Below are 72,089 nucleotides of genomic sequence, written 5' to 3'. Positions count from 1 at the left end.
TATCCAAGTGAAAAAGAAGAAACTGGGAGTTTATCATCCAACGGTCTATAAAAGAAGGTGGATCGTGAACGTCCAATATTATAGCCGTTATTGGATTACTTTTTTTGGGGCCCACACGTATAACGCGTTTAAATCTTCCCGTTTTTTAAAAAAAAAAACTTTTAACCCAAACAATTGAACAAGCAACGCAAGTATCAGAGCTGAAGCAACTTCAAAATCCTCCCTCTCTCTGAGAAATCATTCTTCTTCTTCCTCCATTGATTGTTATTGAAAGTAAGTTGCAGAGTTAAACATCATGTTTAATATGGTGGATTACCAAAGTAGTGGGTATGATGAATATGATCGGATGATGTATGATCAAGAAGAAAATCATATGATGAGAAAACGATTAAGATGTAGTTCTCCTGATACAGTTCTTCTCCCTAAAGAAAACAAGTAATTGTCTTAATTACTTTGAAATTTTCAATTGAATGCTTCTTCTGATTTCAATTAACAATTGAAATCCTTATAAATTTCTTTTTCTGTGGAACAATTCGTCCTAATGCGAATCCTTATGAATTTATTTTTCTGTAGAATAAGTAATGGATATATAGGAGATGGCGGTGAGGAAGAGGGTTATCAGGAGTCTGCCCCAAAAAGGTATTTTTCTTTTTTAAAACTTTTGAACCCTAAATTTTAGTTCCTCTTGGTAAGTGTTAATTTTAATCAAAAAGGTATGTTTCTTAACTTTAATTTTAATTCTCTTGGTTCAAGTTTTGATTATGATTAAATTATATTTCTTCTTCTTTAGATTTATAGCAAACAATCAACACTGTGGTTCTCATGATCAACATGGCGGTGGCGGTGATCTGGGAGAGGAGGGTGGCGTTCCCGTGAACGAGCAAGAAAGGTTCCTTTTTTAATCAATAAGAATAAATTATAGTTCTTCCGGTTCTAACTGTTGATTCTGATCAAATCATACTTTTTCGTCTTCAGATTTATACCAAATCATCAACAGAGTGGTTCTCATGATCAAGATGGCGGTGGCGGTGGTCAGGAAGAGGACGGTGGCGGAATTGGGAACGACCAACAAAGGTTCCTTTTTTAATAAATAAGCATAAATTATAATTTGATTTTAGGCCCTTGTTTCATAAATCTTTTTATTTATTTTATTTTTTCCTATTTAATGATAGGGTCCTCCTGCCTGTGAATCCAACTCTGCCCTCGGGCTTCTTCTTCTCACCTTCTGATGTTCAACTCTTGAAATTCTTAAATCTGAAAATTAATGATCCAGCGGGCTTCAAATTCAAGTTTATACCTGATGTGGATGTTTATAAGTTTCACCCTGAAGAACTATGTCGTGGATCTGAGAAATTGTTTTTCACCTTCCTAGAGAAGTATGGAAAAGATGGGAGAACTACTAGGTTAGTACCAGGGATTGGGTGTTGGCATTTGAGTGGTAAAACTTACCAGGTTGGAAATGGGAATGGGAAGAAAAGAGGGCTTTGCTTTCGTATTGGGATTTCATCAGATTATATCACCACATCCTGGCAGTTGAAGGAATACTATTTTGAAGATCCAAATCAATCAACCCTTTGGGTTCTCTGCAAAGTTTACCATAAGAATTTCACAAAGGATGACACTGAAGATCCAAATAGTGATTTAATATTTGACTCCTCCCATTTGATCTAGTGGGAGTCAATTAGTTTGGGATGGAGCTACTGTGTAGTTGTGTAATTCAATTTTGGGGATTCTAATTCAGTTTTCACTCTGGTGTGAAAATACAGCTGGTCTTTTTAGTTCTGTATGTATGGTCATTTGAGTTTCAGGTCAATTTTTCTTGATGTTTCTCTTGCATGAGAAGGTTTAAATTTTTTCAATTGTTGCCATATAAACATACATGTACTTTTGAACAATTCGTTTGAAATTGGTTCCAGAATTTCTATTCTTTTCTATTCATGGATTTGGGTTGGGGGTGGTAACTTCAAGTCAGAATGGAACTTGGTGGAATACATGGTGCTGTTCTTGCATCAAGTGTTTTTCGTTTTTGAGAAAATGGGTCAGTGGTAGGTAGTCTGCTCTATTATGGTTGTGGTTTCAATTCAGTTATTTGCTCATTCTCAATTGTTGGCCCTACCTCTCTTGCATGTATGATCTTGTTGAGTTATTCCATTCTCATTAATCTGTATATGTAGATATCTCACTGTTTGATTACTGACCCTAGTAATACTTATAGATGTAATAAGTAGTTTCCGGTATAAGTACTCTTAGGCTTACGTCCTGTGAATATGAGTTCTAGCAACAAAAGATGTTTAATGTATTAGGATGCTGGATTCCACAAATGCAGTTCATAAGACTTTTTGTGAGTGTTAGTCCAGATGTTAGCGTTTGTTCGTTACTTTTATCAGTCAATGGGTGCTCGAGTTAAGGCTAGATCCTTCAAGGTGATAATATAGAGGACCTTGCTGCAGTTTAGATAGAATAGAACCACGTTTTTTGTGAGGAATGGGATTGTTACTTGGGTACTAGGAGGAACTTAGCTCTTACTATTTTGAAAGGACAGAGAACATGAATGCAATTGTGAAGTTGTGAATAGGATTTGAATAGTATGCTGAGGGTGCTAGGGTAAGAATCTAGAGAAAACTTAAGGTTACAATCGTGCTGTTTGGTATAAATTAACACAGTCCACAGGACTGCAAGTTATATAATTGTCAATCCTGTTTACTCTAGCAGTGCTTTTGTGTCTGTGTGTGTATGTGCTCGCGTGTGGACGCACGCTTGTGGTGGGGGGTAGGGGCCATTTGACGCAAATCTACCTGCAGATTTTGCAGGTAGCGGGACAAAGCCCATGCTGCAGCCTAGATACTTGATGAAATCTCAGCATATTATAGTCTCTATGCTATGTTTTTGATGCCAGAAACTAATGACAGTGATGAGCGCTTTGTTGGCAAATATAACGGGCGCCGTGCAAAGAAGGATACAGATAGGAAGGTTTGTCATATTATTGTTTCGTTAGTATGTTATTAAATAAATGCTGTTAGCTTGGAGCTAACATTTGCTTTGTTCCCTATGCAGCTGCATTTATAGCGAATCCTTTGTACCATCAAACATCTGCACAATTTGGTGTGTGTGTGTGTGTGTGTGTGTGTGTGTGTGTGTGGGGGGGGGGGGGGGTATAAGGTCTCTTACTGACTAATCTTGAGTATATGGTGATTGTCGCGTGGTTTTCGGTTAGGGGTTACCTGGATATTGTCTCTTCAAGAAACCAAGCTTCATTGAGAGGTTTTAGTCGTACTTTTCATCAGTTGGTGATGTCATTAACCATCTATAGCTTATTCTCTAGAGAGCTTCAGTAACCATACTTAATCTTGACACCACTAGCATTCATTTGGAGTTTGGATATATTGCCTTGTTCACATTTCAACAACAAAACCACGAAAGGATCTCAAACTCATGTCGGAACAACACAGAAATGTGGTTTATATTAAACTCTTACATACCCAAGTGCCAATCTTTTTTTGTACCTGATTAGAGAGTGAAACTTAGTTTGGTAAGGATATAAAGGTTATTCCGAATTTTAGTTTCTGTAGTTTATTTATTCTTTTCGAGTCAGGCATAACGAAAGCATGTTCTTCTCGCACATAGATGACATTTCATCTTTAATTCTGTTAACTGATGTAGTTTGTGTTGACAGCATGATGCTGCTTGCTGTGAGCAAGGCTGAAAAAGAAAAGGGATGAAGCAAGGACACTGCTGACTCCGGCAGAAAGACGTGTTCCGTTGCCAGCATCAACAGCTTCCACTGCAATTGATTCCACATTTTACAACGGGAAAGGAGGTGCTTGTTCCATTTGTAATGAGGTCAAATTGTTCCAAGTATTTTTAGCATTTCCATATATTACCAGTTGCCCTATAATCTTTGTGCTTGCAGCTGCCTAGGATAGTAGGATGTGAATATGTACCATGATTGGGAAGAGATCAGGCCCTGGCATTTCAGCTGATATTATTGCACATATTACCGACTTTAATACTGTACTTACACAGCAGTGGAAAAAGCGCCAGGTACTGTTTTTAATGTTCTCAGCAGTATTCCAGATCGTTTTGCTTCAAAAAGCGTCGTTAGGAGTTCATTCTGCTGCTTTTAGAAGCGATGACCTGTATGTGTTCGTTTGTTTCCAGATTCCTTCCACATTAGCTCTGTCGAAGCCCTTGAAAGGTACACCCAGCTTTCCAACCATCCCCTTCACAAAACTAACAGACCTGGCATCTTGCCAGTTAATATACATCCATCCAAGGTACAACTATACGCTTCCCTAATACCATGGTCTTACAATTGCAGAAGTAAGTCCATTTTTGGATCTTAATTTCCGATATTCATTTAACTAGCCTCTACTTTGGCAATTCTCATGTAGTTAGTTACGAGTCTGACCTTTCTGATCATCCACTGTGCAGGATTTCATTGCAACTGGAGGGGTTGACACATGCTATTATTTTCGATCACATATCTGTCGCGTGGTTTTCTGTTCCCTAGAAGCACCCAGAAAACGTAGGTCACGAGAACCCCAAAGTGATATATCATATATCAGATATGATCGATATTTCTTTTGCAAGAGGTGTGTTGTTGCATTTTGAGGTTTGATTTTCCCAGTCTTTGGTACTGCATTTTTCACAAAGTATGTTGATTAAGTTTTTCGAAAAAACAAAGTTTGGTTAAAAGCCTAGATCCCCTACGGCCCTAAGCTAACCTACACCCTTCCTTCTTGCACACTACTTTTATGTTTGGTCTGGTTAGCTTAAAGTCGCTGATTGATGAAAAAGATGCAGCAAATCTTTTTCATCTATTGCAGAGTAAAATTTGGAGCAATAAGGTAGATGCAAATAAAACTGAAGTGGGAGCACAAATCTTTTTTGAAGCCCAGCGGTCTAGTCAACTGGAACTCTCGTCAATTGTCAGTATGAGGAGATGCTCTTGCATCAAATTAGTACACACATTTGGGTTCAGATCCAAATCTGTCTTAGTTCAATAGTCTCATTTCCATTTGGGGATCCTTGATTCTGCATTATTTTGTTTCTCAAGGACTCAGTTGTTTAATAACTGTTGATACTCTCTCCTTATGTTGTGCTTCATGCGAGGAGCTAATGGGGATGGTGAGTGCTTTAATTGGGAATATGACGAAAATTACTGATTTTTTGTTATTGCTCGGATCAGTTACTACGAATCAAAATGCTTGGGCTGGTCCTGAACACTGTAAGTTTGAGAAAGCTTAATTGTCGCTTCAGATACTTTGATGCACTGACCAATAAAAATAAAATCGACGGATTGCAGCTTCAACGGCCATTTAAGTATAATTCATTAGTTGTAGATTCACACGTAAGTGTTGCATACCATCTTCTTTTTTCACGGGGTTACAAACCATCGTTTAAATATCGGGTTTTTTCTCACGGTGTTTCAAACGGCCGATTAAATACCCTTACCGCGCAATTAGGGGCTCATATCATATGACTTAGACTGTAATGTCTAATTGAGGACAACTCTTTAGGTAATCTTTATTAGTTTGCCTTTTGTTTTTAGTTTGGTTTGGAGGCTGGTGTTTTCATCGGTTCCTCCTGTTCTTGGATGTACTTTGCTTACTTCTAGTAAGCTTCTTCTATAAAATCTTAACCTTTGCCGTGGAAAAAAAAAAGAGAAAAAAAGATGGTTATCTAACTGATTTTCTATTAATTGTTGCAGGAGGGCCATCCTTGCCATCCTCTCTGTGGAGCCCCCAGCTCCCACATCTCAGACATATCTTCTGCCCTACTAAAGCAGGCAGCTTCTGGTTTCTCTGTTGCCTCTTCACAAGTTCCCGTTCCTGAATTACAATTGTTTGCTTCCTTTTTGATATATTATGTGCAACTTAACTAGCTACCACTAGCTAGGGAAAGAAAGAGTGGTTAATTAGAAGTTGAAACATCTGCTACATGTGAGTTTTCATCTCAACAAGTCCAGTGTTGTACTTTATCTAATTCGATAGTAAGAAAAAAGAAAACATAAGACTCAGTTTAAGAAACAAGAAGCCATCGAAATATTAAATCTAAAATCATCGATGAATAACAGTGTGTGAACATGAACAAGCATTCAAGGAAAATGTGTTAACAATTTGGCTCAAGAGACGAAACAAAAGAAGAGCCAACTATATCTTTCAGACAAACAATGCTCTTTGTGTAGGCAACAAACTCACAGCAATCAGCACCTCCGTTTCTGAAAACTGCTTTCACAAATGCTTGACTTTCCGTATCGTAACAAGCCAATCCGTTCCCGTATCTTAGATAAATTTTCTTACCTCGAATGCATACCGGAGTGATGTGAGTATCTGGAACACTTATAAAACTTACATCGATACTATAACCTTTAATCCATATACTTTTCTTGTCAGAGCAGTGCCTCTGCTGCATCTTCCATAGATGCAGCATTTCATGAGTTTCATCGTGGCTCATAAAACAAAGACTCTTACGATCAAATCCTACCAATAGCTCGCAATACGATCCCAGCTTTAGATGTGTCCTATCAGGTACCTGAATCAATTCAAACCTTTCGGTCGTAACATCAAAACACAATATGTGTTCGGTAGCATGCCAATATAATGATCCCTCTACAAATATTGCTTCTTGACCAGACTCAAACTCCCAGAAATTCGGATGAAGAAGGCTATCTTTTTGTTGGATAGGACGTCTCCATGACATGGCGGTACCTAAGGTTAAAACTTCATAGCCCAACGTAGAGTCATCAACACGTTTGTATAACTGAATAACTTTATATTCATTATGCGATGCGTCAAATCCAAATCCACATCCGGTGGCCACCTCTTTGTTATTACGGATTCCAGGTTTTGGAAGCATCATTAATTCCCTTGTAACTGGGTTCCACATATGCAGAGGGAATTCTGTATGAAAACATACAAAACTGTTGCATGATGTGATTTTCAAGAGCCTTCCATCCGCATGTGTGCTCAATTGTAACTGCTCATTCTGCCTCTCCAAATTGCCAAATTCGTTCCCTGTTTTGCACAATTTGTTAATATTGGTGAGATCGTAGATACCCGAACAATCTTCTCTTTCAAGCAGAGATACCAAACCAATTGATTGTTCCTTGGTCATATGGTGATCACAATGTTGTCTGATGAAATTAGGATCCTTAATTATGGAACACCAATCCTTGCACACGCTCTTGAGTACTAATAAAGACTCAGCGGGAGTTCTTAAGAGTATTTCATAGATGAGATGATCAGAAACATACTGGAAAACACCATTCCTGGTATCCTGATAACTACGTTTGCTTCTGGATAACTCAGACGGATGGCCAGATACAAGAGTACTCATCATTATATATTACAAATTTTAACGAAGAAGAATCAAACAACCAAATCGAATATAAGTGCCTTGCTAACAATTCCGCAGTGTATGTATTTCCAAGACTCCTCAAACGTAGTGCGTAGAGAAGAAACAACAGCAATTGATGCACTTTGTGTTAAATAAATTGAATGAATAGATTGCTGTGCTTCGCATTAAAGAAAAAAAAGACTGCCATGGTTATATAGGCTTTCAACTATTCTAGAATATAGAAGTTCCCAAGACATAGAAGTTCCCGAGACAGACTACAAATAAATAGAATTGGCTCCATTAGGGAAGCCTAGCATTTACAGGGGCGACCCCAAAAGAATTAGGAGCGATACATAAGATAAAAACGGGTCATCCAAACACAAAATGAAGCTATCCCTTATTTCCGTTTTTTTAATTGTCAAATTACCCTTCATAATCGGTAAGTTAAGTTTACAATCGGGAGAAACTACCCAAAATCCATAGTTAAGTTTACAATCGGGAGAAGATCATGAATTTTTTTAATGGCCAAACTACCCAGAATCGGTAGATAATGGATACCACATCTACCGATTGTAAAATAATTAGCCAAAATATATCTTAGTTGGTAGACAATGACATTTAATTGGCTTCCGATTACAATGTAGTCCCAAAATTTGATTGTGTCAAAATTCTTAAATTTTCGAATTCTCTACACAAACATAATCGGTAGTAAATGTAGTTTATTTAGCTTCCGATTACAATCGGCAATAAATGAAGCTCGTTTAACTTCCTGATTACAAAAAGTCCCAAAATTGGATTTTGTCAAAATTCTTAAATTTTCAAATTCTCTACACACATAACCGGTAGTTTCATAATGTTCTTTATCTACCGATTGTGGTAGTAGTCCCAAATTCAAAATTTTCAAAAACCAATAGAATTTTGAATTTCTCTATTTTCACAATCGGTAGTTTCGTGATGTTTATTATCTACTGATTGTACAATCAGTAGTTTCATGATGTTCATTTTCTACCCCTTGTGGTAGTAGCCCCAAATTCAAAATTTTCAAAAACCAATGGAATTTGAAATTTCTCTATTTTCACAATCGGTATGTGATAGTATCCCCAAATTTTAAATTTCTCAACTTTTACAATCGGTAGATTCGTGATGTTCATAATCTACCGATTGTTTTAATAGTCCCAAATTCAATTTTTGCTAAACAAATGAAACTTGGGATTTCTCTACTTTCACAATCGGTAGTTGTGTGATGTTTATTATATACCGATTATGATAGTAGCCCCAAATTTATTTTTTTCAAAACAAAGAAAGGAAAAAAAGAACACAATCATAATCGGTTGCTAAAACCAATCCTAAACTACCGTTTATATAAGGGCATTTAGGTATTCTCCAAACCATTAGGACATCCCATAACCTTGTCTATGGGTTGGGAATAAAAATTTGCACCTAATTCTTTTAGGGTCGCCCCTAAAAATGCTAGTGTTGGTGGTGGTTTTTAGTTCAGGGCTAAAATTGTAAAACCAGTATTTAATATGCAATCACCCTGCAAGGGGTAAATCCATTTTAAAAGAAGTGATGAGTGCAAAAAAAACCTCTTCACTCGTTCGAAGCAACTCAGTATGAACATATACATGAAATTCACTCAGAATGGTGCGTGCAACAGCAATCTCAAATATTTTGTAGATTCTATTTTTTATTAGCATTATCAATTAATGCATGAATTGCCTAGTATTTTCATGTGCTATGTTCCCAACCGAACTCTCAATACTGACATGACATGGCGATCAATGCTCACTCTCAGCAGAGTAGCATGAATCTCCTGAAATGCTAGTATTGGGATCTGCACAAAAATAATCATACATGCTACATCTCTCTGACAAAGAGATCAGTGCGTGCATACACTTTTTCATTAAAGTTGGCATGATTGAACACATATTTATTTTTAAAGAAAATCAAGACTGTTAATGTCAGTCTCAGAAACGATCACGTCCACAAAACTTGGCCGCATGATTTAACAAGCATTGTTTACTCCTAACAAAATTAGGCAATCACCGCAGTGACCACCGGCGGTCCCACAAGTTCCCTAGCCGATCGAGTCCCATTCCCTCAGCCACAAAGTGCTTTGAACGCCGATCCCAAACATGGGAGATCGTGATGTACAAGAATAGCTCGAACGAGCTAAGACCGTAAAAAACGGTCTCAAAAGCTATCATACCCGTCCAACTTCGCCAGCCTAGTTGGACGTCTTAGATCGCACTCCAAACGATGAAAGAAGTACCAATGCGTTCGCCGCCGACCCAATATTATTCACTGCCAATCGACTTGCTCATGAGAATTTAATAGCACACCAAATCATTCGATTGAACTAGGGTGGACACGGCTTCTTTGAAGACCTAATCGGTGTTTGCGACAACGCATTACTGCCGCAAATCAATCACGATCGCCCATCTTCGCCAGCCTAGTTGGACGAAGTAGATCCATTTTCAGACAGCCAACAAGGTGTTAACGTGTTCACCGTCGACCCAACTCCATCGTTGGCCGATCGACTTGCTCATAGCAAGCTTGGAATGCATAGAATCGTTCACCCAAAGTAGGGTGAACGCGTAACTTCGAAACCCTAATTAGTGTTTGCGGTTGTATGTCACTGCCGCAAATTGATCATGACCATCCATGTTCTCCAGTCTATTTGAATGGCTTAGATCTAATTCTAGATGGTCCAGGAGGTATCAACGTTCACACCAGCGAGCCACCTTCACATATGGTCGTTCGACCTGTTCGACCTAAGGCTCAATGCCTCGAAACGCACGCCCAAAGAGGGTGGGCTACACGGCTTTCAAACCCTGAATTACATTAACGGCAACATATAACTGCCGCAATTCATTTCGTCCACCCAACTTTGCTAGCCTGGTTGGACGACATAGATTTATTTCTAGCGAACAAACAAACTAGCATGGCAATCACCAGCCATCCCTCCCTCATGATCAGCGATCGGTCAATTAATGGTGTGTCCCTAGAGCCACCAAACGATCACCCAAAGGTGGTCGATCATGCTTCCTCCTTTAAGACGTTTATCCGCGACTTATTGATCGCTTAGTTTGAGCTGCTTAAAAGCGATGCTTTATATGCATCGATTAGTTTGAGCTTCTTAAAAGCGGTGCTTCACATGCATCGAGTACATACGTGTTTTATATCGGCCTCATAAACGACTTAGTCGTTTTACCTAATAGCACCATGTTATTCTCCGCGGCGGGTCCCACAACTTGACCCACTTATCTGAGACATCAAACATGCCACAAACTGGGGGGGATGCTTACTAGGGTATTGGTCTGGAGGTTTACAGCGTGCGGCGTGCAACGCGTCTATTGCGACAACATGTCAGGAAAGACGGGTGGTTAATAGTAATGAGAGTGGTGGAAGAATGTGTGATCAGTCTTCCCTCATAATGGAAACACGATGATCACTACCTTACGCACAAACCCACTTCTCCACTACTTCACTTCCTCCACTTCCTAAGGGATCAGGGTGCGCTCAATGACTTGTATAAATAGATTTTCAATCTATTTCGAAAGAAGAACACAGGTGTTATCAACACAAGTAGCCAGAAACCATTTTCTGATACACAAGTCATAAACATCCACACCTTCGTAATTCAACACTCTGATCTCAAACACCTTCTCCACTTCCCTCCCTAAGATCAACCCTTCTCCTTCACCTTGTGACCGAATTGAATCTGGAACGTCCATTTCTTGGTTTAGGCCAGAGTCTTACAGATTGATTTCTCGAACCTAAAAGCATTATCGTGCAGTGCATTTGTTTAGAGTTTGAACTCGTTTCTCATCAACACACCCCAAATTACCAAAAACAGCAGAATCAGTTTTTACCCCAAAACAATTGGCGGCCACAGCGGGAGGTTAATCTCTCGGTTGCAAGATCAATTTCATTTGCGATTTTTCTCGAATTCGAGAGGGTGGTTTTTAGGTCTGAACACATTCGTTATCCCAAGTTCATTTCAATCACCAATTTCAACTTCCACTTTGTAATGTATCTCCGCCATCCGAATTCTCCGAGAGTCGTGAACGATCGGAGCATAATCACCATGGAAGGTGTGACCAGGATATTAGAAGATGTCCTCACAAACCAGGCCGAAGTCGCAAGACGGCAAGACGAGACGCTCTGTCTTTTAAGGAGTATAGTAAACCGGTTGTGGAAGGAGTTAGCCAGCGCTCGTCCGGAGAATACCTCCAACGATAAAGATGACATCGGACCTTTATCTGAAGTTCGTGTTTCCACCAACAATGATACAGACGAAATACGTAACCGCATCGAACATGAAACGAAAGGAAGTGCTCAACGAAATCCAGCCGATAACAAACAACCGAAACAGTTTCACAAGGAAAGGAACTCATCAGGAGTATCACAATATCCGCGGAATAAGAGCAGGGGACCGTCTTACGAAACTATGTTGGAAAGTCTATATCTCAAGACTCTTGCGGAAGTTCAGAAAGTTGTACTACAATCCGCAGCCACGACCGCTCCGACTTTGCTGAGCAGAGAAGCACCTGACGAAGGGGATATTTTCCAAGCCCTCCATGAAGACAAGAGCCTCACTAATGAACGGTACTCGGTTCAACCGCGTCGCAGTGCTACGGGACCCTCGAGAGAAGTTGCCCTTCAGCAGAATCGCCAAACCAAGCGATACGCATCTATGTCAACGCACATCTCGGCCCCACTCTCAAAACGAGCCTTGCATCAAAACCCGCAAGAGTTTTCACGACAACATCTGCAAACACAAGAAAAACGAGACTCGGGGTACCCGCACTTCCCATTTCCAATAAGGAAGGTTCTGGAGCTACTGGAAGTTTGGGTGCAAGATGGAGTAGTCCAACTACCTCATGTATGGCGTTCACCAACTGACCAAGAGATGATCGATCCAAGATATTTCCATTATCACAGTTCATCCATCACCACACCAGTGAATGCAACGGCCTGAAACGCATCGTCTGGGAGAAAATTAATTCAGGGGAGCTACGTCTACGAACTGGAAATCTTTCCACTGTCCAAGACGTGTAGTTCCACAGGAGAGATCGAATCAGCTGGTGACTTTTCATTAGCAGAGGTCATCATCCGAGGCGTGTTACGACAACTCGAGTCGCAACTTGGAATTTAAGCAAGTGTCTGGGAACTCTCAATTTCGTTCATTGGAACCTCACTAACAAGTAAGTCTCGTTAAAACAATTATTTGTACCAAAAATCTTTTGGAAGTTTGTTGGGGACTCAAGGCACACGTCCCATTTTGAGGATGAAGTCATTATTCTCAATCTCCATTTTTATGTTTCACTTTACATGTTTTCCTTTCGTGCAACGTTTGCAATCTTCGTGCACCATACACAATTTCTCTAAGTTACATCATTTAGCATTCAAAAATAAGAATTTCTGGAATTTCTGTTTGAACAGTCGGTCCAGTCATAATTTCTCTAAAAAAAAACTACTCATAAATTATCCCAAAATCAAATTCAAATATCTTCATAAAAGCAATCATTTACTAGTTCAAAACCAAAAAAAAAAAAAGAGAGAGAAAATCATCAGACCATGAAAGGAATTCCTCACGTCAGTCAAAAACACCTAAGAATAAAGGAAACGCGTAAATTATTCAAGGGAAGTCGTCCAACAACAACTCGTTCTTCTTGGTAAAGGCGTCTTTCATGTTCTGGAGAGCGGTCTGCTTTAGCTTCAACTCCTGGGACAATTTCTCGACTTCTGCCTCTTGCTGAGTAATGAAGTCCATGGATGGAACATCCTCCATCTCGCCTTGCAACTTCTGAATTTCAGATAATCTTTCATAGAACCAAGAGGCGTTAAACTCATACTTCACGAAGACATCTCGGTGGAACTCCCAGTTTGAAACTATCTCTTCAGAAACGGTGCGCCCAGTCACGATGATCATGCCATAAATGGAGGATAAAGCTTCTTCGACACGTTTAAATAATGCAAAGCGACCTTTAAGCTTCTTGGAAGTGGTGATGTGACCATGCTTCTTCCATATCTTGGTGTATAACTCTTCATACTTAGCTGGCACACTGAATCCTCCAACCAGCACATGATCTACGAAAGGGGCGTCGAAAAGAGGGTCAAAAATAACCCCAGCAGCGGTGGAGTGCACAACTAATGCCTTGTCGGTAGCAGGAGGTTCTTTAAAGGGAAGCACATCTACAACCGTAGATGTAACCTCTCTAGTAGTCCTTGCATCATCATTTCCATCAACCTCAAGGTTGGTATCCGTCACAGTTTTGTCTCCCAACTCGCTGGAACGATCAGGCTCTCTGTTACACTTGGAGACGCTCCCTTCGCCGTACGATCCTTCGTCATCCTTATCCTCACTTTCAAGAAGATCAGTATCGCCAGACTTCTCTAAAGTAGGTCCAGTATCGCCAGACTTCTCTAAAGCAGGTTCAGTATCTCCGGACTTCTTTAAAGCAGGTCCAGTATCGCCAGACTTCTCTAAAGCAGGTTCAGTATTGCCGGATTTCTCTAAATTTGCGTTATATCTACGTGCCATCCTCGTAAAAGCATTTTCCTTCCTGAGATCTTGATTTTGAATAAGAAGCACATTCAGCGAGGATTTTCCGTGATGACTAAAAAAAAAAACTTAAAGTACATGCATATGGGAAGAATTGAAAACCACCTGTACACCTGCCTGCTTCTTAGGCCTCGCTCTTGCATCCCGGGGACTGCGATCATCAAAAGCGTTAGCCCTAGTTCGCTTGCCCGAAAGCGGCTTCAACAACTTATGTTGCTTCAAAATTTCGAGAGTAGGCCCGCCATGAGGAACTGTTACAACTTCTTCCGAGAACTTTTGAAAAGCTAGTAGCTCTTCCCTCCAGAAATCCTTATACCTACTAGTCGCCACTGGTTTTCTTCCGAGGAGCAGAAATGGAAGGCTCTGCTTTGTTGTAAAGATGCTAGCATCGAGAACAGACGGCATGAGATCCGCTGAAGGCATTGGCGGACGGTAAAACGGGATTCCTTGATCAAATCTCATGTGACGAGCGGCCCTGTCAATGTTATAAGGAACTGCAGTAAAAGATTCATCAAAGAAAGATGGAATATATCCCGGCGTCCAACTTCGCAGGAATATGATCTCTCCAAAACTCATATCCTTTCCATCGGTGTGCAACACAGTGTCAGGAGCAGCGGCAAAAGTTTTCAGTTGAATCGCAGAAGAATGAACTGGTTCCCACGGTCGAAAATCTATGGCGTGCACGTTGTCAAAAATTCGATAAGCTTCAACCCAGGTTTTGGACGCCTGTTTTTCCAACGGAGTATTCTTGAACCTCCATACAAACTGGAAAACGAAGTTGCGGGAGCAGGGGCATAACATTTGAAGTGTTCCCATAAGCAGGCTTGGAGAAAGGCGATGTGAATGTGCGACTCCACCTTCATGTAACCGTTGGAAACATACATGTCTGCTACCAAGGAATCCAGATGAGAGTACAACGACCCAAGGAATAAGCTGCCTAAGGGGAGAACCACGCCTTTCGCCAACTTAATGGCAAACATGATAAGGTCTCGTCTTATGGTTTTCTTACCGAAACCATCATCAAAGAGGTCTCTAGACAGCCACAAAGAAAGAAATGTGACGACGCTGAGTTCATCATCCAGTGTTTGACCCGGCTTCAGTTTTGTAGGAAACCATTCAGACACCCACCAAGTATAGAAACATTTCTCACCCTTTTTCTGTTGGTTATATTCTACTGCCTTCTGAACTACAGCGTCGAGCATGACGCCTTCTGCGGTGGATAGCTCATGGCGGAAACTTCCCGCAATTGGAAGACTCAGAAACGTGGCTACACTTTCCAAAGTGATGGTCACTTATCCCCATCTACATATGGCAGTGTGCGTGGAAGGACACCACGGAGAAATAAAGGTGATCAAACCTGCAGCGTCCTTCTTAATATGAAGTGTTGCGGACGCCATGATAGGCTCGACGATTTGTGCCTTAGTCAAGTTATTCTTGAACGCTCATTGCCCAACATGTGCCTCATCCATCCTTCATAAGAGTGTATTGGAGTATGGCAAACCTTGAAGTCAATGGGAGAAGCTGGATATTCTTTCTTTTGGAGACAAAACCTCATCACACGTGCTGGAGAAACTGACGGAGCAGCCTCTTCATTCTCTGAGCCTGTAAGCAAGGTTATCTTATGACCAGGATGGTTCTAACATTTGGATAAGGCACGACGAAGAGCTCATCGTCTATATTCGTAATATCGTTGGAGTTCTTAACACACTTCAGCCTGCAGCAACATTATTTCTAGGTGACATCTCAACAACAGCATCTTAGTTTACTTTCGGACAACTGCAACGAAGCACAATAGAAAAAAGTTATTACTTCACGCTAAAAAGAAGAATCATACACATAACTTCTTATTGAATTAGATGCAACCAATGGTTAAAGCTCAGAGATCGAATCATGTGGATAACAAACTAATGGAGGGGTCATATTCATTGTCGTCCATTTTCAGCCGCGGAACATACGCACACGGCAGGTATGCACTTACAGCTAGCTCGAGTGGGGACTTACGCCCCTCGAACAAAATAAAAATTATTCCATCATGGGTATTACACCCACGGTTGAAAGATAAAGCTAGGTTTTGGCACAAAAAGGGAGAGCAAACGAGCGGCAATCGCATGTGGATTCTCTTTTCATCTTACTAGTGATGTTGATTACTTTGTTGTTAATACTGCCTACAAAGAGCGATTAGCCATATTGGGATGATTTCTCGGGTTCATGGAAGATACCTACGGTTAGGGTTCACACCAACACAAAAAAAATGCAGAGATAAGGAGGAGACGTCGGAGTACATACCTGAATAACGTATGTCTCCTCGTATTGTTGTTATTCCTTTTGTTGGTCGTCATGTTTTTGTCATCACCTCTATTACCAACGGTGACTATCCTCGCTTCAACGCTGTCAACAAAAGGAAATTCATTCAGGATCGAACGAAACTCCAAAACTATGAAAGCAATGCAAGCGGTTGGAGTTCATACTTGCAAAGGGTAAAAGAAGGGAAGAGAACGAACAATCTTACCTTGATGTCGATGGACGACTGAAATGAGTTTGCTAACAGCAACAAATAGACGAACACCAGCTGCTACAGACGAAGCAAAAACGAGCGAATAAAGAATAAGGGGAAGGGGTCGACGCCCTTTTATACCCACACACTTTATAGAATCTTAACGAAGGAAGGATTCCCTATTTGATTCGAACATGGAGAAAGGCAGTTGGGCCCGTTGACACGCCAAGGTCGCGCCGATGCCGTCCGCCATACGGACCTGTTATTGGTAATTGATCAAACTCTTCCTGGTAAACCTTATCTTTCTCGTTTCTTTTGCATTTAGTATATCACCATCGATTGCTTACCCCGCAATAGCGTCACTATTACGTGCTAAGCAGGGGACTTAATGTTGATGGTGGTTTTAGTTGAGGGGTAAAATTGTAAAACCAGTATTTAATGCGCAATCACCCTGCAAGGGGTAAAGCCATTTTAAAAGAAGTGATGAGTGCAAAAAATCTCTTCACTCGTTTGAAGCAACTCAGTATGAACATATACATGAAATTCACTCAGAATGGTGCGGGCAACAGCAATCCCAAATATTATGTGGTTTCTATTTTTTATTAGCATTATCAATTAATGCATGAATTTCCTAGTATTTACATGTGCTATGTTCCCAGCCGAACTCTCAATACTGACATGACATGAGGATCAATGCTCACTCTCAGCAGAGTAGCATGAATCTCCCGAAATCCTAGTATTGGGATCTGCACAAAAATAATCATACATGCTACATCTCTCTGACAAAGAGATCAGTGTGTGCACACACTTTTTAATTAAAGTTGGCATGATTGAACACATATTTATTCTTAAATAAAATCAAGACTGTTAATGTCAGTCTCAGAAACGATCACGTCCACACAACTTGGTCGCACGATTTAACAAGCATACCTTACTCCTAACAGAATTAGGCAACCACCGCAGTCACCACCGGCGGGCCCACTAGTGCCCTAGCCGATCGAGTCCCATTCCCTCAGCCACAAAGTGCTTTGAACGCCGATCCCAAACATGGGAAATCGTGATGTACAAGAATAGTTCGAACGAGCTAAGACCGTAAAAAACGGTCTCAAAAGCTATCATACCCGTCCAACTTCGCCAGCCTAGTTGGACGGCTTAGATCGCACTCCAAACGATGAAATAAGTACCAATGCGTTCGCCGCCGACCAAATATTATTCACTGCCAATCGACTTGCTCATGGGAAGTTAATAGCACACAAAATCGTTCGATTGAACTAGGGTGGACACGGCTGCTTTGAAGACCTAATCGGTGTTTGCGACGACGCATTACTGCCGAAAATCAATCACGATCGCCCATCTTCTCCAGCCTATTTGGACGAAGTAGATCCATTTTTAGACAGCCAACAAGGTGCTAACGTGTTCACCGTCGACCCAACTCCATCGTTGGCCGATCGACTTGCTCATAGCAAGCTTGGAATGCATAGAATCGTTCACCCAAAGTAGGGTGAACGCGTAACTTCGAAACCCTAATTAGTGTTTGCGGTTGTATGTCACTGCCGCAAATTGATCATGACCATCCATGTTCTCCAGTCTATTTGAATGGCTTAGATCTAATTCTAGATGGTCCAGGAGGTATCAACGTGCATACCAGCGAGCCTCCTTCACATATGGTCGGTCGACCTATTCGACCTAAGGTTCAATGCCTCGAAACGCACGTCCAAAGAGGGGTGGGCCACACGGCTTTCAAACCCTGAATTACATCAGCGACAACATATAAATGCCGCAATTCATCTCGTCCACCCAACTTTTCTAGCCGGGTTGGACGACATAGATTTCTTTCTAGCAAAACAACAAACTAGCATGGCAATCACCGGCCATCCCTCCCCCATGAGCAGCGATCGGCCTAGTAATGGCGTGTCCCTAGAGCCACCAAACGATCACCCAAAGGTGGTCGATCATGCTTCCTCCTTTAAGACGCTTATCCGCGACTTATTCAATCAAGCTCTAAAACAGCGATGCTTTATATGCATCGATTAGTTTGAGCTGTTTAAAAGCGATGCTTCACATGCATTGAGTACATACGTGTTTTAGACCGGCCTCATAAAGGACTTAGTCGTTTTACCTAATAGCACCATGATATTCTCCGCGGCGGGTCCCATGACTTGACCCACTTATCTGAGACATCAAACATGTCACAAACTGGGGGATGCTTACTAGGGTATTGGTCTGGCGGTTTACAGTGCGCAGCGTACAATGCGTCTTTTACGAGAACGTGTCAGGAAAGACGGGTGGTTAATAGTAATGAGAGTGGTGGAAGAACGTGTGATCAGTCTTCCCTCATAATGGAAACACGATGATCACTACCTTCCGCACAAACCCACTTCTCCACTACTTCACTTCCTCCACTTCCTAAGGGATCAGGGTGCGCTCAATGACTTGTATAAATAGATTTTCAATCTATTTCGAAAGAAGAACACAGGTGTTATCAACACAAGTAGCCAGAAACCATTTTCTGATACACAAGTCATAAATAGCCACACCTTCGTAATTCAACACTCTGATCTCAAACACCTTCTCCGCTTCCCTCTCTAAGATCAACCCTTCTCCTTCACCTTGTGACCGAATTGAATATGGAACGACCATTTCTTGGTTTAGGCCAGAGTCTTACATATTGATTTCTCGAACCTAAAAGTATTCCCGTGCAGTGCATTTGTTTAGGGTTTGAACTCATTTCTCATCAACACACCCCAAATTACCAAAAACAACAGAATCAGTTTTTACCCCGAAACAACTAGGTAGGGAAACACCACTTGGTCATTACGTGTTTCGTACCAATCGATGAGATCGATGAAATTATATGTCGAGATTCGAATACATGTCGGTGCCACTTGTCATCATATTATGGATGTGGTGTTAAACTAAATCTACTGGCTCAAGTCGGTCATGTAGAAGTGCCTTGGTGTGGATATGACATACATGAAGTCAAGAACTCGATTAATTCCCCATAGGTAGGGGTGCCAACGGTCCCATAGGATCCGGTTAGTATACTACTCAAAACTGGATCCTATTATTTAAGTCGGTTCCGGGCCCTATTCTAGACGACCAAATTTCCGCTGGTTTCTCTCTTTTTGTTGTTTAAATTTAGGTTGCTCTTGGTTCTTACATATATGCTACTTTTGTTTTTCTTGTGTAATGATGTTGGATCCATGGTTATGATTTTTATTAGAAGGAGATCAAAAAGTGATTCGAAGAGTGCGAAAAATTATGACCGACTCGCTAACCAGGCCGTTTGTATAATGACCATCGACTCGGAAAATAATACCCTTAGTTATACACACTTTCCTCACATGCTTACTGTCCAATCCCGACCCACCTAGGGTCGCAAAAAATCAAAAATTCAGAAATCAGAACTCCTCCATTCTTCTACCCTCAATCTCTAAACATCAAAACTAACTTAAAACACAACCGAGTTGAACACCACTATCCAAAGCCATATTATGTAAACTAACTTAAAACGAACCCCACGTTCATCAGAAGAATTATTTTAGTTGTAATGAATCAGGCGTTCATCATAAGTACCCGAGTCTATGTAAGCACTATATGAACAACAACGATATTAGTTTGTACCTAAATCAATGGATATTAATTCTGTGTGGAATGTTCTTAGGTAATTGTGTAGCATGGCAAGGCCATCGTTTAGCAGTGATCCATTATAGAGCTGGCAAACCAAGCTAAAACCCGCGGGTTGGCCCGTCCCGTCCCGTGAAAACCCGCACTCGTCCCGGATGGTAACTAAACAAGACGGGTGCGGGTTGTAAAATTAGTGGCTTGTGAAGAAACGGGTTAACCCGGCCCGTACCGTGAAACCCGCGGTCTGGCCCGTAACCCGTAATTTCATACCTTGCTGAAACTGAAACACGTAGCTTGTTACGTGTCATCCAAATTTCTATCGTATAAAACGGAAAAACCCTAAGCTTCAGAGCTGCTGCGGAGAGATTTCTCAAGTTGAGCTTCAGAGGAAGAAGAAGAAGCGGCTGCAAATCACAACATGGTAAGTCCCTCTTTCAATCAAATGAACCCTAAATCATGTTTCAATCTTCATGATAGATGTTGATTTATACAAGTTTATGATTTTGAATTTCTGGTGATTTTGTTTTGATTTCTGTAGACGTTTAAGCGAAGGAATGGTGGTCGTAACAAACATGGTCGTGGTCATGTTAACTTCATCCGTTGTTCAAACTGTGGAAAGTGTTGCCCTAAGGTAACTAATTGATTTCATTTTCACAGATTTGATTTGATTTTTTCTTGGGATCTGATATGAATGGATGTAGATTTTCTGATTCAGTAGTTGTTTTTTGTGGTGGTGGTGGTGATTTGGAATAGGATAAGGCAATCAAGAGATTTTTGGTGAGGAACATGAACATCGTTGAACAAGCTGCTGTTAGAGATGTTCAGGAAGCTTGTGTCTATGATGGTATGTGTTTTTTGGAAATGATTTTTTTTGTTTTTTGGATTTATTTTGGGTGTTTACTGTGATTTATAGATTGATTTTGATTTTGGGTGGGTGATTGATTCTTTATGTGTAGGATACACTTTGCCGATTGACTCTGGTGAATTTTTTTAATGTGTAATGCCGATTTTGGTTTTTGGAATGCGGCATTGGGTTTGTTCTGAAGTAATTGGTAAATGCCAAAGAGGTGCATCTGAGAATCCTTGTATCTATTCGTTCATGATGTACATTAAACTTAAACTGCTTCCATTGATCATGCATATTATTAGGATCTCTATGCTTTGTGTATTAGTGATTTAACCAGTTAGTAGCCACAGTTGTGGACTATTGTGAATTTTTTTTATGTGAAGTGTCCAATTTGGTTTTTAGCATTATGCAATGTGACAATGGATTTGTTGTGATGGAAATGTAATTCCAACTTTTATAATTGGTTTAGTGTAAGTATTAACTGCCGAAGAGGTATATTACAGGCATTCTTGTAACCATTCCTCTGTTTTGTTCTTTTACGCTGCTTCTGTTTATCATACACATCATAGTGCTCTATAGTTAGGTTCATTTATGGTAGTGTGTACCTTCCCTTCACCCTGTTCTTTTCAATGACTTGCAACTTAAACAACTGTTAATTATCATGAAATTATATGTGGTTGTAGTTTTCAATGACTTGCAACTTACCAGTATCTCCAAATATTGCATAGAAAAGAGATTGGAGATGTTTTTTTGATAGTTAACACTTTTTTTGATTAACCACACAATATATATTTTGTGCAGGAAGTGGTTATTAATATTGTCGCACTTGGTGATACAAATTAGAAACAATGGTATCTATAGTCTCGGTCTCGGAAGTTTATTTTATTATTTATCAATTATCATCATGAACTGATGAAGTACTGTGTAACTGTAACTAAAGTACTAAAGTAAACTACTAATGACTAGTATGATAGTATCTGTGTCTGTGTTTCTTTAAATGCAAAATTAGTTTAGTTTTGCAATTTTGAGTTTTTGAATTGATATACCAAATGAATTGGATGAATGTTAGATACTTAGGTTGTAGCTTGTAGGAAAGGAACTTTAGATGGCCTGAATGTGGAAGAAAATAGCCCAGAAATCGATTTCTGGCGAGTTGACTCAACAAAAACCAGGTAACCCGTGAGCACTCGTGAACCCGCGAGCTTTACCCGAGACGGGCACGGGTTGGATAAATGACCACCCGTGAAGAATTTCAACCCGCAAGCTTAGGCTTGTATTAACCCGTAACCCGCAGGTTGGTCACAAGCCAGCCCCGTCCCGCCCGTTTGCCAGCTCTAATCCATTACATCATTCAGTAAGCACACACAAGCAACCGACATAGTGATCATTGATAGACACAAAAGAAACAATTATTTGCAACTACTAGTTTTTATTATGAGTTTTGTAGCGCCCCTAAGCTAGCAGCTGACTAATCCAAGAGATTAATTAAATAAAGAGGCACTAAAGATCTAAATCATATACTTAAATATTCAATTAAGAAATTTGCTACAAAACTTAACCCAAAACTAGCCACGCTCAGAAATATATACATACAAGAACTCCTCTCAAATGATACATATACAATAGTCATTCGGTTTACAAATACAATAAGCAATATAATAAACATAGTAAAAATTAACAATCTAACGAAATCAATCCTTGAAGCTTTCGCTGCGCAACTCTGATCTGTCTCTGAAACTGGAAGTGGGAATGGGTGAGCACATCATCCCTAAAAGGGGTTCCCCATAGGAATAACATTTAACTTTCAAGTAATCATAAGCAAGAGTTGGAAAACAATACATGTTTTCCGAAACATTAAATAGTGACCAAGTCACTAAAATAAACAAACATGTATATGGACAAACTCCTTCTTCAAACAATATACTATATTGAGTGTCGACCAATTCCTTACACACCCTATTAGTTTATACTGGTGTCGACCAATTCCTTACACACCTAATATGCATAAAAGCTCGAATTCATGTATATATAAAATAAGGAGCGTATCCTATATACCAGACGTGAAAATTCTCATTTACCATAACAATTCATATTGACAACAAAACATTACAGGTCTTTTCCAAACCATGGAAAGATTAACAGAATCAATAGAATTATCGTAAAACAAGTTAAACAATGCATAGAATGCGCAAACAGAAATGCATGAGTTTGTTAAACATAATTTTTTGCAAAAGAAACAACAATGATTATCAAAGAGTCAAATGTATTCCCACCTCTTTTGATGACAAGCCACGTCTACCTTGAGATCCACGATCCACTGGTTCATCCTTTGAATCGATCGTTGTTAATGACTAACTGTTAATCACATAAGAACTCTAAAATTCTAGTCAAAATGGCTCACACAAGAATCATACAAGTCTAACCAATAGTTCTAAGCCCATTAATGATTTTACACCTTTTTATTATCTATTTTTAGTACATTTAACGTTTACTAATTCAATTAGGTTGGTTCTATAGTTCATTAGTTAAGTCTTATGACTATCTACAACTTTATAGAATAAGCCGAAGACTAATTCGGACCATAAGGGTCCAAGGCAACCAAAATAGGAAATCTAAACTTAAGCCCAAGTCCACTAAACAAGTCCATTACACAAGGCTTGGTCCACTATGGTCAACTAACAGTCTCTAACAGTCAAAAGGGTCCATTAACGGTCAATGTCCCAAGGTCAGTTCAAAGTCCAGGTCAAAATGGTCAACTGGTTAACTCAGTCAAGGTCCACTGATTCAAATCGATGAGTCTAAACTGTTTAAGACTGAGTCAACTCAGTCATACAAATGTGTCAGCTAAGGTTAAATCAGTTAGACATCTAACTGGGATGACTATCAGGCAAATACCCTATTTTAACTACAGATTCACTTGCAACCTGATTCTATCCACTTGATCAATATACAAACTTTCATTCCATACAATTCTATAATTTTAATACAATTGCAATTTAAGCTTTACCTGCAATTGCAGTAGTTGCAAGCTTTTCAACAATTTAACCTTCCTTCATCCTACCAAACTCATTCTCAATTACACCTTTCCAGCCTGCAACTCTCAAACACACGACAACACCACTATTACTGCAGGTTCAGTCCAACTACAAACTAATTTATGGCATTCAACTTCATTACCACCTTCAATTCTGTAACAATCCTAGCTTCAGACTTGCATCTCAGTTCAATACTTCAACACTCAACATAAATCACCAATAGCAACATCATCTTCATTACAAACAACCCCTCTACAGTTGCACATATCTGCAATCCATCCCCTGCAACTACTCATCACAACAATTTCATCATCTATAACCTCTTCACTCAAAACAGTAGAACTTCAGTTAAACACCGTTACCACCAAGTTCAGTTCCACCATGTTGTAACTGAGATTTCTTGGATCCCATTATATCCACCAAATACCACCTCCATTTTCCCAACTCTCTCAAGAATAAATCCATGCTATTTCATACCAACACATACACATATCTGGTGATCAACATTTACAATTCTCTACAACCAATTCTGCACCACCTACATCTTCAGACACAACCAAGGTACATTCATGTCCTGCAACAATCATTCCACCCCTGCAAGCATACATACACAGACAACCACCATCTCTGGATGCCAACCTCACTAATGTGCAACTTACATATCTTCATCTCAGTCTAATTCAACCATAACAATTCAGTTCATCTATTACAAACACTATTCATCTCAAAACTACCATCTGTAATCAACTTAACATTCATCTAGCTCTTCTGCCTGTGATATACACAAAATCAAACCAAAATAAAGCTCAAGCACTTACTCAACAAATCCATTTTAATTCTTAATTCATCAAGAAACTTATAAACTTAATAATGAACTTGAACAGATTTACTAATAAGAACAGTTACCTTCTTAATCGCAGAACCACACCCTAATTCTTCATCAGCTTCATAAACATCCAGTTAACTTCACCATGTTCATCAATCGACAAATCCACTCCTTAACTCTTGTTATTCATATCTAATCGAAATTCCAGTGAAACCCTAACTCTTTGATTCTTCTCTAAAACAACTTCATATCGTTCAATTAAACATAAACCCATCTCAATTTCGTCTCATTCATCACTAATCGAATTTCTAAACAACCTTCTGAGAAAACCCTAATTCTTAGATACTTCACAGAACAACTCCATGTTCAGTTTAACTTCATCCCGTTCCTCAATCATCTAAACCCAATCCTCAATTCATGTATCAATCCCATGCAAGCCTAAAATCGAACCTAAAACCCTAGTCCTCTATTCTTCTTCTTCACAGAACCCTAACTCTACAACTTTCTCGAATTGAGATCTTCTTTATAGTCAAATCCTCTAAATTGACATAACCGACTTCATCTTCAGGTTATAACCTTCAAACCCACCTTTAATTTCACCTTAATCATCACCAATTCGAAACTCCAATTTCTATTCACTGAAAACCCTGACTTGGTTCTCTGACTCATCTCTTCTTCTTCATCAACAACAGCCTCCACCATCTCTACCACTCCATCAATTGGTTCTCTCAAACTAATTCACAACCTCACTCTCAAATTCATCACTCGACACTTACAGAGGAAGAACATAGAAGAACGGAGAAAAATAAAGAAGAATAAAGAGAAAGATAAGAAGAAAAGAATAAGGGTTAATTTGCGTTACCTCTCCCGAAGAAGATCATAATTTGAGTTACCTCCCCTGCAAAATAAATATTAGTAAAACCTCCTCTCGTCATTTTTTCCATCCAAACCCGGTTAGCTGAGAAGATCATAATTTGAGTTACCTCTCCTGGAGAAGATCATAATTTGAGTTACCTCCCTAAGAGCATCCAGCTGTACGAAGTAGCTGACTCAGCTAACCGGGTTTGGATGGAAAAAGTGACGAGAGGAGGTTTTATTAATATTTGTTCTGTAGGGGAGGTAACTCAAATTATGATCTTCTTCAGGGGAGGTAACGTAAATTACCCCAAAGAATAAAGAAGAATAAGAATTTATCTTCCCGTTGGGTGAAGATAAGGCCGACCAGATTTTACTGAGGCACCCACATTTTGTATAAGGGCTACCAAGGTCCATCAATGAAATAACTAATTTGCCATTCATAAAAATTTGATGACACCTTCTTCGTCCAATATCCGAATGACACGTTCGAGTAGTCCATTCCGCATAACTTAACAAAAATTATCTAACGATACTAATTTCGTATCTAAATCGTTGTTAGATTAATTTCTATTAATTAAAATCTATATTAACTAATCGAGTCAAAATCGGCTTAATCGTTTCTTGATCATCGCTAGTTCAATCCTTGACCGATCTAAAAGTGTTGACGAGATTGAGTATCGTTACAAGTTTGACACAAGATAATTATCTGGAATCATTAACTTCCATCATGTATGTCACATGAAACGTAGGATCACTAAACCTCTCTTGAGCAAGGAAGGTGGCCCGCAAACAATAAAAAGTGGAGGCCATCAGTAACCTAATTAACCGGAATCATGTAGAAGCCATAAATATGTGACATGATTACATCCAGACTCTCAGTATAGCAATAATGTTCAACAACAAAATGAAATAAATCTCTTTCTTTTTTTCGAAATAAGAACAAAATATCTTATTAGAACATCTTTTGCACTAGTTTTCATCTAGCTAGATAAACTGTCTCCATTTTTTTTTAGTTCCCACCATATCTTCATATTTCTTTATTCTTTTTATGTATGGTGTCGACCAGTTAACCGAGAAATCGTTCTTTTTTTTTTGTTTTTGCCAATAAGAAAATCTTGGAAGTGAGGGCAACGAAGAACCGAAAAATAAATTGAGAATCTTTTAATTAAGGTTTTTAATTTTATTTTTGAAAAATGGAAATTGGTAATGTGCATTTACTAATTGGAGATTTTCTAATAGATTTTCGGTCAATGTTTGGACAAAGCATTTCCAGGAATTATGGAAACCGAATCTGGAATATATTGCATATCTTGAGAATATTTTCGGTTTTGGAAATTCCTTGGTGTTGAAACTTCCTTGGTCTATAAATATCAAAGTTTTCATTTCTAGCAAACTAATCCTCAGAGCCAACAAAACTACCTAGTTGTGTTGTTACTGGTGGAGCCGCCTATTCGGAGAGGAAAGTAACCTAATTAGGCGAAATCTCTTACGGTCGCTCGGTTTGAAGGCTTCTTTGGGATTGATAAGCTCTATTAGTATCGTTGGTGGGAAACTAGATAATTGCGGTTTATTATTAGTTTTTGATTGATTTGATTGACTGACAGTTGTTGAACTTTGATTGCACCTAGTTTGTTTATGCTTGAGAATTTTCTCTTCTGATATAATATTCACTCAAACTAGATCGAAGTTTCGACGGGGATCTTTAGACTGTTTGTAGTTCTAAAGACGTGTTGTGATAATCCATTGTTAGCAGACTCCGTTCTGTGCGTGATTGATCACAAGAGATTCAAGTTGATTGTGTGCAGGTGCTAATTGAAGATCTAAGAAGATTTGAAGACAAAGAAGACTTTGAAGATTTCTGATTTTGGTTCATAATCTTTGGTGTGCACAATACTTGTTTCGGTAAAAGAGGATCCAACTATAATTTGTTTATCCTTGTGGTAGATTAGATTGATTAGTTGTGTAGATCAGCATCAATACAATTCTTTGTGATTAAAAGTATTGATTGAAAAATCTTAACAATTACTTTGGTAGTTGATAATAAGATAGATCTAAGAACCTGAAAAAGAAGTTTATTCAGATAAACAAAAGAGCCTTTTGTCGATCTCACATTACTTGGTGGAAAAGAGTTGATTCCAAACAGATTTGTTGTTCCTTTACTGTTTGGAATACGAACCAAAGGAATTGTTCCAAGTACGTGACTTATTACAGGTCGGAGGCGTGGGAATACAGACGGAACTAGGTGAACTATAGGTTTAGTTGCTTGGTCTCAACTATATGAAGTTGGTTTGATTTTTTATAGCGGCTTAATCCTGAGAGTATTCAATTCTGGACAAGGTCCCGGGATTTTTCTGCATTTGCGGTTTCCTCGTCAACAAAATCTTGCTGTGTCATTTAATTTTATTTTCCGCAATTATAATTGTTTTTATTATAATTTAAAGTAAATTACACAAACGTTAATTCCTATTTACTTGATAAATAATCCTATTGTGTTTGGTTAAGTCTGAACCTTTTATCAAGTAAACATACTTCATTGTTGCATTGTCTCGATCTTGTATCCATAGTCAGTCGCACAAGTTATCTTGTTGTCGTATTTGTCTCGATCTCGTATCCATAGACGATCTCACGAAGTGTGAACCGATTTTTTGTATTGTCTCGACTCAGTCCATAGACAATCACTTTCGGAGAAAGGACTTATAAGTGGAAAAGTTTTAGTTTGAGGTATATTTGGGTACCCTCGTCTTTTGAATTGGTATCAGAGCAGGAAAACACGAAAAGATCTAACAATCTGTGTTTGGTGTGATCCAACCTATAAGAATGAACTCGAGTTCTCATGAATCGACTTCAATTAACGTACCGCCAAGATTTGACGGAACAAACTATCTATGGAGGAAATCTGCTATGAGATCTTTTCTTCAATCACGAGACTTTAATACATGGCTATTAGTCGTCGATGGTTATATTCTTCCAAAGATAGAAAATTCGGAAACTGAGTTAAAACGCTTATTAGATTTTTCAAACTAATAAATGGCTCTTGCAAAGCAGAATTCGGATGGTTTGAATGTTATTATTCATATTGTAAGTCGTGATTAACAACATCATGTATCAACATGTTAAACTTCGAAAGAAGTTTGGTATAATCTTCAGATCGTATTTGAAGGAAACACATCAGAGAAAGAAGCTAGACTTCAAACTCTTATGTCCGACTGGGAAAATCTTCGAACAACGATACTTTTGAAGAGTTTGATATTAAACTCTTTGAGATAATCAATGTTTCTTTCTCTCTTGGAAAGACTATTTCTGAAAAGGATATAATATGCAAAATTCTCAGATTGTTGATATCTAAATACGATTCTAAAAAGCATGCAATCATAGAAGCTAATGATCTTTCTTCTCTATCTAGAAGTTTCCTGGTTGGAAAACTGAAGATATTTGATCAGGAGAATCTTTCTAAACAAAGAGACAATCTGGCCTACAAAGCCATAAAAGGGTTCCAACTCAATATTCGGAAAACTCTAAAGATCAGGAAGATCGAACTGCTGAAGATGAAGCTGAACTAAATCATCATTTGTCTCTTATTACTCAATGATTCAAGAAATTTTGAGACATCGAAAAAGAGAATCACTTGTGTCAAAAGGAAAAAATATTCCTTCACAAAAACGTGAGACACCTGGGATGATGATGATATTATTCCTCAATGCTACAAGTGCAGAGGGTTTGGTCATATTTCTCCAGATTGTCCAACTAAGGATACACAGTGGAAAAGAAATGCTTACACTGCAACACTTGATTATTGTCCCAATGAGAATGATCAAGTTGATGTGATAGATCATGTTGCAACCATTGCAGAAGTCTATGAATCTGAAAGTCTTCCAAGTCTAGATGCTCAAGTCTTCAAAGAAATATTTCCATGTAAAGATAAAAGAACTCACCTTCTTGAATCTGACATCATTAAAATAAAATCATCGCTTGATCAACTCAAACAGAGTTTTCTGAATGATAAAGAAAAATTTAACAAGCGACTGAAGAAAATCAAGGTTACTCAATGCTCCGAAAAGGTACAAGTATCTAAACTCATTCTCGACATTAAATGTTGTCAAGATGAGATAAGGAAGTTAAATGCAGAAAATCAGAAACTGAGAGATAGACTCAATTACTTTGAAAAGTCATCACCTGGTATGAATGTATCACGTAAAAAGGAGGTAAGGCTAAATAAATTTGTGGAATCTAGATCCAGAAAACGTAATACTTCTGGTGTTTGCTTCTTGTGCAAACAAAGAGGGCATTATCAAAGGCAATGCCCTGATACTAAACAGACGGAGAGACTGTATAAAACCGGAAAATCAAGATCTAAGTATAGATCAAAGATCTCTTCTAAAAAGGAGAATAAGTTCTTCGAACATCAAGATCTTACATCAAGATTAAAGGCTGAACCTAAAAATGTAAGAATGTTGAAATCTTCAAAGAAAGAAAATTCAACAACCAAAAAGGTGGCAACCTAACTGGTTATCATGGATTCGTACTTGTTACCCTAAAAAGTATACAGTAAGGATATATATGTAAATATCTGGATAAAAAATTTTCTAAAAATTGATTTTTCGGTTAAGAATTTAATTGAAATAATATTCTCAAAGATTTTGAGAAAAAGTTCTAGAACTTATAAGAGGGAAGATCTGTTACTTCGTTTCCATAAAGATTTGACAGAATGTCTACCTCTAGCTGCAACTCTCGGAAAACCAAAAAAGTCTGGACTATATTGTTTCCTAATAAGAAACATCGTCTCGAGTCTTCTGATGGTGATTCTGATTCTTCTCCAGAACTTCAGCAAGATGTTCCTAATGAAGAGATCTCTTCTCTCAATGATAATCTTCTCAAGAATCTTTCTCTGAAATTAGATCTAATCTTATGTGAAGTAAGGAACATGGAAAGGGATTTGTGAAAGGAAGTTAAGGAAGTCAATAACAATGTTGTTAGTCTTGAATCAAGACTAGTAATCATAGAAGATGATTGGAATCCGGTAAAATCTTCTGATCCGTCTTCAACATTGAAGGAAACTCTAAAAGGTTAAAATTGGAGTTTCAAAAATGAGAAAATAGACTTCAATTTTTGATTTCTTTTAGTGATTGTATTAGGTCTATTATGAATAAAATTATTTGATTTATAATTTTTCTTGTGACAGTTTTTGATTTACATAGCATGTGCTTGAATGCTTTATGTTATTGCTATGTATGCTTATGGGATGTTTGATTTCGGTTTTCGAACCTTGATATTCGATCTCATAATGTTGTAAACCCTTATGGTTTGGGTGACTTTTTGGTTTAGCAGGATTAAGTTCTATCCCAGGTTGGTAAGCTTTATCAAATGATCATGAGGGGTTATGATAGAAACAATGTGTGAAAAAGTCACAATATGTTGAATTGTTTGGTTTAGCATAAAAGCATATGTGTTTCAGGGTTTTCAACTTTTGCTTGCAATAGTTAAAAATCGGTTTTCAACCTTTCTCTGGTAAAGGTTGGTTGTTTTTATTCTTTTGTTTTGCATGAGGATGACAAAATAATGATATTTCGATATTAATTCTCCCTGGAAGAAGATGCAAACACGTTGGAGAAGAGTATGCAAAATTTGAGGTAAAAATCTTGTTAGTTAATTGTTTTCCTGTTTAAGAAAAGCCTAATTTTATTTCATATATTTATTGATTTTTCTTAACAAAATTTCGGTACAATTGATGTTTTATTCCATTATTTGTGTATGGATGTGTGTGTGATTCAATTGGTTCCGGTTAAGAAAAACTATTGGTATCTTGCTTTATTTTCTATACTTGGAATATCTTTTCTATTTTTAGAAAAATACTTTCGAATCTTGGAAAGTCCATGAGAAAAGTTGGGAAAATATTCTCAGAACTCCCAGGTTCGGAAAAACTCTATGATGTTTCCGAAAGTTTATATTTTCACAAATAAAAACACCATGATTAGGTATTTCAATCTTGGTAACCAAGGTTGGGTTATTATATAAACCATCTATAGGACCGATCCCTTTTCTGTCCACGGTAAAAGATGGGTGAAAATACTATTGACATTGAATCTCAACTTCGGAAACTTGAGACCTTTCCAGTTGAGTTCAAATGCTACTTCTCAAACGAACATAAAAAGAATCATATTTCTTTTGAGCTTATGCTTATGTTAATGGGAGATTTTGAAGTCGCTCGTGATCTTTTGGAAACTGCAGTGGTGAATGAAAAACTGCTTGAGTAAAACCTGTTGAAATCGATTGTGGAATTGAATAAACAAAGACCCAATCATCTGAAAGAGAAAAGAAGACTCAAGAATCAAAATACTGATAAATCATCGGTAAATAATGGAAGCACCACTAGAGATTAAGTTATTTGATGTAATACTTAATCAAGGAAAATAGACATCAATTTTTAATTTCTTTCAATGATTGTATTAAGTCTCTTATGAATAAAATTATTTGATTTATAATTTTTCTTGTGATGGTTTTTGATTTACATAGTGTGTGCTTGAATGCTTTATTATTTCTATGGATGTTTATGGGATGTTTGATTTCGGTTTTATTACCTTGATATTCGATCTCATAATATTGTGAACCCTTATGGTTTGGGTGATTTTTTTATTTAGCAGGATTAAGTTCTATCCCATGTTGGTAGGATTTACCAAAGGATCATGAGGGGTTCTGGTAGAAACAATATGCGAAAAAGTCACAATATGTTGAATCGGTTTTGGTTTAGCATAAATGCATATGTGTTTCGACGGTTTTCAACTTTTGCTTGCAATTGTTAAAACCGGTTTTCAATCTTTCTATGGTAGAGGTTGGTTGTTGTTATTCTTTTGTTTTGCATAAGGATGACAACATAATGATATTTCGATATCAATTCTCCCTGGAAGAAGATGCAAACATTTTGGATAAGTGGATGCGAAATTTGAGGTAACAATGTTGTTAGTTAATTGATTTCCGGTTTAAGAAAAGCCTGATTTTATTTCATATATTTTTCTTTTGCTTAACAAAATTTCGGTACAATTGATGTTTTATTCCATTATGTGTGTATGGATGTGTATGTGATTCAATTGGTTCCGGTTAAGAAAAACTATTGTTATCTTGCTTTATTGTGTGGTATCAATTGTTTAGGCTTATAAAATTTCGGTGCAATTGCGGTGTTTTAATGCTTATGTTGATTCAATTGCTTCCGGTTGAGGTGAATAATTTTGTAAGTTGATTTATTTGGTTTGTATGAATTATTTATGGCTTAATGAAAGAAAAGGTTTACGGGATGAATTGTTTAGTCCAATTCGATTCTGGATAAGAGAAGCTAAGTTTATCTTAGTTAAACTTATCAAAGTGGAATTTTTGGTTATTCAAGTCTAATCGAATGCCTTAACAATAAATGCTAGTTAACTTACCTAGTACTTGTCTTGTTTAAAACTTAAAGGTCTAAGTTATATGGATAATTAGAACCTGATGAGAGAAATAGAGTTATCTTTATTTTGGTCTTATCGAATGAAGCGATTGTATTTGTACAATCGGTTTAGCAAAGGGACTAAGTTGCTTAGTTGATTTTTGGTTTGCTAAACTAAATTGGGAAAATTGCTTCGGGCAATTTTTTCCTTGATAACATATCAAAACAAATTACTTTGTAGTTTCAGTAATGATATTGGTTATCAAAAATGGTGTGTGGAACCCTCGTGCTTAACTCTACAGGTTTGCAAGTCTATTTTGAGATTTGTAAGATTTTTTTCGTGTTGTCCTTTATTTTTTTCGTTTCTTTGTCATTTTGTGACAAAAAAGGGGAGAAATATATGGAGTAAAGAAGTGATACTGGTATTGATTTTATATTAATTGGTACCACTAAGGAAAAGAACATTTGTGCTTAAACATTTATCTAATGAAAGAGTGAAATCATAGACTAAGGGGGAGTAGCATATCATATTAATTGGTATAAAAAAGTCGTGCAGATTGATGAAATCTACCTATCTCGATTTTAGGGGGAGTATTAGATTTGTTATCATAATGTCAACAACGAAATTTAAGGATTGAATGAATGCAGGTTATTGTGTTGTTGAATTCGGGAATCAAGCGTATGTGTAATCAATTCTTGTAATTTGTTTATCCATATGATTGTAAGAGTTTTGTCACTAAAATTGACAAAGGGGGAGATTGTTAGAGCATAGCTCGGTTGAACCCACCAAGCGTTGGTATGTCAAGTTTGATTGTCATATTTTAGTGAATCAAAACTCATTTAAGAGTCGCTTGATTATGTACTAGAGTCAACTTCGTATAGGTTAGCTTGAAAGTATTAGGATATGAGACATTACAAGTATTGAGAAGACTTGAAGAAGTGAAGAAGTAAGAAGCTACAACGACAACATCATCCTTCCACTTGAGGTTAGTGATATTTGACTTGAACTGTTTCATTCCCTAACGTATCTTTCAAGTCGTGCATATTGAAAACGAAACTGTGAAGCAAGAACACTCTAGATAGACATAGTATTAAGGAATACAATACGAGGTTTATTGCTTAACCATTAAACTTTGTAGATAAGACATCGACATAATCGTTTAAATGCTATTGTGATTATGTATGGGTATAAGGTGAGGATTTCATCCTAGGAAACAATGTTTTTACATGTGTTTTAAGGAAGTAAGTTCATAAACTTGTTTATGAATCGAAAAGGAAATTTCCAGGCGTTATTGGGATTGTTATTCATTGCATATCTTGTAAACATCCAATATGTGTGATTTAGTATAACCGCTCATGACTTGTTTGTGTTCTTGGTAAAACTATTCACAAAGGCCTGGCCTATTTATTGGTATGACTTTTATTAGTGAAACCGATCTTAAGTAATCACCTGAGATGGTATGATCGAGTTTGTGATTTGTGGTTGTCCGAATCTGGGTAAAGGGGAACCGATCCTAGTAAGAGGTGCAACACATCACAAGGGGAATCGATCCTTGTATGAGGTGCAACAAAGTTTATAGCAGAATGGGGAACCGATCCTATGGACATGTGCAACACGTTTTTAGACAAAGGGGAACCGATCCTATGGACATGTGCAACACATATAAGCTAGATACCATATATATGTGGGGAACCGATCCTAGTACCTAGTCAACCGAAATTTGGAAAGCGAGTGTGACTATGCACAGTACTCACATGGAGGTAGAACCGAAACTTGTTTTGGTAGAACCGTTAAACCCATGATTTGTGATTGAGTGTTGTTGATCAATCACATAGTTCTTGAAAGTCGGATGAGCCAATTATAAACTTGTTTGGAAGTGTGGCAAATCGGTTTCAAGGTTGTAAGTATGAAAGAGGACTTACAAAGTAAGGATGTCGACATACTTTGAACACGTACAGTAATGTTTATCTTTTATTGTTCAAAGTTATTCCTTAACAGCTACAGGAAGAAAATCCCAGGATCGAAATATAAATAAGTTAAGAATCTTTTAATTAAGGTTGTTAATTTTATTTTAGGAAAATGAGAATTAGTAATGTGCATTTACTAGTTGAGATTTTCCAAAGAGATTTTCGGTCATTATTTTGGACAGAGCATTTCCAGGAATTATGGAAACCGAATTTGGAATATATTGAATATCTTTGAGAATATTTTCGGTTTTGGAAATTCCTTGGTGTCCAAACTTCCTTGTCTATAAATACTTGAAGTTTGCATTTCTAGCAAACTAATCCTTCGTGACAGCAAACTTCCTCGGTTGTGTTGTAACTGGTGTAGCCGCCTATTCGGAGAGGAGAGTAACCTAATTAGACGAAATCTCTTATGACCGCTCAGTTTAAAGTCTTTTTTGGGATTTAGAAGCTCTACGAGTACCGTTGGTGGGAAACTAGATAATTGCGGTTTATCTTGTGTTTTCGATTGATTTGATTGACTAACGGTGGTTGAACTTTCATTGCACCTAGTTTGTTTATTCTTGAGAATCTTCTCTTCTGATATAAGATTCACTCAAACTAGATCGAAGTTTCGACAGGGATCTTTAGACTATTGTTAGTGCTAAAGACGATCTTGTGATAATCTATTGTTAACAGACTCTATTCTGTGTGTGATTGATCACAAGAGATTCAAGTTGTTGTGTGCAGGTGTTTATTGAAGATCTAAAAAGATTTGAAGACAAAGAAGATATTGAAGATTTCTGATTTGGGGTTCATAATCTTTGGTGTGCACAATACTTGTTTCGGTATAAGAGGATCCAACTATAATCGATTTATCCTTGTGGTAGATTGGATTGATTAATTGTGTAGATCGGCATCAATACAATTCTTTGTGATTAAAAGTATTGATTGCAAAATCTTAACAATTACCTTTGGTGATTGAAAATAAGATAGATCTAAGAACCTGACGAATGAGTTTATGTTAAGATAAACATAAGAGCCTTTGTCCGACTCACATCAATTGGTTGAATAGAGTTGATACCAAACAGATTTGTTGTTTATTTACTGTTTGGAATACGAACTAAAGGAATTGTTCCAAGTACGTGACTTATTCATAAGTTGGAGGCGTGGGAATACAGACGGAACTAGGTCAACTATAGGTTTAGTTGCTTGATCTCAACTATACGAAGTTGGTTTAATTTTGTGTAGCGGCTTAATCCTGAGAGTATCCAATTCTTGACAAGGTCCCGGGGTTTTTCTGCATTTTCGGTTTCCTCGTTAACAAAATCTTGATGTGTCATTTAATTTATATTTCCGCATTATAATTGTTTTATTATAATTAAAGTAAATTACACGAACGTTAATTTTTATTTACTTGATAAGCAATCCTATTGTGTTTGGTTAAGTCCGAACCTTTTTATCAAGTAAACATACTTCGTTGTTGTATTGTCTCGATCTCGTATCCTAGACGATCACACGAAGTGTGAACCGATTAGTTGCATTATCTCGACTCAGTCTATGACAATCACTTTCGGAGAAAGAACTTATAGGTAGGAAAAGTTTTATCTTGAGGTATATTTCGGTACCTTTGCCTTTTCAATAAGCAAGCTTACGGAGCCGCACAGTATTTACACAAAGATGTGGATCAGGGAAAGACCAATACTGCGGAATAAACAAAGATTCATTCTATTCTTTATCACCATTTGCACAATGACATATAATAGACTTAATCTTTGTAAACAAAAGCTCATCCTATCTTCCATAAATATTTGCATAATGACATAATAGGCTTATCTTTTGTTTGTCAAAAGTTCATTCAATCTTTTATCAATACTTGCATATCGACATATGAAGGACTTAACTTTTGACCACGTATGGGACAATCATAGTTCACGGGCGCAAACACACATATCCCAAAACAAGTTGCAATATATAAAACCATAGGGATTAATACTGCAAAAACAATCTTTGCCCTTAGAAGGTAGAATCAATCTTTTTCGCACGGATTTAGACCAATAATAGCTACCAAAGGCGTATAAAAATATTTTCAAAGAAGAACATACAAAGTCATTAAAGACCATGCATCATAGTTCACATAAGATGATTGTGATCATTCAAGAATCCCATAGCAATGCGTACTACTGCCTATTATTGAACTTCCTTCTTTGTGATTCACCAACAACATTCTTGTAAAAGCTACAAATGATCTTAGACGAGTATTACTCCAAGAATCCAAGTGCCCAAGTCCAAGAAAAGTGGAAAACAAGTGCGATGAAATGGAGAAAGACACTCAAAAACAAGAGACGGGATAAAGACCAATATGAACTCATCCAAATTCAATAATTCTCATCTCCAATTTGAAGAGAATTCAAATAGGAAGAGAATGAAAAAATAATGAGGTAATTCCGAGTTCGGACGAAGAAATTACGGCCAAAACAAGTTTACCGAATATCGACGTCTACAGGCAAGTATGCATACGGGTTTGCAAACGAATTTTCATGACCTGTAGCAGTATGCAAACGGGTATGCGTACTAAAATACCTGGATTTTGATTTTAAATGATGGTACGCATACCTGGTAGGTGTACCATGAAATCCAAACATCGCGAACTACTATTTTCAAACCTAAACATTTAAGAACCTTAAACACAGATCAAGTTAGGTAGAAATGAATGATAAGTAGGGGTGTCAACGGATAAATATCCGCCGGATATTAGACAATCCGATAAGGTTAAGGTTAAGAATTATCGGATATCCTATATCCGTTAACATCCGGCGGATATCAAAATACAAACCGATATCGTTAACATTAATCTATCGGATAACGGATATTTATCCGTTAAAATCCGATAACGCCTGTCACAGAAGCAAATGCAGAAATGCTGAAAATTTAGGTTGTTCTTCAAGTTTTTTGACAGTCTTTTTTGTTCAAATACAAACCACACAAACACCTCAGTCACATTAGACATGAAAAAACAAACAACAACAGAGTCTGCAACTACAAACAAAAAACTACACTCAAACAGGCTAGATCTTCTTTGCTGGTTTCATTTTGCATCAACTTCAGTCGACGACTTCCATATCTGCATTCACAAAGAATATTGTTACAGTTCTAATCATCTAATATGGGAGCTCATCTAATATTAATATTGTTACAGTTCTAATATGGAAAAGAATTAAGTAAAGGAAAAGAAACGAAGATTTACCTGCATCAAAGAAGTCTGGCAGCCAATCACTTAAGCATAGCAATGCTTGGACTAAATCTGGACTTAGTGAAGTTCTATGAGTTGTTAGGACCCTCCACCATCGCTGAACATGGACTCTGACGCCACACTAGTCACTGGCACAGCCAATACATCTCTTGCTATCTTTGCCAGAGTTGGATACTTACAACCATTCATCTTCCACCAAACCAATATATCAAAGTTCATTTCATCTTGAGTTGTTAGAGTTGGAAGAATTGGTTCTGCTAAGTATGTCTCTAACTCAGATTTCTGAACATCATCTTCATCATTTTCCAACACAAAACTAGCATAATCTTCTTGTTCTGGTTGTTCGGTATTTGGTTGACTTCCTGAAGTTCCAACTCTGTTGGATGCTTTATGACTTTCAGACATTCTGAGAACAACAACATGAATAAAGTATTAGTAAAACACACTTGCTGAATAAATCATCATATCATTCTCATATGTCAAAATACAAAGAAATCATAAATCTAATCAGTTAAGTAGTAAAGCAAGTCATGTACAGTGACAAACCTTGAATGTACAGCAGCAGTAGCAGCAACAACCAACTTAAAGAATGAGTGAACTCCTAGTAGACCTGAAATTTGCAGCTGAAACTCAAAACCTAATCACAAAAGCAAAAAAAAGAATGAATTTAGTATTGAAGAAACCAATATTTATTCCACATTTTAAAGCCCCCTTCTAATCAATCAATCAAGTCACCAAATCAAAAAACCTCAAGAACAGTGGAATCAACTATTTGAGAAATGAAAGATAAAGAAACCTTCATTTCTAATTGCTAGTCATGTTCTGATGTAGTGATGTTCCTTCACAAATCACCATAGAAAAAGAACATCCCATTTAGAAAGTATAATCTTCATCTTTTCATGAACAGTTTGTCTTAAAGAATTTCTAAGAGAAACCACACTGAACTTAGAAGATCAAACACACAGCCAACATCACAGATGAGAAGATTCTTTGGTGAGAGAAGCGGTAACAGAAATCATCAATAATTCATTTTCTTAACAACAACAAGAAACCAACTGCAACCCCATGACCCCTTTTCTCATATAAACCAGATTTAGTGAATTCAGAAACCAATTTCCTATACAAACTTGATAATTTTTTAGTAACCCTAATTTTATCTGGAAAAAATTGATTTTCAGAATCTCAAAAATTAAAAACATAGAAACATTCATGACTTCCTTAGGGCTTAGGGTTTCGATTAGATTAGAAGAACATCAAAATTAAACATCAAAATATGCAGTCGATTTGGGAGAAAAATGAAACCTAACTTTGAACATCAAAATTAAACATCGACTTACTTCTGTGAGAGTCTCTGATGATGACTGATCATCACACTTCTTCTCTGATGAGAGTCACTTCCTTCTCAACTTCTCGAATCACACTTCTTCTCTGATGATGGTGAAAAACGCTCCTCCTCTACTAGAGTCTAGAATCGAATAGAGAAGTCGAAGATGGATTAGATTAATTAGGTTATCCCTGTCGGCAACATATATCTAGGGGTAGGAAATTACAAGTACACCCCTAGACTATCGGATATCGGATATTAACCTAACGGAAAGGCCTATTCCAATATCGTTATCGTTAAGAGAAAATATCCGATAAAATATCCGATTCCGATATCCGATATCCGATATGTCGGATAAAATCCTATAGGATGTCGGATTTCGGAAATGGATATCGGATATCGGTTATCCGTTGCCAGCCCTAATGATAAGCAAGGTACACGGATCATTCTAAGCAAATAAAAACACAAATATTTCTCAAGTCTATAGACATACCTTTTTATAAGAATCCAATCGAATTCTACAGTCTTACCGAAAATAATATGTGCGCCCCAATTCTCGTGCTTCCCTCATTGTATACATAGCAGGGCATTCCTTGGTGAGGATGCACTTTCAAGACACTCAAGTTGTGTTGAGGTGAACAATATCTTGCTCACCACAAGTGACTTTTGGATTATCATGAAAGAGATCACTTTTAGAACCTTGCACATCCAAATCCATCTTTCCAAAGAACTCTTTAAGTTCCAACATCATGGACTCTGCCTTCTCCATTGTCATGGAATTTTCTGGGAGATCATTCCTTTTCACACTCAAGGCATCATTGACTTTCTTTGGAACCCATTTCTGAGTGTGTTTAGGAACAACCTGACACTTCTTCCCATTACTCTCTTATGGAATTCTCGGAAGAGAATTGGATTGACTATTCTTTTGCAAGTTGGTCTTTCTCCAATTGGGAGCATCGGATCTTGTATTCGTCTTTACAAAGTTATCCTTTTGATAACCATTACGATTGTGAAAAGAATTCGTATGACGTTTATTGACAAATCTAGGTTTATCACAGCACTGATTCCTTTGCCTAAAGGTTGGACAGTTACAACCTGTAACGTTAAGGGGATTAGTCTTAACATATGATCTTGGTTTCACAACTTATTGTGATGCCCAAACAAGAACATCATGAAGTTTCTCATTCCTTATATGGAAACGACATCTCTTTTCCAGGTGACCTTTATTTCCGCAATAGTGGCAAACATAAGGAATGTTCTTACCTTGATCTGTGTGTGCTGACTTTGGAGGTTGATATACATTGCTCTTTCGAACCTTAACTTCCAGTGAAGGTATTTCACTTTTTCCATCAGTGGAAACCTTTTGTTGAGAAGAATCACTAGCCTTGACAAATTTTACCTCTTTTATAATACTTGGAGCATTTATTCCCTTTTAGATCAATCCTTGTGTATTATGATGATTTTTACTTGCTCCTAGCATTGTGGTTAATTTGCTTGAACTAGTATTGAACTTTTTCAAGTCATCTTCCAACATCTTGATTTTATCAAGAGCAGCAGTTAAATCATCCTCAAGACGTTTTTCTCGAGCGAGATAAGCGCTTTCTCTGTCATCAAAACTTGTTTGCTGGGAGTTAATCCTTGCTTCAGATTCTGCAAGTTTCTCTTCCAACAAAAAAATACTTTTGATAAAGATTATCATATTCAAATGACTTTATACGTAGGTTTTCCTCAGAATCTGATTCGTTAGAACGATTTGAAACATAAACACCTGCGTAACATCTTCTCAATTTCTTGTTTTCTCGACAGAGAGGAGTCAAAAGAGGTGTGACATGAGAAGTTGTCATCTTCTTCTTTTCCAATGAACTCAAAACCTTAACATACGCTGAGACTTCCTCATCGACATCTCTATCAATATCTGAATCACCTTCATCAGAAAGTTCATCCAACTGTTCTTCTAGGCGCATTTCTCAGACTTCAACATGTTCTACATTAAGAGAATGTTTAGATATGACCTAGATGTGATAGTTCTCTCAGGTGAATCCAAGCTTTGAATATCATATGGTGATTTATAAACTGGTACGTTATTAGAGATAGACTCGTCCATAAAAATCAGATTGCTTCAAACACAGACTTATGAGGTCTTAGTGTGTTTGCCTGCTCTGATACCAATTGAAAAAGCGGGGGTCTAACAACCACACCCAATATTTTGCTTAGCAATCTGTATGAACTAACTCCAGTATACTTTTAAGAGAATCAAATAGACAATCAGACTCAATCTTAATAAAAAGTATATCAAGGAGTTATATCTCAATTTCTCGATTCAATATTTACTCAAGCAAATAGAAATCTGCGAGTCTAATTGAACACAAGAGAAATTAACTTGAACGGTACCAAAGACCAATGTTCAAGTATCAATCAATTTCAATCAACAACTAAAAGTTGGATTTACCAATTGATCGATTCAACGCACAACCTGTGATATTTCAATTATATAACAAAATACAATGCGGAAAAGAAATAACACATACACCAGAAGTTTTGTTAACGAGGAAACCGCAAATACAGAAAAACCCCGGGACCTAGTCGAGATTGAACACACACTGTATTAAGCCTCTACAAACACTAGTGATAATAATTTTTGAATGATGTTGTGGTAATGAGGTTCAAACTCTCGGAATTGTGAAGATTAAATTTAAAGATTTAATAAAATCATATACAAAAATATTAACAAAGTGGGCGAGAGGTATGAGAAAACAACCAAGACACTGATTCCACTATTACACATGAATTAATGATGGTAAATAATCCAAAACTTTAATTATCTTTTAAGTCCTTTATATCTTAACTCACTAATAATCAAGCAAATTCTCAAACATCAATTGTATCCCTTAAGCATAGATTATCTAAACAAAGCATAACCTGTCTAATTGAATCACAACAGATTAGGAAAATTACGCAAACAATTTAAAACTCTGCAAAAGCAGTGATTGAGTGAATTATAATTAAATATTAGAGAAAATAAAATAGTTACCAATTATTCATGCGTAAATAGCTTCCTCATTGCCTTGGTTGTGGAAGAATTAGCCGCTCATCATGTTGGAAACACGCTCAAAAATCATTATTATTGCTCAAAGGGTGTTTACAAATGATGAAAAGGGAGAAATAATTCAAAACCTGGTTTGTAACAATTATATTTGTTACAAACCAGAGAACTACGACCCTCGGCAAATAAGACTGTCCTGCGACAGTAACAAATAAGACTGTCACTGTAACAAATAAGACTGTCGGGCGACAGTCGCTGAATCTGTAGCAAAATAAGACTGCTCTGTGTGGGTCTTATGTTCTTCGTGTCCTTGGTGCAGCAGCAACAACATCAGAAACCGAGTTTGGGAAAACTCGAATTTCTTCTTCTCTGGCTCTCCTAAGCCCCCAGACTCTCGACACCCCCTCTAGGACTCCCAGGGAATCTATTTAAAGAAAAAACACGCGTTGAATCTCCTCCATTAATCCCAAATAATCTTCTTTTACTCGGGATATTTTTTTTTTAATCAATGATTTTGATTTTTACGCATCTGCAGCTGGATTAAATTCCTTATAAATCTTCTTCACGTTCCAAAGTGTTGATTAAGGCTTCCAAACACGTGCAGTACACGTTTAGATTCACCACTACTCGTGTAAGCTCATGTTTTTCCTCCAAATCCCTGTTTGGATTAAACCAATTTATCCAGACAAATTTGATCGAAACAAACACCCATACTAGCTTTGTTAGGACATATCACAACTACCCATTAAGTTTCAGCCCTTTAGTCTACCTAGAACTCCTTCAAGAATCGATCGAAAGTTACACAGTTGAGAATAAAATTTTCCCGCCAAAACGAATTTTTGAAATGTTGAAGATGGTGTCCCCCTAACCAAACTGGGAGTGCGAATAGCAGGTGCCCAACTGAGGTGCCCCTTATCTAAATTGAGGGTGCCTTTAGTACTTTTCTTCGGGAGTCCAAATAGCACTTTTTGAGCAACTTTTTACACACAAGTGTATTTCTCCAAAAACACCTACAAACACACAAAGCATCAAAATTAGTACAAAAATCGAGCACTAACAATAGAGACATTGAGTACAATTTAGACACAAAAATGTGTCTATCATAGCCTACTACAAACTAACTTCAGTCTGGACTATAGTTGAACCCCAATCAATCTCACACTGATCCAAGGTACAGTTGCTCTCCTTACGTCTCTGATCCCAGCAGGATACTACACACTTGATTCCCTTAGCTGATCTCACCCACAACTAAGAGTTGCTTCGACCCAAAGTCGAAGACTTTAATAAACAAATCTGTATCACACAGAAAAGTCTACAGGAATAGATAAATCTGTCTCCCACAAAAATATCTACAAGTTTTGTTCCGTCTTTTGATAAATCAAGGTGAACATGAACCGATTGATATGTCGGACTTATATTCCCAAAGAACAACCTAGAAATATCAATCACCTCACAATAATCCTAATCGACTAGCGAAACAAGATATTGTGGAATCACAAACGATGAGACGAAGAGTTTGTGACTACTTTTCTATCTTGCCTATCGGAGAAAATTAATCTCAAGCCAATCCTTACGATTGTACTCAAATACGAAAGAAACAGCAAGACCAGATAACGCAACTACAGAGAAAATAGTTGGGCCTGGCTTCACAATCCCAATGAAGTCTTTAAGTCGTTAAACTACAGGGTCTCGATAGAAACCTAAGGTTAAAGGAGAATCGACTCTACCTTACAACTAGTATCACACAAGAGGTGTGGGGATTAGGTTTCCAGTTGTTAGAGTTCTCCTTTATATAGTCTTCAAATCAGGGTTTGCAATCTAAGTTACCTTGGTAACAAAGCATTCAATATTCACCGTTATATGAAAACCTGATTAGATTCAAGCTAATATCTTTCAACCGTTAGATAGAACTTAGCTTGTTATACACACATGAAATGTAACTTCATTTAGGTTTGAGTAACCGTACCTAAACGTGTACAAGTCGTTGGTTCAACGGTAGTTAACCATAGGTTAGCCATATGAGCACTTTCATATCAACCTTATTCTTCTTTACCACAACTAGTTCAAATGACTCAAATGAACTAGTTAGAGAGTTGTTCAATTGATTAGATCTCATAGAAGTATACAAGACACAATCGAAAAAAAAACAGTTTTGATTCACTCGAATCGATTCATGAACATTATAGCCACGGTTTGCAATGATTGCATTCATTAAAATATAAATGTCTTAGTTCACGAATTAAACTGTTTTTAGAAAATAACCTACTTAAGTACGCATACTGGTACGCGGACTTAAGTATTCGGATTAAGTTTGTTTTTAGTTCACAAACTCCAGCAGAAATTCACGGGATGTGAACTTTTGGCAGTACACATACTAGTATGTGGACTTTAGTTCCGGTTATTCTGAGCAGCAAAGTACGCATACTTTGGTTCAAGGATATTGGACTTACACACATATGGGTTGTCTCACAATGTTTATATCCAACCAAGGTTATGTATTCTAAACTCTCATTTCAATTATTGAAACATTCTTAGAGGACGTTATATGGTTGTGTTGTTCACAAACTATTTTTCGTCAAAGCGATTTTCAAGTAATTGAAACTAATATGACTTTCGTCACTAGTAAAGATGAACTTGGACAAAGCGAAAGCTTACCAACACATATTTCGAGAAATAGATAAGCGAGATAAACTCAGCTTGAAATAGTATACGTGTATAATCGTAGTATATATAGCAATACGACTTTTATCTCAAGATAGGAGATAAAGTAGACTTTTGAGTGATAGATAAGTTCAAGTCTCCACATACCTTTTTGTCGATGAAGTTCCACCAGTTCCTTGAGTAGTTCTTCGTCTTTGCATGATGAACACCGTGGAGTCTAGAGCTCAACTACACTTTTTATCCTAGTCCAAGACTTAGCTATTACTAGACTAGAAATCAAGACTTATAGTTTTGGCAACTAAACTTGACAAACAAGCTTGAGATAACAACGCTTGCGAGTTCGACCGAGCAGTGCTCTATCACTTGTAAAAATGTAGCTCACTACTTGATTTCCTGGAAAAAAGATAACTCTCAAACCTGTTTTTGGTCTAGAGCTCCAATTTGGCTCTTGCCAATTGTTGAGGCAGACCTCTAGCCTTTCATTTTGGCCGTTGATAATAAAAATAAAAACTAAAAAATAATAATTTTTTCCGGTCCCGACTTGGGCAAAGGGAATAAATGAATAACCTCGCTAAATGCATTAATGAATAAAATTTCGAGTTCTTAAAGGCCTTATGAAAACATAAATGAAGAATTAATAAATTCCTTACAAAAAAGATACATATTAGACCAAAAGTATTTCATCCATTAAACAATAGTTATATAATTATAAATTGATTGTTTTTTCTTCATACCTAAGACAAAATGCATCACTTCATTTTTTTTTTTTTTTTTGTAATGATGCACAACTTCTAGAATATTTGCTACGTGTTGTGAAAAATAAATTTTTATGGCGATTATTGCTTGAAAAGCCTCTTTTGATATGAAACTGTTATTGCATGGTTCATGATCATTCTCATCATTTATTATGAACTCAATAATTTCTTCACAAGTAAGTGAGTCCAGAACTGCATCATTCTCGTTAGGAACGATAGTTCAAAAGATGTCCGACGTCTATCACAATTCTATAGTGTAAATTAATTTTTACGAATGAATACTTTCTAAATAAATAAATATAAATTTTATCGATAAATAAATAACCTCGCCAAAGGAATATTTCTTTTTGGTCTCATGTATATTCATTTATCGAGGTTGGACTTGGAGTAAGGATTATTCTCACAAGGAGCTCTGTAATTGTTGTCAACTTCTTATATAACCAAAAGGAGTATCGTAAATTTGAAACTAAACCATTAATGCAGGTGAACAAGTTGTAGCACGCGCTAGATTATTTGGAAGTTAAGGAACCGAGTATCATAATTAGTTCAACAAGAGTCCATTTTGATGGGAAACTTCCCAAAGATCCAGATATGTGGGTCACTAGAATGTAGCCAATTTCCATAGTTTAGGGCTTAAAATAATCATTTTTTTTATTTTAGGAAAGTCTTTATTTTGTTAATATCGTGGATAACCGTTTGGGCATAAATTTTATTTCAATAGTGCTTTTATTATGTTAGGTTAACTCGAATTTGCCAAAAATAACAAATTAGGATTTGAGTCGGTTTTGGGTTGTTTTCATCATTTCTTGTTGTACAAGTTAGTGTTTTCTCCGAGTTTTTTTAATAGTGAAAAAGCGGGGGTATAACAACCACATCCAATAATTCGTTCGACAATCTTTATGGACTAAACTCCAATTTAATTCTGAGAGCACCAACTTAAAAGTGAGACTCAATCAAGAATAATACCAAAGAGTTTTTATCTCTTTCTCAATACAATCAACAATCAAACATATGGAAATCTGCGAGCCTGTTTGATATGAGAAATAACTTGGACGGTATCAATGACCAATGCCCAAGTGTCAATCAAGTTCTGTCCAACAAACAAGGTAGGATTTATCAAATGATTGAACTACGCACAAACTGAGATATTTCAATTATATAAAAATATAATGCGGAAAAGAAATAACACAGGCGCCAGAAATTTTGTTAACGAGGAAACCGCAAATGCAGAAAAACCCAGGGACCTAGTCCGGCTTTGAACACCACACTGTATTAAGCCGCTACAAACACTAGCCTACTACAAGTTAACTTCGGACTAGAATGTAATTGATCCCTAACCAAGTTTCACACCGATTAAGGTACAATCGCGTTCCTTACGCCTCTAGAACCACGCCGGATTCTGTGCACTTGATTCCCTTATCTGATCTCACCCACGACTAAGAGTTGCTATGACCCAAAATCGAAGACTTATAAACAATTCTGTCTCCCATAGATGTGTCTATTCTTTATTCGGTTTTTGTTCCATCTTTTGATACAAAGATCAAGGTGAACAAGAACCAACTAATAATCCAGTCTTATAGTCATCTCACAATAACCCAACTGATTAACAGGAAAAGTTATTGCGGAATCACAAGAGTCTGAGACGAAGAACTGTTTGTTACGATTAAGACCTTAGAATTAAACTCTTCACAAGACACTAGTTCTTTGGATCACGTAGAACTAAAGAAAAGATAAAATAAGATGTACTAAACGAAACAAGAAAGACACAAGATTTAACGTCGTTCGACAATGTACGTACGTCCACAAACGGCTACGATCAACTCTTATTATTATAACAAATTATAGAGAATTAAACCCCAAGCTATGACCAGCAGAATATTGTTCACAAACCCCAAACAATTCTCTATGAACAAAACGTTTTAAACCCTAAAATTCTCTAGTTATGAGAAGTCTTCTCTAAATTGTGTTGTGTGTATTTTCCTAAGACTTGTACGCATATTTATATAAAATTTATCATTCTCAGTAGTAGGTTAGTAATATTTTGTTGTTTAAACCATGAATTTCTAACCGCAAAGTGACTCAAAAAAGAAAAATGAAATTCGCTCCACCATTTTATAATAGCATATAGTGTTTTTCCAGTCGTAAAAAATGCACTACAATTAGGAAATGATAAACCCCGGATGAATACCTTGAAAATGAAAAAGTACGGGGGAGGAAGCACACATGCCCTTTGTTGAATCCGAAAGTTCAATTAATTTGGTGAAATAATTTATGATAAGGGGTTATGAAATTAGCACGGGTATGTACTCTAGGTTTTATGAAATTACTACTTCATGGTCCTATTTTCTTATCATGTCAGCCTTAGGCCGGTTCCTATAGGGGATGGCTAAACCCTCAATTTGCCATGCCAGCTGGCCTGACAAACTGGCCGCGCCATTATGGGAGAAAAGGTAGACTCGACCGCTAGCGGTGTAGTCTCAACCGTTCGGTGGATTTGAAACCTCAAACGGCTCTTTCTCCACCGCTATAAAAAGGGCAAAAAATCACACCAAATTTTTTACACAGAAAATTTCTATCTATATATTTCTTTATCTTTCAAAATGGCAAAGTTTGAATCCCAACTTGACTTGGCTACCCAACTTGATTTTTCTGGAGTGGTGCTTGAATCCGCCCTTAGTAAGATATGTGAAGGTTATAAAGAAATTGGTAAAAACAAAAGAAGTCTACAAGTTTTGGATATTAACCAAATCAAACCTCCAACTAAGAAAAGACAAAGAAAAGCTCAAGGGAAGGAAAATTTGAAGGCAAAGAAGATAAACAAGGGAAACTCCGTTCATGAGCTCATTGATTGGAAGTTTGGTGAAATGAAGAAGATAAACAAGATGAAGAACATTGTCCCAAATTTTTACTTTTAAAGTCTTTATTGTAAGTTATGTCATTATCTAGATGAATGAAAGAGGCACTAATGTAAATTAAAATTCTAACATTTTAATGAAAAATGCACTAGTTTTATACTAATAATATCTTAAAATTAAAATTTGATACAAATGATAGTTGCAATGAAAGATGCATCATATTTGGGAAGTTACTCTAAACTGATCATATTTGGGAAACACCCTCAAGATAAGATAACAACCCTCAAATTGATTTTTTTTCCAACTCTGTTGCGCCATTCGAGCCGACACATTTGCTCCATATCAAATGCATTTTGGCCATTTTGTCGGTTTTGGTAGCCTTCAGCTAGTCCAGCATCCCACAACTTCACATCCTTGTATTATTCCGAAGCGATGACACAATCCGTCTGCATTTCGATTATTGAGGTTCAATGTTTCTTCTTGAAATCTTTGAAATATGCGACTCCATACAACCTCTTGATATTGATGTTATCCACCATCTGCCATATCTTGCATAACAAAAACATAGTGCCTACAAACGGATTCATCTTCAGATATGCTAATTTTGCGAGCTCGAACTCGAACTGACATATTGGATTTGTGGAGTGAAAGAATGGAGATTGAAGAAATGGTGCGAGTTGAAATGAAATTTGATATTGTATTTATAGACTGATGAAATGATGACCGTTGGATGAGATGATACGAGCGGTCTAGTCTAGACCACTGGCGGTGGACACTACACCTATCGGTGTTCGCTACACTGAGAGCTCGAGACTCGACTGCTCTGTTGAAACTTTACCTGGCCAGTTTGCTAGTTTGCCAGCTCCATAGTGGGTGCATAAATGGCAAACATGAATGTTTGCCACACCCATAGGAACTGGCCTTAAAACATGCCACGATTCCCACGGCAGCCCAAATAATAGGGTTCTAACAGAAGTGTGTGCCTACTGCCGAATTCAGACAGCTGGACCGGAAGAGTCTTGAGCAGCTGGGCTTTAGCACGGGTATGTACGAGTTCTACTCTAGGTTTTCCTATGTAAAGACTACTTTACCCATAGTAAAATACCTAATTTCATTATTATACCCCCATAAACCCTCACTTTAATTTTTTTTTTTAGTTTTCAGTTCTGTTATTCATCGTCACTACTGTCTCGTTTCTCGCTTGCACTTCGAACCCTAAATTTCATCAGCTGCAACAACCTTGGAGCACCATTTCTGCAAACTTTTGGAGCTGGTAAGCATGATATTCTATCTCCCAAAATTTATTTGGGTTTTCCGATTGATTTTTGGATTAGGGTTTTGATATGTAGAGAGTTTATATTCTCTTTTGAGCAACTGTTAATTCGCTGTTTAAGCTGAAATCTTTTTTTTTTGTTCTTTGTAGAAATAATATCCGTGGGTTCAAAATGATCTCGGCTATTTCTTGGGTTCCCAAGGGGATTGCAAGGGCTATTCCGGCTGAGGTTGAGCCACCTACAAAGGAGGAAATTGAAGAAATAATTAAAAGTGGTACCTTAGATAGAAGGTAAATTTATACGTTGCATATCACGTATTACTATTTTTTTAAGTATTCTTAGATTCAATTGGATGGTCAAGCTATTGCATTGTTTTGAATGTTGCATGGTTTTGTTATATAGCGACGACTCTGAAAATGAAGATAATGATGAAATGGATCTTGATGCTGCAAAACGAGCTGGTGATATTTCCCAGGCATTAGCTGCTGCCAAGGCACTTGATATGACACCTAAAACCACAACCTTTGGTACTAAAGATATGACCGATGCCCTTAAGGAGCTTAACATGGATAATTATGATGAAGAGGATGATGGTAACTTATTAACTTCCATGATTTATTTGTCTGTTCTCTTAACAGTGATTTCTATTGTTCTTATTGACAAGGATAACAGCTTCACCAGTAATATGTAAACTTCAAAGTTTGCAGGCAATCTGATTGTTGAAATGGATTTCATTTTTGAAAGTGTAACAGAAATATTTTTCTCTTCTTGGGTGAATGCAGGCATTGAAATATTTAGTACTGCTATTGGGGACAGGTACTATCCAAGTAACGAGATGGATCCATATCTGAAGAAGGATGTAAGCGTAGTGATATTTAATACTCGCCGTATCTTTTATAGAGAATTCGTATTGTGGTGATTCTAAAGTTTATTCTCTTGGCAGGATGAGGATGATGACGACGATGAAATTGAGGATATGACCATAAAAGCAACAGATGCAGTAATTATTTGTGCACGTACTGATGATGATATCAGCCAACTTCAGGCATGTAGTAGTGTGTCAATTGGAATTTCCCTCTAACCAAACTTAAGGATATTAACTTTCTACTCAGAACGGATTTAACATTTAGGTGGAAATGTTGGTGGATAACTCTCTACTTAGAGCGAGCTGATTTTAACATTTATGCGGAAATTTTGAAGCTTGAATGGTTTTCCAACACATAAATAGTGTTTGAGAGGCTTTGTTGGAGTTCTCGATACATCCATTTTTTCTGTCCTAGATTTCATCTGTATCGCTTTGTTTATGATTGCAGGTTTGTGTTTTTGAGGAGTTAGAAGATGGTGAATTTAACTTTTACTCTCATCATGATATCATCCTTCCAGCTTTTCCCCTCTGTACGGCTTGGCTTGATCTTGACGTTAAAAAAACTGGTGGAGATAAAGGTGAGTCAATTGATCACTTTCTAGTTTGAATTGCCAAAGGTTCTTAGTATTAGTTTTGAATAACTGTTCAATTAGTGAGGCTTTTAACCATCATGACCAGAATTTTATTAATAACTAATAACTCAGGGGCTTCCTTAATGAAAGTAAGGATTATTCAGTCTGCGTAATAACGAACATTATCTTTTGAATTGAGGTGCTGATTTTGTTTGATTCTCATTAACAATATTTATCTTTTCATCTTTAAATTGGCAGGAAACTTTGTAGCCGTCGGTACGATGGAGCCTGCTATTGAAATTTGGGATCTCGACCTGGTATGTAGAAAACGTATTTCTTCATGTTATTGGTCGATGCAACTCAACGGTTGGGGTGTATGCGTTAGTTTCTTCTTTTTATTGTTTGGAACTTGTTCCCTCTTAACTTCATGCAATTAAACCTTCTTTCCTACAGATTGATGAACTTCAGCCATGTCTTGTATTAGGTGGCGTTGCCAAGAAAAAACAGAAAGGGAAAAAGGTTGAGCACAATACTTGAGTCCTATGTCCCTTTTCAGTTTTCATTTCTTGGAAATTATATTGATTTTTTTCAAGTAATTTGCTACTTGTTCATTTTTGCTTTTCGCTGTATAGTAGAAAGCCAAATGATGGTGCATTGCCTTTATGAGCCTACTGATATCAAACAGCATGAAACTTAAGCTGTAACCAGGCCACAGAGTTAATGCTCGGTTCTTTATTCCTCTGTTTTTGTATAGGCGGTGGGTTGTGGGCTTGTCAGCCAGGTGAAGTTTTTTAAAAACATACAAACAATTGTGCTTGTCCATCTTTTACCAACTGCGCTTCCTTCATCATACCAACAAATCCTCCAACCATCCAGGACAATAGCAAATAACAGGAAGCTAAATTGATCTTCCAATTGTTTTTTTAAGATTTGCATAGTATCCATTTGATTTTATTTGATTACTGTACTGTCAAGGTTATACTTTGTCTTTAAATAGCAAATGGCTTATGTAATCAGTAAGTAGGACAACTGATCCAACGAGACATTGAAGCATCTGAATACTGAGTATAAGAACTTTTAGGTTTCCCAAGGATTGTAGATTGAAGGACTGTTGACCATGTCCTAAACTTCATAGAATGCTAAGTTGTTGATTTTGTATTGTTGTCTGTAGCACTCAGACAGTACACTTGGCACTGTCTCTATTTCGTCTTCAAATACTGGTAGTCTTAATGCAATATTGACCTTAATCGTGTGGTATTCAGGGAAGTTTATTTATCAATTCTGATGACTTGTGATGACTTTCTTTTGTTGCAGAAGGGGATCAATTATGAAGAGGGTAGTCATAAAGATTCTGTACTTGGCCTTGATTGGAACAAAAAGGAAAAGTAAGCTTCAGATTGTTGGTAAAGATAGTATTTAATGGTTCATTAATTACTGGTTTCACGAATGTTGCTTTTTGGCTTTTCTTGCACGTTTGAATGCAGGAAGTATCTTGCCAGTGCAAGTGCTGACAACTCTGTTAAGATTTGGGACATAGAAGCTGGGATATGTTTCGCCACAAGAAACGGCCACACAGACAAGGCATTACTCTGATTTATGCTCGTATTGGATCCTTATTGTGAGGAAGTGCTCGAATCATGCTATCATTAATTTAATAATCTCATTCTCGTATCCTCTTTTTCAGGTTCAAGCTGTTGCATGGAATCCGCACGCGCCAAATGCTCTTCTCAGTGGATCTTTTGATCACTCAGTTATTTTGGTAACTCTGATACCCATCACACTATTTTACTTTTGGATTTTAATTTAGAGGCATGAATAGATACCAACAGGGGTACTCAGACAAACCCTACCAAATGGCGGAAGGCCTAGAATATTTGGTTCATTACCAGAGGCAAAGACAAAGTGTTTTAAACATGGGATGGGATGACCCATTCTTGGTACAAGCGGGGGCATCTGAGTTTCTTAGTACGCGTGTCAGAATGCAATATCTATGTGTGTCTGTTACATACATCCAGGACGTACAGACATGGGTATGAGTGTTGGTGTCTGACACCACATAGCGCCCTAGAAATACTAAATACAGGGACACATGACTTAGGGTTAGGTTGATTTTATGTACATTCTTAGGAAACTAAAATGGCTACATCTCCTTCATCCTCCTATAAATTCAGGCTTTATAGAGCTAAGTCGCAACTATATTAAAGTCAAACGCTTTGCCATATCCATAAGTGTCCGACATGTGAATCAGTGTTGTTGTTGTTGCACATTTGGATGTCAAAAATATCGGTGCATATGTAGGCATCTTGGATTTTCTGTATCCTGTTTGTTCACTTAACTAATTTCTGTACCATAATATTTCTGATTGGTGTTTAGCTTCCGTTGGTTTTTGGTGTTTATAATTTGAACCACTTTGCCATGATGTCACTTCATGGCTTTCTACGACATGCAGGTGGACATGAGATATCCTTCACATCCGGGTTTCAAATCTGTAGTCACAGCAGATGTGGAGTGCTTAGCATGGGACCCACATGACGAGAACTCATTTTTGGTGAGTTTCCAGAATATTGGTTTATTCTCATAAGGTTGACATTTGCCAAAAGATGATCCCTTTGATCAATATCCTTTTGTGAATTGCCTTCTTTCAGGTCAGTCTCGAAGATGGTACTGTTCAAGGTTTTGATGTTCGTACTGCTTCAACTGAGGGTTGTAAGCCATCTTTCACCCTCCATGCTCATGATAAACCTGTTAGCTCGATTTCCTTTTGTCCAACTGCTCCTAAGGTATGCGTTCATTTCCTCCCAAATATGAGTAAATTGACGATTAATTTATATAAAGAGGATATATCTAATGTGCAATCATGTTGTCATACAGCTACTTGCAACGGGGTCCACAGATAAAATGGTAAAGTGACACCATTGCTCCTTCTGTAACATTTTTTTTCTTTTTTCCGTCTCTACTTATCTCATCAACTTGCCTCTCTTTATAATTTCAAGGTGAAACTATGGGATTTATCAAACAACCAGCCATCGTGTGTTGCAACCAAGAATCTTAAAGCTGTAAGCCTATAATTCTCTTTAATTTTGCTTGGGTTTTTGATGATTTGTTTATTTCGCAACTATGTGGAGGTGCAAATTAATGCTTTTGGTTTTATTCTCATCATAGCATACTGTATACTGGAATTCTAACAATATATTCTACTTGTATTTTGTGTTACTAGGGAGCCGTTTTTTCTACGTCTTTCTCCGAAGACTGTCCTTTCTTACTAGCCATAGGAGGCTCCAAAGGAGACTTGCAAGTGAGTTTTGTGACCATACGACTGCCCCCATTCTTTCAAACCTTTTGTTGTTTGTAAATTCTCTAAATATTTTCAAATATGTATGTATTTGGCAGGTGTGGGACACATTGACTGAAACAGGAGTTGCTCGAAGGTTCGGCAAATACAGCAATAGGAAACCTCCCGCACCACGGGAGGAGGGTGCAGATCAGGAAATAGAAGAGGAAGATGACGAGGGTTTAAGCAGTGATTAATGTGTTTGGTGGAAATTATTGCTAGTAAATTAACTCTCAACCACAGAGAAGCGAAAGGAGATGCATGCAGATAAAAAACATGAAGTTTTTTCTACTGATGCTTTCTACTCGAGCTGAGCACATACTGATATATGTGACATGGGCTCCCATGTAAACCCAGTAGAAATCTGTTTCTCTTCTATAGCTACTACAGGTTGTGCAGTTTTTTCCTTTTTGAGAAGTGTATCCTAGTATTTAGGAAGGGGGATAAGAGTTGGGGAATAGAGGAGAAAACTGTCAGGAAGTAATGTCGTGTTTTAGTATTTTTTGACGAGTGAAATATGAAAACCATGGTGAGTTGCCTTATACTTGTTTGTTTGTATTCTGCAAAACAGAAATCACTTGTTATCAGGCATTTTGATGTGGTTGATTCAAGGTTTCAACAATCATAGACCCATATAAGCAATTATAGCAAGGGTCGAGCTTATCATAATACTTGCCATTCATCACCGTTGTATGGTTTTTGTTTCTCTATCTTCACTTCTTTTTACCGTTCCCAAATTTACGTTTAACTTCACAACTATTTGGAGTTTCTATTCACTCGTGACATACATACAGGTAAAAACTGCCACGGGAACACAAATTTTTGATTCGAAGATGGACCAAAGAGGATCAGAATGGATCCCAAAAAAATGTGACGCAGACGTGCTTCTCAAACTCATCTGTAGTCCGGGCTCCAGAAAAATTACACAACTAGTGTTTGTTTGAGATGAATCATTCGTCTATTCATCTCATGATATGAAAACAAAAGATGCTACCATATGAATCTGTGTCACTGTCCTCTCTTTCTTTCTCTCATCAAAACCATACTTTTCTTGTCTACTCGAAATTTTGTTGTTGTTACAATTTTAAGCGGTTTTTCTCTCCGCTGCGGTTTCCAAGATTCAGAGCAAAGATGACGACAAATATAAGAGGGGGACAACTCTAATCTGATGGACCATGCATTGACACGTTTATGATTAGAATTTGGAACTATTCTTTCTTATCTGTCTCCCTTAGTTATAAAGGTTCCCTTTCCAAACATGCACTGACAAAATTACACGGCAATCAAATCACAATTCATAGAGTACATAACGTTAATTTTATAGAGCAGGCAGAGCGTAGCAAAACTAAGAAAATAAAGAGAAGAACGGCAAATCTCATGCAAAAATAATTTAGTTTTACAGTTCCATTTTACAGTCTCGCCAGCTATCATTGAATAGTGAAAATACGTCATGAGTAGGTGATGGGCCTCATGTTTTTCTTATAAGCTGAATGCAGAAGTAGACTGTACCAGTATGCATGACAGCATCTTGCAGGGACAAAATTATTTCTATCCCCAAGTTTCAAAGGCGTACAGGTCGCAGCATCTCCATATTTTATGTTCTATTCAAAATTTCTAGACACTTTAATTAAAGAACTAAGCTCAAAATTGTGAACCTAAAAGTGCTACTACTATTTTACTAATAATTTCTTTAAAAATTTTCTTTGTTGTGAATCTACGAAGTGCACGGTGAATGCATATCTGTATGCTTCAGAAAAAAAGAAGAATGCGTACCTGCGAGAGTGTAGTTATTTTTTTTTGTCAAATAAGTGTATAGGCTTCCGATTCAAAATCAATTGGCAATAAGTGGAGTAGCTCCTCCACATCTTATACGGACCGTTGTATGGTTGCCTTGCCTTTTTAGATCTTACTGGGTCTCACGTCTCATACAGGGCTTGGCTGTGATAACATATTAGAATACGAGCATCCAACTCACAACCAATTGACAATGAGTGGAAAGGCTCTTAGAGATTATAACGTGGATAATAAATCGGGTGACGCGGAGTAAAGGCGCGGTCAACTGACTCGACGCAAATAACCTGCTCTGATACCATATTAAAATACGAGTATCCAACTAAAAAATCAATTGGCAATGAGTGAAAAGGCCCTTAGAAATTATAAATCGCAGGATCTTAAATTGCCGAAGGGACTAATAATCTCAACATTTTTTTCTTCTCACACGGGGAGTATCTCAGTACGGAAAGATTAAGATTTTTCACTGAGTGAAATCCCAAGGATACAGATCTCAAGTGTCTGGATGTACGTGCAGCTGGTTGATAGTCAAAATGCAGTATATTAAGTTGATCAGATCAATGATCATTCATGAGCAGCAGCCATCATCATCTGTACTAAGTTTGTTGCTTACTTTGAGGTCCACATGTATGCGGACCACAATTTTGCTTTTGCCATGACTAGGCCTAGGTCCCCCTGCCCCCTCATGTAAGGTGGAATTTTCATTTTTAACGTACATGGTAGGGAATGTTACGGGTAGGGCTGAACATGGTGTCGGTTAACCGTTGGAAACCGACCGAACCAGACCAATAAGCAAGAAACCGAACCAAACCATTTAGATTTGGATTGGTTTGGTAAAAAAAGTTGAAAAACCGACATTACTGGTTTGGTTTTGGTTTGACTTGAAAATCGGACCAAAAACCATGGGGGAACCGATTAATTTTTAAACTTAGTTTCTACCGTCGAATTTAAAAGTATTAGATTCTACCCATTGATTTAGAGGATAAATAGAAACCCTAAATCTAATATTTCATTATGATACTCTCCCTCTTTCTCTTTCTCCTTCTCTCAGCCGCCTCCCTTCTCCACCCCCAACTACAGCTGCTGCTACTCGACTTTTTTCTTTCCGTCTTCCTTCTTTTTTATTTGTCAATAACTAAATTAAGATATATTATATATCTTCTTTTGATCTCTAGAATTAGAGTAAGCTTTAACTATTTTTGATTTTTTTTTTATCTGTATATTTGTGTAAACCAATACTATCCGAAACTACGATTTTTTTATCTGTAAATTTGTGTATTTTATTTTTGGTTTGACATAATTATTGATTAACCAAAAACCACTGGGACAAACCGAAACCAATTGAAACCATTTGGAAACCGAACCAATGGTTAATGGATTGGTTTGGTTTAGATTTTTAGAAACCAATAGTATTGGTTTCGGTTTTGGTTTGGCTAGAAACCGAACCAAAACCGACCATGAACAGCCCTAGTTACGGGAGGAACACACCCTTAAGCTAAGGGTACCGTTTTAACGAAACAGGGCCAATAACAGCAACAGCTGAATGGTGTTGCTATACGATTTTCGACGAATCTATCATTTCAAATTAGAGATGGATTTTGATTGTTACCTATGAGAGTGACTCTAGCCAAACGGCTGTTAGTGTTTAGCATTTGACTCCAGTTAAACGATCTTGTTATTAGGATGAGAAAATTCATATGAATTGAGAAATAAGCACAAAGAACAATATTTAAATGATTTTTTTACACCATAATTCTTGCTCTTGTTAGAGCAACTGCAGTGGTGCGAGTATAACCAAAGACCAAAGAGGGAAAAAAAGATCAAATTTTGGGTTTAGTATGGTGTGTGACGTTACGGTGGAAAGATTAAATTTGGTCAGACGTACATTATACGTTCGCCTGGTGTGGGGCGTAGACTATACCAACGCCTGATTGGGACGTGCACTAAAAAAAAAATAAAAAAAATGAAAGAAGTGGGGCGGAGGTATAATGCCCGCCCCACTAAAATGATTTTAGAAACAAAGAATGGGGCGGGGGTATAATGTCCGCCCCATACAAAATAATTAAAAAACAAAAAAATGGGGCGTAGACTTTACGTACGTCCCATGTGAAGCGTAAACTATACCAACGCCTGGTGTGGGGCGTAGACTATACCAACGCCTGATGTGGGACATGCACTATATGTCCGCCTGGTGGTGGGGCGTGAAGTATATCAACGCTCGACTATATCTGGGTTTAGTCTTGGTCCCAGACCAAATATACTCTGGATTTTAGTCGTTGATCAAAATTTGATCGATAGTACGTTCCACTACGTCTGTTCAAAAGACCAAATATTTGGGTTTACTCTCCCACTGTGGACGCTCTTAAATCCGTAGAAACTACAAACCCAATTATGTACTGCCGACTGCCGACCTGCCAAGCTGCATTTCCATTTTAATTAAACAACTTCTCTAGTCGAACAAGGACTTTTTCTCGTATCTACCAACAAATTAACATGCAAGATACACTAGCAGCTAACCAACAATAGCTTAAATCAAACATATTGAAAAAAAGAATTAGAACACAAAACAGAAGAATCAAGTCAAAGTAGTTGTTTTAAGTTGGTGCATGCATGCATGAAACTATTTTGGTTCCAGATGAATTATCTGTCATCCTATAATCCTTCCAACTAGAAATTATATACATATACAAATAAAATGCACCTTAAGTCAATTAGCCTCGAGCATTCTACAAATGATTAGCATAGGATTTTGGGATAATTTGCTTTTGCCATCTCGATTAGTGGGTTGTTATGCACAACAAATCTAGTTTGCCTACGCTAACTAAGCTAGTTCATATATAAATCAAAATATCGTTTCACTTTCTCTTTCAAAACAACAGTGTGACCCTAGTTAGCAATTCGGGATTCGGCAAACGTACGGGACGGTAAACGTACGAGTATTATACGGTTTTGTAAAATCCATATTCGGTCCAAAATTCGGTCAACGGGACGTGATTCGTCAGTAATTCGGAACGACATACGTACGTGTATAATTCGATTTATAAATGTGAGTTCGGCTCTGAAAATTCGGTATCTATATATAACAAATAATTTGTATTTATTAGGTCATAGACCAATTTTATGCATATGTGTGAGTTATTTAAAGAAAAAACAAACTTAATATGATGATATTAATAATATATACAACATTAGTTATCCAAGAGGACGTTGTATGGTGGTTTAGATGCTTGGTTAGTGAGTTTGAGATCTCTCTCACCTTCACCTTCAAATCTCTTCAGTCGTTTTTCTTTCAAAAAAATTACAACACCTGTAATATTCGGTCGTGTATGCTCGGGAGGCAGTAAAGCAAAAAAGTGGAGTCTTTGAAGTTTGAAAAGTAAAAGCTAAAGAATTTATGTCGAATTAAGCGGCCGTATCATTCGGGATACGTAAAATTCGTGAACGGTTCGCGAATAATCCGGGAGTGCCACATAATACGCGACTTGGGTTCGGAGTTGCAAACGTACGCGAATAAGACGGTAAAATTCGTGAAACGAAAAAATTCGCGAATGATTCGCGAATCATTCGCGAACTTACTAACTAGGAGTGTGACTACTGTTAGGTACATACAAGTCATTTTCTAAGTTAAATCTTGGTTTCATTCTTGTCGACATACCGAATAATAATGAATCTTTTATGCGCCGAAAAAACAAAATATGAAAACTCCCGCGTAAATAGTGGTATAAAACTACAAATCATTAATCTAAAGTAGAAATCATTTCACAACTAATTAGAATAACTTTTGATAATTAAACCGTGGGTACATTATTGACATGATTCATGTAATTTAGGTGACAGTGATCTCCAATAGTACTTACAAAGGGTAAGTAGTAGAATTTGGGAAAGTTAAGCATATAGGCTTTTCAATTGATTGAACATTTTGTGGATTCAAGGTAGCTGTAAAATGTGTACCTAATTAAGACTAATGAAGGCCAAATTCATGGAACTAATCATAATCCTTTACTGGCAAATTAGGACCAGCTAATCTACTCCTAGATAATTTTATATTAAGTAGTTCCCTAGGTTCATACGTGTTTAATTAACTTAATCTCCTCTAATTTCAATGGTACTACTATTTTAACAGTTTCTTGAACAGTTTACGACACTTGACACAGCAGATGCTTAGCCCGCCTTAGTTTACTATCCCTCATTTCATTTGCAAGAGGTTATGGCAACTCAGTCACCATATACTCATATTGAAGATGTCGGGGATGCTGAAGTTCTTTGTTTTTGAAGCAAGACGATGAAGTTAGACGAAAAGAATCAATCAAACAAACTTTTTTTTTTTTTTTTTTGAAGAAAGTTTAAAATTATCATCATAGTTTACCTATTTGATCGAGAATATGACCTGTTAAAAGGCGAAATGATGATAACAAAAGAGAGAGTAGGACTGTAGGAGACTATGTGGGAGATTCTGAGAGACCCACCACCACGGCTAGTCAGGGTTAATAAACAGGCAGAAAAAAGTTGGAAGTAATTATTTATTTTATGAACAATTGACATGGATAGATTCTGGACTCATGGGGTGTTGAACTGATACATTACTCTCAGTCATCGTCTTTGTATCGCAGTAAAGGCGTGTCAAGATTTCAAAAGCATTAGCTAGGGGGTCCATATTATCACATTCCCTTATATGCAAATCTTGAATCAGACCATTAAAGTTGGTATCAGAATCCGATGACTGACCGAGGGATATCTATACACTACTACGTTAAAAGCTGTGTCCGGGGTGGATCTATACAGGGGAAAATGCTGTATGCTTCAAATGAGTAGTAAATAGCCTGTTTGCTGAGTTTGGATTATGGTTCAGGAGGAAGGGACTAGATTATTCAAGATGATGAAGCATGAAAAGTGCTTGAAAATGATATTGTAACTTGTATTCAACTTGTAGCAAGAATAATTAACCCTTGAGTTCACCTGCCAGTAAAGGATATGCAACCTTGACAGTAATTCACAGAGATAACACATGTAGCATTGCTGTATTTGATGTTCATCTATAATTTTCATCAAAATGGTTGATGGGAATCTTATCATTATTTTCAGAAAGATACAAGTGATGATGATATTAATTGACCAAAAAACAAATGGCAGCTACATGGAATTTCAGGTCCAGTATCTAAGGCGCCTGTATATGTTAGACAATGATTTGGTTGTTACACTAGACTGAGCGTCTGAGTCGACGGAAATTGTCTACAGGTAGAACGGTATAATCCGATACTCTATATGCATCACGACTCACGGGTGCAAATTTGGATTGTCAACAAACATATACACAGACACATCCTAGACTCCGAGTAACATACGAGTATGGATTGCAATATAGCACTGTTCCATCATCTGTCTAACTGCATTCCCATCATTCATTTACCATGCAAGAGACATTTTGAGCCAGGTAACTTGTGTCCTGAGCTGAATAGCATAATTGATGAGCTGTGTGATTTCGACAATAACGACCCTAATAGCTAGTCTGTGCTGCTATGGGTTATGTGATGCAAATTGTAATGTATTTGGCAGAAGAGACAGGCCTATAGCTAATTGAACATTGCGGTTTTGGAATGTAGTATCTGTTACCTACCACTCAGTGTTCAGACCATACAGATTCATTCATATAAATTAATGTACACGTATATGTATGTATACCACCACTCTTAGAATTTATCTATTTTCTGATTGCTAGCTCTCTCCAAAATGATATATGCGATGACAAAACTGATTTTGTTTCTGCCATGAACATGGAAAAAACACTTGACCTTTCATGGATTGAATGGTGAGAGATTTTTACTGAAACCTACTATATATATCTACACGAAGACAAAATGTGATGGTCCCGAGCTATATGGTGTATCTTAGTCCGATTATTACTACTGCCAAGTCTGCTATCGACTCGGGTTTCTAATTTCCATCCTCAATGTTTTTAACATCTTGTAATCAAAATTAGTGTAGTTCATCTCTCATAGTATACATCCTCCTTAATTTTTGTTTCAATAATTCACAGCCAAAGATTTAGATGCACAGAAATAAAGGTTGACATGGTACGGCTTATTCATTGATTCATATAATTAGAGCCTCGTACGTCTCCTTGTCTGGCATTTTGTTGATGACAGATCGAGCATTGGCCAAAATTTCTACGGAGTAGATGTCAAAGCTCTGGCAATGGTTACCATGCTGGGGAAGGTAAAGCAAACATGTGACATATAAGCATTTCACTGCAAAATACCACATTTATAACCACTTAATTGTCGATCTTGTTGTCTGAGGAGACCCTCAAACTAGGAAAGCAAATGAGAGGTCATTGAGTAAGCGAAGCACCACTTCATGTGAAATGACTTTCAAACCGGATAAGACTGTTCTGCAATGGTGCTGCACGAGGTCGCCGGACCCTTAGGATAGGGGGTGTAGGTGCGGTTATTGGAGATAACCTGGGTTTTATTCTCGTAGCCATTCCTGCTCCCATTGAAAATACAACAGCCTTATTTCAGTCCTCAATAACTGGGAAGCTATTTTTCACTAATTTTTTAATTTTCCTTTTCTCTCAAGACAGTTTCTATGGAATGGACAAATCATGGATTTGTTCATCTTGCTGTCAATATGGACTCAATAAGCATGAAAAATGAGTGGCCAAAGTCAAATCAAAAAATTTGTTGGTTTGTTGAGTCCGGACCAATATTAACCGCGCGTTTCATCTGGAACCCCACGAAGGAAACAAACCCGCTGGCGGATAAAAAAACTCGCTGGCGGGTGAAAGCAAACAATGCGGTTTTATTTGTCCCGCCAACGGGTAAACAACATCCGCCAATACCTTTGAACGACTGGAAAATCTGTTCATCCAATTGCTAGAATTTTGAGTTCTATTTTTTTGAATTTTGAGTTCTATAATACTCATCATTTCAACTCCAAATTCACACGTTCTTCACCTCTAGTCTCTTTACTCTTCTTTGAGCTTAAATAATTCTTCAATTCAACAAATTTGTCGAAAGATGTCTCCGTCCTTGTTAGTTCAACGAGATCCGTATACTGCAGAAGAAGATGAAGCTATTTGCAGAAAGTATGTTTTTTTTTATTAACTCAGCTTGCTTCAACACACTATCCATGGGTGAATTTCTGGGCGGTTATTCACGAGAGGTTCTGCAACAACACCTGTAACCCGAGTCTATCGTTTTCATTCGATTAAGAAAGAAGTAAGTGAATTTGTAGCTTTTAACCATGCAAGTCGATTTAGACTCAGGGGTGAAACGGATCACGAGTTGGTAACAAGATCAAAAGAGGAATGTCGAAGATGGAGAAATATGGTTTTTCGTTTCAGAAATTGTTTTGAAATCCTTAAGGTGTTGAACAATTTCAACCCCTTGTTTTTAGTTGTTGTTCCACCTAGTACTTCTCATCAGTGAAGTTAATGTAACGCTTAATTTTACTCATATGTAATTTGATTTAAACAAACAATCGTACTTTAATTGATTAAAACTAGAATTACAAAGATAGTAGAATCAAAAATTACAATTTATCTAACGTCTTCCATTATTATCTTCAGAGCCTGGAGTCGTCCATTCTCCAAGACCCGAAATTTTCCCACCTGCCAACATATTTGCAAAATTTGTATAAGGGGAAAGAGATGGTTGAACACCACTAGGCGATTGGAAAATACTCGGTGCTCCGAACGGATAAGCGGCTTGTTGTTGTTGTGGTGGTGCAACAGTGTATTAAGAATCATTTGGGTTCAAGGGTGAGAATGATGATGAAATGCGCCTAGCATCTGGGTGATATAATTGAGGTTGGGAAATAGGCACAATTTTTGGTGAAGGACTGTGCGGTACCTGTGTATCCCCCACCACTGAATCATTCTCGTTCCATGATCTGTTTCTCCTGGAAAAACTAGAAGACTGTGAACGCCCCTCAGGATTTACGGATGGACTCAACCCAAACATTGTGTCCGTTTGCCATTTCCTACGCGCACTCAAGTCAAGTTTTGTCTTAAACTTTTCATTAGAAACATCCACATTGTGGTAAAGATAATCACGTTCCATAGCTTGAGAAACAATGGGGATCGTGGTTGGCTCACCTTGTGAAGTAATACTTTGTATCTCCCAATGGATTTCAGGCAAATTTGACGAAGATGATGAAGAACTTGCACCCGTGGCGGGGTAAGTCACAAAGCATGGATCTTCCGGAGGCGGATGTCTAGGAACGATGTTTGTATCATGACCCAGGTGTGATAACCCTGGGAAATCAAACCCCTAGACGTGCATGCTGTTTGTACCAGTATGTTGTTTGTACATACTGCGCTTCACTATATTCACCTGTGTGTTTAGTTCACACCTCACCCACAACGTCATTCTCTCCTGATCAAAATCTGATGTGACGGTTTGCATATGTGGTGGAGGGTTAATTGCAATTGCATAAATCCCACGTAACTGGTACGTCAGTCTTTCTCCCAGGTACCAAACCTCTCTATCCATTTCTGGAGTGTAAAAAACAACTCTATGGAGAGAATAATCAAGAATACATTGTACATCTTCACGATTATACTCAAGAAAAACAATGTAAGGGTGAACAACAACATTATTTTGGCTCCGAGTCATTTGTTGATACCTATGAATAAATTGGAAACAAAGCCGTCGTTATCAGTGTCCTTCGCCCAGTTGCTCGTATAGTACATGTCCATAATTGGAAGTCTACGGGTATTGTCTTTAACAATTGGTTTACCAACACGAAAGTAGGTATACCACTGCAAAATACTCCATAATTAATTTAGTATTTTGACTTAATTTACATTTGTAATAAAATTATTTAAGATGCCCCGGAAACCAGTGAAGTTAGGTATACCCGTTGACGCTTGATCAAGCCCACAATACATTTCTCCTAAAATTGCAGACCCCCAATTATAATGTGGTGCTTTTTGAAGATCTTCTAACGCTTCAACCCAACTAATATGAGCAACAATAGTTGAGTTTGGAGAGAACGTCTGACCCATTGACCATAAAATAAACACCCTTTCGAGTTCTGGATAGTTAAATGTATTTATTGAGTTTTTATTATAGATAAGGAAACTCTTCAACGCTGAAAAATGTATTCTATTTCCGATTAAATCTTTATGATCTTCACGTACTTTTTTGATTCTAAAAACGAGGGGAGAAGCGTCTTCCATTTATCGTTCGATACCCATTTGTTTTGGTTGAATGGTACAGGGTTTCCGGCTCCACGTGCAATCCCACAAATGAAATATAAATCAAGGGGCGTAATTCCTAGTATAAGGATAATATCATATACAGTTAATTGTTTTGGCTTATTTAATAATTGCTTTTAAAAAATAAATAAATTTGAACTTAAAATTAAACAAACTTACCTGATTTCAAAATACATAAAGTGGAACGTGTGCGTCGTTGGCCACCACCTTTCTACCAATATTATCGTAATTATGTTGTTGTGTTTTCTGGGCTTCACAAAATAAAACGCACGCCAAGGATATCTGTCAACTCTATCTTAGACTGTAGGGGGTAGACCATTATGGATAACATTTAAGTCTTGAAATCCACCTCTCATTTTATAATAGCCATCAGACCGCTCTTGATGTCCCGACACATGACCTTCAACTTATGATGGAGCATCAACAACCGTCGGCCAAGAAAACTCTGTTTCACGATTCTGAGTATAATCTACATTTGTGGCAGACTTCGGTATTTTTTCATGTTTACAATCTCTTTTACTCCTATAAATGCCGACGATAGTTCTTACCAGATTGCTCGTTTTGTAGCAAGATTTTGTTTAGAAAAATGAGGAAGCCGAGAGTGGAATGATGTGAATGAAAAGAGTTTCAAATGAAGGAATCTATAGATTTTAAAATTGTAGCCGTTGGAAAGATAGCCGTTAGGTTTTTAATCATCGGAGGGTTCTCTTCCCCCGCCAGCGTGTTCTCCTCATCCGCCAGCGGTTTGTGATCATCCACCGTATGTAAGTCTCACCCTCTGGTGAGGTTGTCTTCGCCCGTGCGCTTTTTGACCCGCCGCCCACTGCTTTTCCGTAATACAAAATCACGTTTGTCCATCCACTTGGCTCAACAAATAGATTTTTTTGTTGATTGTCGTAGGAATCACCCTTAGTTGCTCTACTGCGTCTGTACATTCTTTCTATCTACTAAATTCTTCTCTATTGATCAAAAAATAAATACTACCTCCGTCTCTTACACAGACCTGCCTATCTTTCGGAGACAGGGAGTAAAAATGCAACAGCCTTAGTCGACGAAGATACAACTATCTCACCTTGACCTGAAAGCTACTGCACCATCATTCCTTTCCCTATGTGTAAATGCAAAGATGAGTTGTGTTCCCACTTACTCATTCAATTGGACATTTAACAACACCAATTATCCCCCGTACTCACCATCTCCTTGCATGTTACGATAGTACCAACACCTGACATTGTGGTATGTTCACATACTCACATCTAAGGTGAAACATTGATAAACCCGAATTATATGTTCAACTGGGTTCCTTCTTCCGAATCTCCCCCCTTTTAGTGGCCACCACGGGATAATCAAAAAGGCTAACCAATTTTTGGTGTACGTGCTATTTTTCGGGTGTATTTTATGTCAGCGCGCGTATTTTTGAAATGGTCTTTCTGGGATAGTAACGCATATAAAAGTTCCGAAAATTGTGGCGATATACAGTCACTCTGGCTCTCTTAGCCTTGCATCACTAACTCTTAAAAATGTTGAGAAATAATTACGTAATAACTGTTGCAAATGATTTAGGAACTTGAGATGCATGTTTTAAAGTCCCACCCCTCAAGTGCGTCAGCCACCGTGCAACACTCGTACTCTCGACTTGTTAATATTAACATGAAAAAACCAGTGTATGATCAGTAATGCCTCCCTTCCAAACAACTAAGGGGCTCAGAATAGTGCACCAGCGGAACAACAATTTTAGCTTCAAGCTTGGGCCGATCTATAAAAATTGTAGTGAGTCGCCACATTTCGTTCATCCACACTAGAGAGTGACAGATTTTAATTAGTATAGGATGATTTTCATATATGAAGTTATGAGCCATATATATATATATAATATTTATCAATTACTACAACTCTTCCGTAGAGGCATGTGCAGCTTATCATCATTAAAGTTGTTGAACCACAGGGTGGACTGATGAGTAAGTTTCAACAGTACAGTGACTACAGTCCCAGGCTCTGTGAACTTTTTTGTTGCAAATGCAAAATAATAAGCGTGGCCCATGACATAAATACTGCAACTGAGTTGCCATGAATAAAGACCCTCACCCATTACTAGTCTTCATCAATGCAACTAGAAAGAATATAATTAATTTATGGTGTGTTAACAAAATACTCCATGGAACAAGGAAAGGGTAACCTCCTAAACATTTACAAAGAGTATAATGCATTGAATATTGTTCTTCTGTACTTATGAAATAGGGTGTGTCTGTCAATTTGTGTTGGGTTTAGTAACTATAAACTTTGGATATCAAATGGGATTTGCAAAAACTACCAGTAATTGAGTCAATTGAGATGCTTGTTGTTGGGGTTGAACACAAAAAAGGACACGGTAATATAATACTACTGAATTCACTCTTGGGAATACAAGTTTTCTTTTAGTGTTAGATTTTCTTAGTAATATTTTTAGTCGTTTTTTTAGATGATTGCAGAGTGTCTTTGTTTGTGTGGTCACATGGATTCTCCTGACACTCTCTGATCCATCACCAGCACCAGCCCTCCTCTATCTTCTTCTCCTCCTCCTCCTCCTCCTCCTCGCTCTATTCCTATACCTACACTGCATCGCTTTTCCCTGTTCCTTCTCTTTCCATCTCTAAAACCAGATCCTCTCTCTCCCACTGTGGAAACCAGATCCTCTCTTCTCTCTCAATGGACCCTTTTTCTTTACCAGAATCTCTGCTTTGGTCAGCCCTGCTTTTCCAAATCTCTAAATTTGGGTCTTACCCCCCCCCCCCGACCGTCTTTATTATCAAATGAAATCGTATTTTCAGTATTATTACACTACTCAAAATATGCTTGCTTACACTAAACAACGAACATTGAGTTTCCCCCCTTAATTAATCAAACAAATCCATTTTAGTTCTTACTTACAGTGACACGTGGCAATAACCCTTTGACTGATATAACATGTTTGGGGGTTGCTGATAGACTGTTAAGCATTTTGAGTGTTCACTCGCTCAGCAATCTCACGTGCAAACTCTGTAGACAATGTTTTGAGAAAGAAAGCAAGAAAAAAGACTCTCCTTTTTTTCTCTCCTCTTCTCTATAAATGAGTGTGGTTTCAGCTGGTTCTTATACTTATATATATGTGATCCAAAAAAAAAACTCTTTAACTTTTCGATCATCATCATCATTCTTCACTTATAATTCCCTTTTCAAGTAAACTTTAATTTATTCTTCTCTACATCATCATCATCGGAGAGAGAAAAGATGGCGTTAGAAGTGTTTCCACAAGAACTTTTTGGGTATGGGTTTAAAGATTTATATAATTTGTTAGGTGGTGGAGGAGGAGGAGGAAATAGTAATTTTCTTAGTTATGATTATGGTGTTGAAGAAGATAGTAAACAAGAAGTTATCGTCAGTGGTAGTGGTGGAGGTGGTGGTGGTGGTGGTGAAATCATTAATCATCATCATAATAAACAAGAAGCAGCAGATACTAATTGGGATATCTCATCATCAAGCAGTTTGGTGAGAAATGTCAAGGAATTACAAGAAACAAATTCATCATCAGAGATTGTGAATGGAGATGGTAGTTTTTTAGGGTTTTCTTCACAACAAATTAGTGAAGATCCAGTTAGTATTTCTACTGCTGCTGCTGCTACTACTGATTCATCAGCATCTGGCCGTAGGAAGAGAAGAAGAGCAAAGAGTAATAAAAACAAGGAAGAAGTTGAGAATCAAAGAATGACACACATTGCTGTTGAACGTAACAGGCGTCGACAAATGAATGAATATCTTGCTGTTCTTAGATCTTTGATGCCTCCTTCTTATGTTCAAAGGGTAATATTTTTCTCTCTCCAAACTCTCTTATTTTCTATATATTAGTAAGACGACTGTTTAATTGTAGAGAAATCAGCTTGAATTTTACTTCAATTTGAGTTCATTGAGAGGTGAAGACAATTAGAGAATGTGAGGTGTACTTTTTTGTTCCTCATGGTTACTAAGTTTTTTTCTTGATTAAAAAGTCATTATTTCTTAATGATTATGGGGTTATAGTACTAATTTCACAAACAAAAGGACTTTCCCCTTGCTCATTATTTTCTTCTGGTTAAGAATTTAGTTATTTTAAGCAGTGGCTGAAGATTAATACACGTGAAAAATGGGTTAAACGTCATTTTATCACCAGTTCTTGATTTTTAAAATTAAGTTGTCTCCCACTTATTTCTAAGGATTTTTCTCAATCTTAATAAAACACAATTTTTTTCCCCGTTTTCTCATCATCTTTTTTTTCAATATTTTGTTTCCAGGGTGATCAAGCATCAATAATAGGGGGTGCAATAAATTTTGTGAAGGAATTAGAGCAACTTCTTCAATCACTAGAATCTCAAAAACAAGCATTCAAGAAATCGTCATCAGCATCTGCATCCCCATCCCTCGAAGATGCCAACAACACGAGTAATGCTGGTGTCACCATCCCCTTCGCCGACTTCTTTACATACCCGCAGTACTCTTCCCATTCATCCTCAAATCAATCCAGCAATATCAACTCAGCAGGGATGGGAGCAAGTAACAGTAGTGATTCATTATCTGAGAATCATCCTCGGTACGGTCCTATTGCGGATATTGAAGTAACAATGGTAGAAAGTCATGCCAACCTTAAAATACTTACAAAGAGAAGACCTAAACAGTTGTTGAAAATGGCATCAGGGTTTCAAACCTTAAGACTTAGTATCCTTCATCTCAATGTTACTACAACTGTTGATCAATTGGTTCTCTACTCTCTTAGTGTCAAGGTTAGTTAACACAGTTCTCGTTTATTGCTTTACCGTCACATAATTTATGATGTGCAAATTTGGTTCCGTACTCTACACCATAGATAGTACTTGTATTCGTCAAGTATCCTAAATATGCATTATCACTTGATACAGTGTTGTCAGTTAGGCTTTAGATGAAAATAAAAGTCATTAGGCCACAAATTTACTTCCAAATTATAGGGGTAAATTAAGATACTAGTATTTTGTAAAGTGCATTTTTTAAGTCCAATAATTAAGATGACAAATTTTGACTCTAAATTACTGTTTACTTAGTAGTTTGTGTTGTTTATATTGATATTTTCAGGTTGAAGAAGATTGTCAACTGACATCAGTAGATGAAATTGCTACCGCTGTTTATCAAATGCTAGGAACGATTCAAGATGAAACTTGCAGACTGAGTTGATGGATGGATTAATAATAACCCCGATTTGGATTATGAATATATATAAGAGGGTCCTCCCTCAATCGATCTGTATTAGGAATTTATTTTATCTCTAATTATTAGATCTTAGATAAGTTTTGTACTTAGAAATCAATGGCTTCCTTCTCATAACTGTATCATTATGTTGAAAACTATCTTGTAGTTGTAAACGTGTTACCACTACTTGAAATTCTTGATGGAAGTTTTTATTCAGATTTTTGTTTACATAATGAGATTATGTCCATCTTTTTCGTTTATTTTGAAACAGGAATAATGTAATTAATTTGTGGTCAACAACATACAAGAAATGTTGCACGTTGTAATGGTTTTGGTATGAGCTATATGGCAAAGTTCTCCATGTTCATGCTTCCGTACATATTCATCAGCTGTTCTCATGAGTCAGGCTAGAGATCATGAACTCGACTGTGCAGAGTCCAGCTTCATATGGTATCGAACTGGCAAGTGTGTGTACTGTGTGCTATTCTGCCTTAGTTATGGTGTCTTAGTTAGTGTTGAGCCCTTCAAGTTATGGAGTGAAAGCCACATCTTCATACACAAACAAAAACATGTTGCTGAAATTGATGATAGTGAAGCGTAAATTCTAGGTTTCAACGTTTTCTATTTAGAAAGAAACACAATTAGCATACAGAATCAAACAAACCTGGCAAACCTGGCCTTATCCTGGGATTTGGATTAACCCTTGCCTAACTGATTTAACTCTACTATCTCAATCTGACATGATTAACTGGTTAAAGTTAGGGCCTAGGGGTTTGGCATTCTTGACCTGTACGTGAGACTGCGACCTATAGATATGCGAAAGGGTCATCGTCACCACCTAGCTTGATGGGTGGCTGTTGCTTTATTAAAGCTTCTACATTTTATCCACAAAAATGTAACTGGAACTGAAAGCTGACCCGTTTCAGGTACTTTGTTAACATTGGGTTATTGGATCAGTGTAGCTCTCATTGAAATTATGCTGGCTT

The 72,089-nt window shown here is 37.4% G+C and overlaps 4 protein-coding genes and 2 long non-coding RNA genes across 7 annotated transcripts; 4 read left to right on the top strand and 2 right to left on the bottom strand.

Moving 5' to 3' along the window:
- The first annotated feature begins 272 nt into the window (after positions 1-272).
- On the top strand, positions 273-1,861 carry LOC113332751 (NAC domain-containing protein 40-like). The gene is made up of 5 exons (XM_026579263.1): positions 273-435; positions 574-639; positions 791-889; positions 976-1,074; positions 1,173-1,861. The coding sequence occupies exons 1-5, from the start codon at positions 296-298 to the stop codon at positions 1,669-1,671; spliced, it is 903 nt and encodes a 300-aa protein (XP_026435048.1). The 5' UTR covers positions 273-295; the 3' UTR covers positions 1,672-1,861.
- A 4,250-nt stretch (positions 1,862-6,111) lies between these two features.
- On the bottom strand, positions 6,112-7,338 carry LOC113332913 (putative F-box protein At3g16210). Its single transcript, XM_026579412.1, has one exon. The coding sequence runs from the start codon at positions 7,336-7,338 to the stop codon at positions 6,112-6,114; it is 1,227 nt and encodes a 408-aa protein (XP_026435197.1).
- A 13,046-nt stretch (positions 7,339-20,384) lies between these two features.
- Positions 20,385-20,818, top strand: LOC113333068. The gene is made up of 3 exons (XR_003351773.1): positions 20,385-20,451; positions 20,569-20,661; positions 20,784-20,818. It is a non-coding gene; the product is annotated as an uncharacterized LOC113333068 (long non-coding RNA).
- A 1,625-nt stretch (positions 20,819-22,443) lies between these two features.
- Positions 22,444-25,530, bottom strand: LOC113332727. 2 transcript variants are annotated; one of them, XR_003351688.1, is made up of 4 exons: positions 24,819-25,530; positions 23,885-24,684; positions 23,151-23,232; positions 22,444-22,614 (listed from the first exon to the last, which is right to left on the bottom strand). It is a non-coding gene; the product is annotated as an uncharacterized LOC113332727 (long non-coding RNA). The 2 variants fall into 2 exon arrangements; XR_003351689.1 differs by lacking the exons at positions 22,444-22,614; positions 23,151-23,232 and having other exon boundaries at positions 23,816-24,684.
- A 24,477-nt stretch (positions 25,531-50,007) lies between these two features.
- Positions 50,008-55,566, top strand: LOC113333184 (uncharacterized WD repeat-containing protein C17D11.16-like). The gene is made up of 17 exons (XM_026579697.1): positions 50,008-50,115; positions 50,266-50,406; positions 50,519-50,709; positions 50,899-50,975; positions 51,060-51,161; positions 51,430-51,559; positions 51,812-51,870; positions 52,007-52,072; positions 52,868-52,938; positions 53,038-53,134; positions 53,238-53,312; positions 54,003-54,101; positions 54,199-54,333; positions 54,425-54,454; positions 54,547-54,609; positions 54,771-54,848; positions 54,944-55,566. The coding sequence occupies exons 2-17, from the start codon at positions 50,288-50,290 to the stop codon at positions 55,079-55,081; spliced, it is 1,530 nt and encodes a 509-aa protein (XP_026435482.1). The 5' UTR covers positions 50,008-50,115; positions 50,266-50,287; the 3' UTR covers positions 55,082-55,566.
- A 13,315-nt stretch (positions 55,567-68,881) lies between these two features.
- Positions 68,882-71,363, top strand: LOC113332630 (transcription factor bHLH94-like). Its single transcript, XM_026579152.1, has 3 exons — positions 68,882-69,711; positions 70,179-70,664; positions 70,990-71,363. The coding sequence occupies exons 1-3, from the start codon at positions 69,142-69,144 to the stop codon at positions 71,086-71,088; spliced, it is 1,155 nt and encodes a 384-aa protein (XP_026434937.1). The 5' UTR covers positions 68,882-69,141; the 3' UTR covers positions 71,089-71,363.
- The last annotated feature ends 726 nt before the right edge of the window (positions 71,364-72,089 follow it).

Source organism: Papaver somniferum, unplaced genomic scaffold, assembly GCF_003573695.1.
Source record: "Papaver somniferum cultivar HN1 unplaced genomic scaffold, ASM357369v1 unplaced-scaffold_132, whole genome shotgun sequence".
Taxonomy (NCBI): Eukaryota; Viridiplantae; Streptophyta; class Magnoliopsida; order Ranunculales; family Papaveraceae; genus Papaver; species Papaver somniferum.
Note: the sequence above shows the minus strand (reverse complement) of the source record. Positions and strands in the feature narration are given on the sequence as shown.

What these genes read in the sequence shown, in the direction of transcription:
- LOC113332751 (XM_026579263.1), top strand. Translation starts at nt 296, where the DNA reads ATGTTTAATATGGTGGATTACCAAAGTAGTGGGTATGATGAATATGAT. An exon ending in CTTCTCCCTAAAGAAAACAA is followed by an intron (nt 436 to 573) that starts GTAATTGTCTTA and finishes ATTTTTCTGTAG; the next exon opens with AATAAGTAATGGATATATAG. An exon ending in CAGGAGTCTGCCCCAAAAAG is followed by an intron (nt 640 to 790) that starts GTATTTTTCTTT and finishes CTTCTTCTTTAG; the next exon opens with ATTTATAGCAAACAATCAAC.
- LOC113333184 (XM_026579697.1), top strand. Translation starts at nt 50,288, where the DNA reads ATGATCTCGGCTATTTCTTGGGTTCCCAAGGGGATTGCAAGGGCTATT. An exon ending in TTATGATGAAGAGGATGATG is followed by an intron (nt 50,710 to 50,898) that starts GTAACTTATTAA and finishes GGGTGAATGCAG; the next exon opens with GCATTGAAATATTTAGTACT. An exon ending in CGGGGTCCACAGATAAAATG is followed by an intron (nt 54,455 to 54,546) that starts GTAAAGTGACAC and finishes TATAATTTCAAG; the next exon opens with GTGAAACTATGGGATTTATC.
- LOC113332913 (XM_026579412.1), bottom strand. Translation starts at nt 7,338, where the DNA reads ATGAGTACTCTTGTATCTGGCCATCCGTCTGAGTTATCCAGAAGCAAA.
- LOC113332630 (XM_026579152.1), top strand. Translation starts at nt 69,142, where the DNA reads ATGGCGTTAGAAGTGTTTCCACAAGAACTTTTTGGGTATGGGTTTAAA. An exon ending in CTCCTTCTTATGTTCAAAGG is followed by an intron (nt 69,712 to 70,178) that starts GTAATATTTTTC and finishes TTTTGTTTCCAG; the next exon opens with GGTGATCAAGCATCAATAAT. An exon ending in TCTACTCTCTTAGTGTCAAG is followed by an intron (nt 70,665 to 70,989) that starts GTTAGTTAACAC and finishes TGATATTTTCAG; the next exon opens with GTTGAAGAAGATTGTCAACT.